This window comes from Amblyomma maculatum, chromosome 7, assembly GCF_055883805.1.
Source record: "Amblyomma maculatum isolate TAMU_Amacu chromosome 7, ASM5588380v1, whole genome shotgun sequence".
Taxonomy (NCBI): domain Eukaryota; kingdom Metazoa; phylum Arthropoda; class Arachnida; order Ixodida; family Ixodidae; genus Amblyomma; species Amblyomma maculatum.
The window spans coordinates 45,002,649-45,074,737 of record NC_139350.1 but is presented as its reverse complement, the minus strand read 5'-3'; the positions used below and the strand labels follow the sequence as shown (position 1 = coordinate 45,074,737).

At 41.2% G+C, this 72,089-nt stretch overlaps 2 long non-coding RNA genes across 2 annotated transcripts; both read right to left on the bottom strand.

The window, feature by feature from the left end:
* Positions 1-36,054: 36,054 nt before the first annotated feature.
* LOC146183104 (uncharacterized) lies at positions 36,055-39,672 on the bottom strand. The gene is made up of 3 exons (XR_014708720.1): positions 39,218-39,672; positions 36,793-36,921; positions 36,055-36,685 (listed from the first exon to the last, which is right to left on the bottom strand). It is a non-coding gene; the product is annotated as an uncharacterized LOC146183104 (long non-coding RNA).
* Positions 39,673-59,911: 20,239 nt separating this feature from the next.
* On the bottom strand, positions 59,912-63,555 carry LOC146183103 (uncharacterized). The gene is made up of 2 exons (XR_014708719.1): positions 63,074-63,555; positions 59,912-60,779 (listed from the first exon to the last, which is right to left on the bottom strand). It is a non-coding gene; the product is annotated as an uncharacterized LOC146183103 (long non-coding RNA).
* Positions 63,556-72,089: the final 8,534 nt, after the last annotated feature.

Genomic DNA, 72,089 nt, shown 5'->3' with positions numbered 1-72,089 from the left:
AGCAGCTGCTCCGTCCACGTCTGCTGACATTGACTCGCCGCACAACACTTTTCCAACGATGTTATGGCGGGCCTTGAAACGGTTTAGCCAGCCAATGCTGGCTTTAAAATCATCAATGCCAAGTAGGCATGCATAGTTCAAGGCTTTCTGCTGGACGATGCTTCCGGACAGGGGGACGTTGCTGGCTCGTGCTTCCACAAACCACGCATGCACTGCTTTGTCCAACTCTTCATGGAGGGGCCGCGTCACCTTTTTGTGCTTCGAGGATGTGCCTGAAGCAAGTGCCATTCTCACGCTGTCCTTATTGCCTAGAATCGTTGACAGCGAACTTGCAGGAATTCCGAAGTCTTCAGCAATTGCCGCTTTCTTCCTTCCGCTTTCTGCTTGGGCGATTATTTGAGCTTTTTGCTCAAGGGAAAGAGTTTTGCGTTTTTTACTTGCGTTGCCATCGTGTCCTGCGGATGAAAACTCGTCGTTGTCGAAGAGAAAGGCAGCGAGTGAACAACGCGACCACGACACAAAGCCAAAATGGCGGAACTGCAATCACGTGATTTCATGCTTAATGTGGCTTTGGATTTGACTTGGACCTCTCGCCAATAAAACTAGTTTCGGTTTCGATTTTGAACGCGAAAATTTCGTTGAAGCGGAAACGCTCTGCAAAAATGGTTCGTTGTGCAGAGAAATTTAGGCCATTAATTCTTATCGGATACTCGCGGGAAATAAAAAATTATTCGTTGTCGCGGAAATTTCGTTGTGGCGGTATTCGTTGTGGCGGGATTCAATTGTATCAATGTCTGACAACATAATTAGAACAACAGTGACACAATCAGGTGGAGGTTTTTTTTGTATCAAAATATAGTACAGGATCTGAAGTAAAAGAATCGTTAAATCAAAAATTATGAATATACAAAGTATGTAAATCCATCAACATTGTTATCTTAGGCTGCATGAACAGTTGGAAACCATGAAGCGGCAAATTTTAAACCATCGACCAGACACTAACTCATTCATGAGGCTTTAAACCGGAAACATTTTTAGCATTAAAAAGGGATGATTTAATGCAAAAATAAAAGAAACTGTCTAATATGATCATCTGGCAACTATGAAAGCAGAAATTCAAATCTAGAACAGAAATATCAATGTCTGACAACATAATTAGAACAACAGTGACACAATCAGGTGGAGTTTTTTTTGTATCAAAATATAGTGCAGGCTCTGAAGTAAAAGAATCGTTAAACCAAAAATTATGAATATACAAAGTATGTAAATCTATCAACCTTGTTACCTTAGGCTGCACAAACAGTTGGCAACTATGAAGTGGGAAATTTTAAACCATCGACCAGACACTAACTCATTCATGAGGCTTTAAACCGGAAACATTTTTGCATTAAAAAGGGATGTTTTAATGCAAAAATAATAGAAACTGTCTAATATGATCATCTGGCAACTATCAAAGCAGAAATTCAAATCTAGAACAGAAATATCAATGTCTGACAACATAATTACAACAACAGTGACACAATCAGGTGGAGCTTTTTTTATCAAAACATAGTACAGGATCTGAAGTAAAAGAATCGTTAAATCAAAAATTATGAATATACAAAGTATGTAAATCTATCAACCTTGTTATCTTAGTTTGCAGGAACAGTTGGAAACTATGAAGTGGCAAATTTTAAACCATCGACCAGACACTAACTCATTCATGAGGCTTTAAACCGGAAACATTTTTAGCATTAAAAAGGGATGTTCTAATGCAAAAATAAAAGAAACTGTCTAATATGATCATCTGGCAACTATGAAAGCAGAAATTCAAATCTAGAAAAGAAATATCAATGTCTGACAACATAATTAGAACAACAGTGACACAATCAGGTGGAGTTTTTTTTTTATCAAAATATAGTGCAGGCTCAGAAGTAAAAAAATTGTTGAACCAAAAATTATGAATATACAAAGTATGTAAATCCATCAAACTTGTTATCTTAGGCTGCACGAACAGTTGGCAACAATGAAGCGGCAAATTTTAAACCACTGACCAGACACTAACTCATTCATGAGGCTTTAAACTGGAAACATTTTTAGCATTAAAAAGGGATGTTTTAATGCAAAAATAAAAGAAACTGTCTAATATGATCATCTGGCAACTATGAAAGCAGGAATTCAAATCTAGAACAGAAGTATGAATGTCTGACAACATAACTAGAACAACAGTGACACAATCAGGTGGAGTTTTTTTGTATCAAAATATAGTGCAGGCTCTGAAGTGAAAGAATCGTTGAACCAAAAATTATGAATATACAAAGTATGTAAATCTATCAACATTGTTATCTTAGGCTGCACGAACAGTTGGCAACTATGAAGCGGGAAATTTTAAACCATCGACCAGACACTAACTCATTCATGAGGCTTTAAACCGGAAACATTTTTGCATTAAAAAGGGATGTTTTAATGCAAAAATAAAAGAAACTGTCTAATATGATCATCTGGCAACTATGAAAGCAGAAACTCAAATCTAGAACAGAAATATCAATGTCTGACAACATAATTAGAACAACAGTGACACAATCAGGTGGAGTTTTTTTTTGTATCAAAATATAGTACAGGATCTGAAGTAAAAGAATCGTTAAATCAAAAATTATGAATATACAAAGTATGTAAATCTATCAACCTTGATATCTTAGGCTGCATGAACAGTTGGAAACCATGAAGCGGCAAATTTTAAACCATCGACCAGACACTAACTCATTCATGAGGCTTTAAACCGGAAACATTTTTAGCATTAAAAAGGGATGATTTAATGCAAAAATAAAAGAAACTGTCTAATATGATCATCTGGCAACTATGAAAGCAGAAATTCAAATCTAGAAAAGAAATATCAATGTCTGACAACATAATTAGAACAACAGTGACACAATCAGGTGGAGTTCTTTTTGTATCAAAATATAGTGCAGGCTCTGAAGTAAAAGAATCGTTACACCAAAAATTCTGAATATACAAAGTATGTAAATCCATCGACCTTGTTATCTTAGGCTGCACGAACAGTTGGCAACTCAGTTCAGTTCAGGCATTCAGTCGTGTCCGACTCTTCGTGACCCTATGGACCATGTCACGCCACGCTTTCCGGTCTCTCACTATCTTCTTAACATCACATAGCTTCATCTGCAATGCCTCGAGAATGCCATCTAACCATCGCGTTCGCTGCCTACCCCTTCTCCGGCGACCCTCAACCTTTCCCAACATCAAATCTTTCTCCAGCGACTCCTCTCTTCTCATCAGATGACCAAAGTAGCTGAGCTTTAACTTTAGAATTTGACCCTCCAATGAGCAGTCAGGGTATATGGTCGACAATATCGACTGATTTGATCTTCTGGCAGTCCAAGGAACTCTTAAGAGTCTTTGCCAGCACCACAGTTCAAACGCGTCAATTCTTCGACGGTCAGCCTTTTTCACAGTCCAACTCTCGCATCCATACATCACAACTGGAAAGACCATAGCACGGGTTATACGGATCTTGGTTGGCAGACTAATGTATCTGCTCTTTACTAGGCGGACAAGGCTAACCATTGCTCTCTTTCCCAGAAGCAGGCGTCTCCTAATTTCATGGCTGCAGTCTCCTTCCGAGGTAATCTTGGCGCCCAAGAACAGAAAATCTGTCACAGCTTCCACTTCTTGTCCATTGATGCTCCAGGACTTGATAGGGCAAGACGCCATGATCTTCGTCTTTTTAATGTTCAGTTTAAGCCCAAACTTCTCACTCTCTTCTTGTACGCGCATCAGAAGTCTCTTGAGTTCCACTTCACTTTCTGCCATTAAAGTGGTATCATCCACATATCTAAGGTTGTTGATACGTTTTCCAGCAATCTTCACTCCAGCTGAAGACTCGTCAAGACCGGCCTTCCTCATGATGCACTCTGCATATAGGTTAAATAGGCAGGGCGACAGTATGCAGCCTTGCCTCACCCCTTTCTCAATCGGAAACCAATCAGTAAGACCATGCCCAGTTCTGACTGTGGCCTCTTGCCCTTCATAAAGGTTCCTGAGGAGACAGATGAGGTGAATTGGAACTCCCATCTCTTGGAGAGCTTGCCACAATCTGCTGTGATCTACGCAGTCAAACGCTTTCGCATAATCAATAAAGCAGAAGTAAATGGGTTTCTGGAACTCTCTTGCTTTTTCCATGATCCAGCGAAGGTTGGCAATTTGGTCTCTAGTTCCTCTGCCCTTGCGAAACCCAGCTTGCACGTCCGGAAGCTCCCGATCCACATACTGCTGCAGCCTACCTTGCAGGATTTTTAACATCACCTTGCTAGCATGCGAAATAAGCGCGATCGTGCGGTAGTTGGAACAATCTTTGGCACTGCCTTTCATTGGAATGGGGATGTAAACTGACCTCCTCCAATCCTGTGTCCACTGCAGGGTTGTCCAAATCTTTTGACATAATGTATGCAGTGTGTTTACAGCGTCGTGGTTGAGGTTTTGAAGCAACTCAGCTGGAATACCATCAATTCCGCTAGCTTTGTTCTTAGCAAGGCTGGCTAAGGCCCATTCAACTTCACTCTTCAGGATGCCCGGCTCGAGATCAGTAATCACAACCGTCCTATGTTGGGTTTGCACATCCGGGTCCTTCTTGTACAGTTCTTCTGTGTATTCCTGCCACCTCTTCTTTATCTCTGAGGCTTCAGTGAGGTCCTGGCTTCGTTTGTCCTTTATCACGCCCAGCTTAGCACAGAAGCTTCCTTTGATATCTTTGATTGTCTTATACAGAGCTCTTGTGTTCCTTAATTGGCTGTTGTCCTCAACTGCTTGACACTGTATGTTCAGGAAGGCATTCTTATCTCTCCTTGCTATTTTCTGAAAATCCGCATTGAGAACCTTGTATCTTTCTCTTTCCCCCATACCTTTTGCCATCCTCCTTTCCTCAGCTATTTGCAAAGCCTCTTCAGATAACCAGTTTGCTTTTTTGCATTTCTTTTGCTTTGGAACTACCTTAGTAGCAACTTCTTGTATTATATCACGAACATCAGTCCACATCTCTTCGGGCTCTTTGTCTTCTAGATCTAATTCTTGAAATCGATTCCTCACTTCCACAGCATATTCTAATGGAATCTGATCCAGATCATACCTGAAAGGCCTTCTAGTTTTCTGCGTTTTCCTCAATCGAAGCTTAATTTTGGCAACAAGAAGCTGATGATCGGTGCCACAATCGGCCCCAGGCCTTGTTTTTACTGCTTGTATAGCGCTTCTCCATCTCTGCCGGCAAATAATATAATCGATCTGATTCCTGTACAGACCGTCCGGTGAAATCCATGTGTACAGGCGCCTCTTGTGCTGTTGAAAATGAGTATTCGCTATGGTCAGGTTGTTTTCTTGACTGAACTCTACTAGCCTCTATCCAGCTTCATTTGGCTCACCAAGACCGAACTTGCCTGTAATTCCGGATATTTCTTCACTCCCGACCTTAGCATTCCAGTCTCCTATGAGAAAAACGACGTCTGATGATGGGGTGCGGTCTAAAAGGCATTGTAGGTACGCATAAAATCTCTCAACGTCAGCTTCTTCAGCAGCAGTCGTCGGTGCATAGACTTGGATAACTGTTATGTTGAAAGGGTGACCTTGGATCCGAAGTGAAATCATTCGGTCGTTTATGGCGTTGTACCCTAGCACTGCTTCGCCCATTCTTCTGTTTACTATGAGAGCGATCCCCCATTCCTTCTCTTGGATTCGTGCCCACAATAAAAGACATAATGGTCGCCGGAGTTAAATTCTCCCATTCCGGTCCACTTGAGCTCGCTGATACCCAAGATATCAATGTTAAATCTGTCCATTTCTCGCTTGACGATATCCAGTTTACCTTGCGTCATAGATCTTACATTCCATGTTGCTATGTGATATATCTCCTTGCAACATCGGACTTTCCGGTCGCTTCCCGACACATCCACAACTGAGCGTCCTTTTGGCTTTAGCCCAGCCGCTTCATTCGTCCTGGAGCTACTAGGAATCGCCCTTTGTTCATCCCCAGTAACATGTGGGACGCCTTCCAACCTGGGGGGCTCACCTTCCGGCGCCATACCGAAGCGGAAATTTTAAACCACTGACCAGACACTAACTCATTCATGAGGCTTTAAACCGGAAACATTTTTAGCATTAAAAAGGGATGTTTTAATGCAAAAATAAAAGAAACTGTCTAATATGATCATCTGGCAACTATGAAAGCAGAAATTCAAATCTAGAACAGAAATATGAATGTCTGACAACATAACTAGAACAACAGTAACACTATCAGGTGGAATTTTTTTTTGTATCAAAATATAGTGCAGGCTCTGAAGTAAAAGAATCGTTGAACCAAAAATTATGAATATACAAGGTATGTAAATCCATCAAGCTTGTTATCTTAGGCTGCACGAACAGTTGGCAACTATGAAGCGGCAAATTTTAAACCACTGACCAGACACTAACTCATTCATGAGGCTTTAAACCGGAAACATTTTTGCATTACAAAGGGATGTTTTAATGCAAAAATAAAAGAAACTGTCTAATATGATCATCTGGCAACTATGAAAGCAGAAATTCAAATCTGGAAAAGAAATATTAATGTCTGACAACATAATTAGAACAACAGTGACACAATCAGGTGGAGTTCTTTTTGTATCAAAATATAGTGCAGGCTCTGAAGTAAAAGAATCGTTAAACCAAAAATTCTGAATATACAAAGTATGTAAATCCATCGACCTTGTTATCTTAGGCTGCACGAACAGTTGGCAACTCAGTTCAGTTCAGGCGTTCAGTCGTGTCCGACTCTTCGTGACCCTATGGACCATGTCACGCCACGCTTTCCGGTCTCTCACTATCTTCTTAACATCACATAGCTTCATCTGCAATGCCTCGAGAATGCCATCTAACCATCGCGTTCGCTGCCTACCCCTTCTCCGGCGACCCTCAACCTTTCCCAACATCAAATCTTTCTCCAGCGACTCCTCTCTTCTCATCAGATGACCAAAGTAGCTGAGCTTTAACTTTAGAATTTGACCCTCCAATGAGCAGTCAGGGTTTATGGTCGACAATATCGACTGATTTGATCTTCTGGCAGTCCAAGGAACTCTTAAGAGTCTTCGCCAGCACCACAATTCAAACGCGTCAATTCTTCGACGGTCAGCCTTTTTCACAGTCCAACTCTCGCATCCATACATCACAACTGGAAAGACCATAGCACGGGTTATACGGATCTTGGTTGGCAGACTAATGTATCTGCTCTTTACTAGGCGGTCAAGGCTAACCATTGCTCTCTTTCCCAGAAGCAGGCGTCTCCTAATTTCATGGCTGCAGCCTCCTTCCGAGGTAATCTTGGCGCCCAAGAACAGAAAATCTGTCACAGCTTCCACTTCTTGTCCATTGATGCTCCAGGACTTGATAGGGCAAGACGCCATGATCTTCGTATTTTAATGTTCAGTTTAAGCCCAAACTTCTCACTCTCTTCTTGTACGCGCATCAGAAGTCTCTTGAGTTCCACTTCACTTTCTGCCATTAAAGTGGTATCATCCACATATCTAAGGTTGTTGATACGTTTTCCAGCAATCTTCACTCCAGCTGAAGACTCGTCAAGACCGGCCTTCCTCATGATGCACTCTGCATATAGGTTAAATAGGCAGGGCGACAGTATGCAGCCTTGCCTCACCCCTTTCTCAATCGGAAACCAATCAGTAAGACCATGCCCAGTTCTGACTGTGGCCTCTTGCCCTTCATAAAGGTTCCTGAGGAGACAGATGAGGTGAATTGGAACTCCCATCTCTTGGAGAGCTTGCCACAATCTGCTGTGATCTACGCAGTCAAACGCTTTCGCATAATCAATAAAGCAGAAGTAAATGGGTTTCTGGAACTCTCTTGCTTTTTCCATGATCCAGCGAAGGTTGGCAATTTGGTCTCTAGTTCGTCTGCCCTTGCGAAACCCAGCTTGCACGTCCGGAAGCTCCCGATCCACATACTGCTGCAGCCTACCTTGCAGGATTTTTAACATCACCTTGCTAGCATGCGAAATAAGCGCGATCGTGCGGTAGTTGGAACAATCTTTGGCACTGCCTTTCTTTGGAATGGGGATGTAAACTGACCTCCTCCAATCCTGTGTTCACTGCAGGGTTGTCCAAATCTTTTGACATAATGTATGCAGTGTGTTTACAGCGTCGTGGTTGAGGTTTTGAAGCAACTCAGCTGGAATACCATCAATTCCGCTAGCTTTGTTCTTAGCAAGGCTGGCTAAGGCCCATTCAACTTCACTCTTCAGGATGCCCGGCTCGAGATCAGTAATCACAACCGTCCTATGTTGGGTTTGCACATCCGGGTCCTTCTTGTACAGTTCTTCTGTGTATTCCTGCCACCTCTTCTTTATCTCTGAGGCTTCAGTGAGGTCCTGGCTTCGTTTGTCCTTTATCACGCCCAGCTTAGCACAGAAGCTTCCTTTGATATCTTTGATTGTCTTATACAGAGCTCTTGTGTTCCTTAATTGGCTGTTGTCCTCAACTGCTTGACACTGTATGTTCAGGAAGGCATTCTTATCTCTCCTTGCTATTTTCTGAAAATCCGCATTGAGAACCTTGTATCCTTCTCTTTCCCCCATACCTTTTGCCATCCTCCTTTCCTCAGCTATTTGCAAAGCCTCTTCAGATAAGCAGTTTGCTTTTTTGCATTTCTTTTGCTTTGGAACTACCTTAGTAGCAACTTCTTGTATTATATCACGAACATCAGTCCACATCTCTTCGGGCTCTTTGTCTTCTAGATCTAATTCTTGAAATCGATTCCTCACTTCCACAGCATATTCTAATGGAATCTGATCCAGATCATACCTGAAAGGCCTTCTAGTTTTCTGCGTTTTCCTCAATCGAAGCTTAATTTTGGCAACAAGAAGCTGATGATCGGTGCCACAATCGGCCCCAGGCCTTGTTTTTACTGCTTGTATAGCGCTTCTCCATCTCTGCCGGCAAATAATATAATCGATCTGATTCCTGTACAGACCGTCCGGTGAAATCCATGTGTACAGGCGCCTCTTGTGCTGTTGAAAATGAGTATTCGCTATGGTCAGGTTGTTTTCTTGACTGAACTCTACTAGCCTCTGTCCAGCTTCATTTGGCTCACCAAGACCGAACTTGCCTGTAATTCCGGATATTTCTTCACTCCTATGAGAAAAACGACGTCTGATGATGGGGTGCGGTCTAAAAGGCATTGTAGGTCCGCATAAAATCTCTCAACGTCAGCTTCTTCAGCAGCAGTCGTCGGTGCATAGACTTGGATAACTGTTATGTTGAAAGGGTGACCTTGGATCCGAAGTGAAATCATTCGGTCGTTTATGGCGTTGTACCCTAGCACTGCTTCGCCCATTCTTCTGTTTACTATGAGAGCGATCCCCCTTTCCTTCTCTTGGATTCGTGCCCACAATAAAAGACATAATGGTCGCCGGAGTTAAATTCTCCCATTCCGGTCCACTTGAGCTCGCTGATACCCAAGATATCAATGTTCAATCTGTCCATTTCTCGCTTGACGATATCCAGTTTACCTTGCGTCATAGATCTTACATTCCATGTTGCTATGTGATATATCTCCTTGCAACATCGGACTTTCCGGTCGCTTCCCGACACATCCACAACTGAGCGTCCTTTTGGCTTTAGCCCAGCCGCTTCATTCGTCCTGGAGCTACTAGGAATCGCCCTTTGTTCATCCCCAGTAACATGTGGGACGCCTTCCAACCTGGGGGGCTCACCTTCCGGCGCCATATCGAAGCGGCAAATTTTAAACCACTGACCAGACACTAACTCATTCATGAGGCTTTAAACTGGAAACATTTTTAGCATTAAAAAGGGATGTTTTAATGCAAAAATAAAAGAAACTGTCTAATATGATCATCTGGCAACTATGAAAGCAGAAATTCAAATCTAGAAAAGAAATATCAATGTCTGACAACATAATTAGAACAACAGTGACACAATAAGGCGGAGTTTTTTTTGTATCAAAATATAGTGCAGGCTCTGAAGTAAAAGAATCGTTAAACCAAAAATTCTGAATACACAAAGTATGTAAATCAATCAACCTTGTTATCAGGCTGCACGAACAGTTGGCAACTATGAAACGGCAAATTTTAAACCACTGACCAGACACTAACTCATTCATGAGGCTTTAAACTGGAAACATTTTCAGCATTAAGAAGGGATGTTTTAATGCAAAAATAAAAGAAACTGTCTAATATGATCATCTGGCAACCATGAAAGCAGAAATTCAAATCTAGAACAGAAATATGAATGTCTGACAACATAACTAGAACAACAGTGACACAATCAGGTGGAGTTTTTTTGTATCAAAATATAGTGCAGGCTCTGAAGTAAAAGAATCGTTGAATCAAAAATTATGAATATACAAAGTATGTAAATCTATCAACCTTGTTATCTTAGGCTGCACGAACAGTTGGCAACTATGAAGCGGGAAAGTTTAAACCATCGACCAGACACTAACTCATTCATGATGCTTTAAACCGGAAACATTTTCGCATTAAAAAGGGATGTTTTAATGCAAAAATAAAAGAAACTGTCTAATATGATCATCTGGCAACTATGAAAGCAGAAATTCAAATCTAGAAAAGAAATATCAATGTCTGACAACATAATTAGAACAACAGTGACACAATCAGGTGGAGTTTTTTTTGTATCAAAATATAGTGCAGGCTCTGAAGTAAAAGAATCCTTAAACCAAAAATTCTGTATATACAAAGTATGTAAATCTATCAACCTTGTTATCTTAGGCTGCACGAACACTTGGAAACTATGAAGCAGCAAATTTTCAACCACCAACCAGACACTAACTCATTCATGAGGATTTAAACTGGAAACATTTTTAGCATTAAAAAGGGATTTTTACTGCAAAAATAAAAGAAACTGTCTAATATGATCATCTGACAACTATGAAAGCAGAAATTCAAATCTAGAACAGAAATATCCATGTCTGACAACATAACTAGAACAACAGTGACACAATCAGATGGAGTTTTTTTTATCAAAATATAGTGCAGGCTCTGAAGTAAAAGAATCGTTAAACCAAAAATTATGAATATACAAAGTATGTAAATCTAGCAACCTTGTTATCTTAAGCTGCACGAACAGTTGGCAACAATGAAGCGGGAAATTTTAAACCATCGACCAGACACTAACTCATTCATGAGGCTTTAAACCGGAAACATTTTTAGCATTAAAAAGGGATGTTTTAATGCAAAAATAAAAGAAACTGTCTAATATGATCATCTGGCAACTATGAAAGCAGAAATTCAAATCTAGAACAGAAATATCAATGTCTGACAACATAATTAGAACAACAGTGACACAATCAGGTGGAGTTCTTTTTTTTATCAAAATATAGTACAGGATCTGAAGTAAAAGAATCGTTAAATCAAAAATTATGAATATACAAAGTATGTAAATCTATCAACCTTGTTATCTTAGGCTGCAGGAACAGTTGGAAACTATGAAGCGGCAAATTTTAAACCATCGACCAGACACTAACTCATTCATGAGGCTTTAAACCGGAAACATTTTTAGCATTAAAAAGGAATGTTTTAATGCAAAAATAAAAGAAACTGTCTAATATGATCATCTGGCAACTATGAAAGCAGAAATTCAAATCTAGAAAAGAAATATCAATGTCTGACAAGATAATTAGAACAACAGTGACACAATCAGGTGGAGTTTTTTTTTGTATCAAAATATAGTGCAGGCTCTGAAGTAAAAGAATCGTTAAACCAAAAATTATGAATATACAAAGTATGTAAATCTAGCAACCTTGTTATCTTAGGCTGCAGGAACAGTTGGAAACTATGAAGCGGCAAATTTTAAACCATCGACCAGACACTAACTCATTCATGAGGCTTTAAACCGGAAACATTTTTAGCATTAAAAAGGGATGTTTTAATGCAAAAATAAAAGAAACTGTCTAATATGATCATCTGGCAACTATGAAAGCAGAAATTCAAATCTAGAAAAGAAATATCAATGTCTGACAACATAATTAGAACAACAGTGACACAATCAGGAGTTTTTTTTTGTATCAAAATATAGTACAGGATCTGAAGTAAAAGAATCGTTAAATCAAAAATTATGAATATACAAAGTATGTAAATCTATCAACCTTGTTATCTTAGGCTGCAGGAACAGTTGGAAACTATGAAGCGGCAAATTTTAAACCATTGACCAGACACTAACTCATTCATGAGGCTTTAAACCGGAAACATTGTTAGCATTAAAAAGGGATGTTTTAATGCAAAAATAAAAGAAACTGTCTAATATGACATCTGACAACTATGAAAGCAGAAATTCAAATCTAGAAAAGAAATACAGTTGAATCCCGCATAAACGAAATTCACGGTGCACGAAAAAAAATTCGTTCTCGCGGAACTTCGTTATCGCAAAAATTTGACGTGAAACGCAGAAAGAATTGCACAAGCAGCAGCAAAGGCGTTTAATGCCAAAAATCTGTAAGCTTGGTTTGCTTACGCTTCACAGCGAGCAACGCCGTCACGCGATTTTCGCAATCGGTCAGCAAACCCATTGCAACATCGTCGTCTCGGACAGCAACGAAATTCCTGATGACATCAAAAGCGTCCATCGCCTGTACGGCGGTTGCCGCAGCCGGCGCTTCCTGTACGTCGTCGTCTTCTTCATCGGAAGAGTCCTTATCATTCCGGGCAGCTTTTATGATCTGCTCATCACTCACATCTTCGTGAACAACACAAGCGTCAGCGCCGATGTATTTGTCGAGCTCGAGATTAGGCGGCACGGTTCCTATTTCTCCCAGCGTTTTCCAGGCGGCCGCGATCCCCGGAGCCGGTGACGCCTCTTCGTCGTCGTCTGTAACGCCTGGTGTTAGGCCAGCAGAGTGTACGGGTCGACCTTCGGCAAATCCGGCGTGCCTGAAACAGTTCACAATTACTGAGCGCCCCAGTGTGCTCCAGGCAGCAGACATAATCTGCAGTGCCACGTACAAGTCCACCTTCGTGTCTCGGCCGGTTTCAGTGTTAAAAAGCAGCCGCTGAATTAACCTCCCGCGGTAAGCGCGCTTCAGGCTAAGAATCACGCCCTGATCGAGAGGCTGTAAGACAGACGTGCAATTGGGAGGGAAAAACCTCAGCTCCGTGTTAGTGAGCTTGACTTCGTCGGAGTGATGCGCTGAACAATTGTCCAAAAGCAAGCAAACTTTACGGCCCTGCCGCTTCATGTCGCGGTCGAATGCCATCATCCACTCGGTGAAAATAGCGCGGGTCATCCATGACTTGTTGTTCGCCTTGTACTGCACAGGTAGGCTACGAGTTCCCTTAAAACAGCGCGGCTTGGCACTTTTGCCTATGACTAACGGCGGACGCTTGTCCGAGCCATCCATGTTTGTGCAAAGCAGCACTGTGATGCGTTTTTTGCTGTGTTTGCCGCCGTGACAGCGCTGCCCCTTGAAGTCGAGCGTCCTAGCCGGCAACATCTCGTAGAATAGCCCGGTCTCGTCGGCGTTGTAAATGTCTGCAGGCGCGAAGTTGCTTAAAATTCCGGCCATGTTACTCGCCTTCCAAGCAGCTGCTCCGTCCACGTCTGCTGACATTGACTCGCCACACAACACTTTTCCAACGATGTTATGGCGGGCCTTGAAACGGTTTAGCCAGCCAATGCTGGCTTTAAAATCATCAATGCCAAGTAGGCATGCATAGTTCAAAGCTTTCTGCTGGACGATGCTTCCGGACAGGGGGACGTTGCTGGCTCGTGCTTCCACAAACCACGCATGCACTGCTTTGTCCAACTCTTCATGGAGGGGCCGCGTCACCTTTTTGTGCTTCGAGGATGTGCCTGAAGCAAGTGCCATTCTCACGCTGTCCTTATTGCCTAGAATCGTTGACAGCGAACTTGCAGGAATTCCGAAGTCTTCAGCAATTGCCGCTTTCTTCCTTCCGCTTTCTGCTTGGGCGATTATTTGAGCTTTTTGCTCAAGGGAAAGAGTTTTGCGTTTTTTCACTTGCGTTGCCATCGTGTCCTGCGGATGAAAACTCGTCGTTGTCGAAGAGAAAGGCAGCAAGTGAACAACGCGACCACGACACAAAGCCAAAATGGCGGAACTGCAATCACGTGATTTCATGCTTAATGTGGCTTTGGATTTGACTTGGACTTCTCGCCAATAAAACAAGTTTCGGTTTCGATTTTGAACGCGAAAATTTCGTTGAAGCGGAAACGCTCTGCAAAAATGGTTCGTTGTGCAGAGAAATTTAGGCCATTAATTCTTATAGGATACTCGCGGGAAATAAAAAATTATTCGTTGTCGCAGAAATTTCGTTGTGGCGGTATTCGTTGTGGCGGGATTCAACTGTATCAATGTCTGACAACATAATTAGAACAACAGTGACACAATCAGGTGGAGTTTTTTTTTGTATCAAAATATAGTGCAGGATCTGAAGTAAAAGAATCGTTAAATAAAAAATTATGAATATACAAAGTATGTAAATCTAGCAACCTTGTTATCTTAAGCTGCACGAACAGTTGGCAACCATGAAGCGGGAAATTTTAAACCATCGACCAGACACTAACTCATTCATGAGGCTTTAAACTGGAAACATTTTTAGCATTAAAAAGGGATGTTTTAATGCAAAAATAAAAGAAACTGTCTAATATGATCATCTGGCAACTATGAAAGCAGAAATTCAAATCTAGAAAAGAAATATCAATGTCTGACAACATAATTAGAACAACAGTGACACAATCAGGTGGAGTTTTTTTTGTATCAAAATATAGTGCAGGCTCTGAAGTAAAAGAATCGTTAAACCAAAAATTCTGAATATACAAAGTATGTAAATCCATCGACCTTGTTATCTTAGGCTGCACGAACAGTTGGCAACTCAGTTCAGTTCAGGCGTTCAGTCGTGTCCGTCTCTTCGTGACCCTATGGACCATGTCATGCCACGCTTTCCGGTCTCTCACTATCTTCTTAACATCACATAGCTTCATCTGCAATGCCTCGAGAATGCCATCTAAAAATCGCGTTCGCTGCCTACCCCTTCTCCGGCGACCCTCAACCTTTCCCAACATCAAATCTTTCTCCAGCGACTCCTCTTTTCTCATCACATGACCAAAGTAGCTGAGCTTTAACTTTAGAATTTGACCCTCCAATGAGCAGTCAGGGTTTATGGTCGACAATATCTACTGATTTGATCTTCTGGCAGTCCAAGGAACTCTTAAGAGTCTTCGCCAGCACCACAATTCAAACGCGTCAATTCTTCGACGGTCAGCCTTTTTCACAGTCCAACTCTAGCATCCATACATCACAACTGGAAAGACCATAGCACGGGTTATACGGATCTTGGTTGGCAGACTAATGTCTCTGCTCTTTACTAGGCGGTCAAGGCTAACCATTGCTCTCTTTCCCAGAAGCAGGCGTCTCCTAATTTCATGGCTGCAGTCTCCTTCCGAGGTAATCTTGGCACCCAAGAACAGAAAATCTGTCACAGCTTCCACTTCTTGTCCATTGATGCTTCAGGACTTGATAGGGCAAGACGCCATGATCTTCGTCTTTTTAATGTTCAGTTTAAGCCCAAACTTCTCACTCTCTTCTTGTACGCGCATCAGAAGTCTCTTGAGTTCCACTTCACTTTCTGCCATTAAAGTGGTATCATCCGCATATCTAAGGTTGTTGATACGTTTTCCAGCAATCTTCACTCCAGCTGAAGACTCGTCAAGACCGGCCTTCCTCATGATGCACTCTGCATATAGGTTAAATAGGCAGGGCGACAGTATGCAGCCTTGCCTCACCCCTTTCTCAATCGGAAACCAATCAGTAAGACCATGCCCAGTTCTGACTGTGGCCTCTTGCCCTTCATAAAGGTTCCTGAGGAGACAGATGAGGTGAATTGGAACTGCCATCTCTTGGAGAGCTTGCCACAATCTGCTGTGATCTACGCAGTCAAACGCTTTCGCATAATCAATAAAGCAGAAGTAAATGGGTTTCTGGAACTCTCTTGCTTTTTCCATGATCCAGCGAAGGTTGGCAATTTGGTCTCTAGTTCCTCTGCCCTTGCGAAACCCAGCTTGCACGTCCGGAAGCTCCCGATCCACATACTGCTGCAGCCTACCTTGCAGGATTTTTAACATCACCTTGCTAGCATGCGAAATAAGCGCGATCGTGCGGTAGTTGGAATAATCTTTGGCACTGCCTTTCTTTGGAATGGGGATGTAAACTGACCTCCTCCAATCCTGTGTCCACTGCAGGGTTGTCCAAATCTTTTGACATAATGTATGCAGTGTGTTTACAGCGTCGTGGTTGAGGTTTTGAAGCAACTCAGCTGGAATACCATCAATTCCGCTAGCTTTGTTCTTAGCAAGGCTGGCTAAGGCCCATTCAACTTCACTCTTCAGGATGCCCGGCTCGAGATCAGTAATCACAACCGTCCTATGTTGGGTTTGCACATCCGGGTCCTTCTTGTACAGTTCTTCTGTGTATTCCTGCCACCTCTTCTTTATCTCTGAGGCTTCAGTGAGGTCCTTGCCTCGTTTGTACTTTATCACGCCCAGCTTAGCACAGAAGCTTCCTTTGATATCTTTGATTGTCTTATACAGAGCTCTTGTGTTCCTTAATTGGCTGTTGTCCTCAACTGCTTGACACTGTATGTTCAGGAAGGCATTCTTATCTCTCCTTGCTATTTTCCTGAAAATCCGCATTGAGAACCTTGTATCTTTCTCTTTCCCCCATACCTTTTGCCATCCTCCTTTCCTCAGCTATTTTCAAAGCCTCTTCAGATAACCAGTTTGCTTTTTTGCATTTCTTTTGCTTTGGAACTACCTTAGTAGCAACTTCTTGTATTATATCACGAACATCAGTCCACATCTCTTCGGGCTCTTTGTCTTCTAGATCTAATTCTTGAAATCGATTCCTCACTTCCACAGCATATTCTAATGGAATCTGATCCAGATCATACCTGAAAGGCCTTCTAGTTTTCTGCGTTTTCCTCAATCGAAGCTTAATTTTGGCAACAAGAAGCTGATGATCGGTGCCACAATCGGCCCCAGGCCTTGTTTTTACTGCTTGTATAGCGCTTCTCCATCTCTGCCGGCAAATAATATAATCGATCTGATTCCTGTACAGACCGTCCGGTGAAATCCATGTGTACAGGCGCCTCTTGTGCTGTTGAAAATGAGTATTCGCTATCGTCAGGTTGTTTTCTTGACAGAACTCTACTAGCCTCTGCCCAGCTTCATTTGGCTCACCAAGACCGAACTTGCCTGTAATTCCGGATATTTCTTCACTCCTATGAGAAAAACGACGTCTGATGATGGGGTGCGGTTTAAAGGCATTGTAGGTCCGCATAAAATCTCTCAACGTCAGCTTCTTCAGCAGCAGTGGTCGGTGCATAGACTTGGATAACTGTTATGTTGAAAGGGTGACCTTGGATCCGAAGTGAAATCATTCGGTCGTTTTTGGGGTTGTACCCTAGCACTGCTTCGCCCATTCTTCTGTTTACTATGAGAGCGACTCCATTCCTTCTCTTGGATTCGTGCCCACAATAAAAGACATAATGGTCGCCGGAGTTAAATTCTCCCATTTCGGTCCACTTGAGCTCGGTGATACCCAAGATATCAATGTTCAATCTGTCCATTTCTCGCTTGACGATATCCAGTTTACCTTGCGTCATAGATCTTACATTCCATGTTGCTATGTGATATATCTCCTTGCAACATCGGACTTTCCGGTCGCTTCCCGACACATCCACAACTGAGCGTCCTTTTGGCTTTAGCCCAGCCGCTTCATTCGTCCTGGAGCTACAAGGAATCGCTCTTTGTTCATCCCCAGTAACATGTGGGACGCCTTCCAACCTGGGGGGCTCACCTTCCGGCGCCATATCGAAGCGGCAAATTTTAAACCACTGACCAGACACTAACTCATTCATGAATCTTTAAACTGGAAACATTTTTAGCATTAAAAAGGGATGTTTTAATGTAAAAATAAAAGAAACTGTCTAATATGATCATCTGGCAACTATGAAAGCAGAAATTCAAGTCTAGAACAGAAATATTATTGTCTGACAACATAACTAGAACAACAGTGACACAATCAGGTGGAGTTTTTTTTTGTATCAAAATATAGTGCAGGCTCTGAAGTAAAAGAATCGTTGAACCAAAAATTATGAGTATACAAAGTATGTAAATCCATCAAGCTTGTTATCTTAGGCTGCACGAACAGTTGGCAACTATGAAGCGGCAAATTTTAAACCACTGACCAGACACTAACTCATTCATGAGGCTTTAAACTGGAAACATTTTTAGCATTAAAAAGGGATGTTCTAATGCAAAAATAAAAGAAACTGTCTAATATGATCATCTGGCAACTATGAAAGCAGAAATTCAAATCTAGAAAAGAAATATCAATGTCTGACAACATAATTAGAACAACAGTGACACAATCAGGTGGAGTTTTTTTTGTATCAAAATATAGTGCAGGCTCTGAAGTAAAAGAATTGTTAAACCAAAAATTCTGTATATACAAAGTATGTAAATCCATCAACCTTGTTATCTTAGGCTGCACGAACAGTTGGCAACCATGAAGCGGCAAATTTTAAACCACTGACCAGACACTAACTCATTCATGAGGCTTTAAACCGGAAACATTTTTAGCATTAAAAAGGGATGTTTTAATGCAAAAATAAAAGAAACTGTCTAATATGATCATCTGGCCACTATGAAAGCAGAAATTCAAATCTAGAAAAGAAATATCAATGTCTGACAACATAATTAGAACAACAGTGACACAATAAGGCGGAGTTTTTTTTTGTATCAAAATATAGTGCAGGCTCTGAAGTAAAAGAATCGTTAAACCGAAAATTCTGAATACACAAAGTATGTAAATCAATCAACCTTGTTATCAGGCTGCACGAACAGTTGGCAACTATGAAACGGCAAATTTTAAACCCCTGACCAGACACTAATTCATTCATGAGGCTTTAAACTGGAAACATTTTTAGCATTAAGACGGGATGTTTTAATGCAAAAATAAAAGAAACTGTCTAATATGATCATCTGGCAACTATGAAAGCAGAAATTCAAATCTAGAACAGAAATATGAATGTCTGACAACATAACTAGAACAACAGTCACACAATCAGGTGGAGTTTTTTTGTATCAAAATATAGTGCAGGCTCTGAAGTAAAAGAATCGTTGAACCAAAAATTATGAATATACAAAGTATGTAAATCTATCAACCTTGTTATCTTAGGCTGCACAAACAGTTGGCAACCATGAAGCGGGAAATTTTAAACCATCGACCAGACACTAACTCATTCATGAGGCTTTAAACCGGAAACATTTTTGCATTAAAAAGGGATGTTTTAATGCAAAAATAATAGAAACTGTCTAATATGATCATCTGGCAACTATGAAAGCAGAAATTCAAATCTAGAACAGAAATATCAATGTCTGACAACATAATTAGAACAACAGTGACACAATCAGGTGGAGTTCCTTTTTTTATCAAAATATAGTACAGGATCTGAAGTAAAAGAATCGTTAAATCAAAAATTATGAATATACAAAGTATGTAAATCTATCAACCTTGTTATCTTAGGCTGCAGGAACAGTTGGAAACTATGAAGCGGCAAATTTTAAACCATCGACCAGACACTAACTCATTCATGAGGCTTTAAACCGGAAACATTTTTAGCATTAAAAAGGGATGTTTTAATGCAAAAATAAAAGAAACTGTCTAATATGATCATCTGGCAACTATGAAAGCAGAAATTCAAATCTAGAAAAGAAATATCAATGTCTGACAACATAATTAGAACAACAGTGACAAAATCAGGTGGAGTGTTTTTTTTTGTATCAAAATATAGTGCAGGCTCTCAAGTAAAAGAATCGTTAAACCAAAAATTATGAATATACAAAGTATGTAAATCTAGCAACCTTGTTATCTTAGGCTGCAGGAACAGTTGGAAACTATGAAGCGGCAAATTTTAAACCATCGACCAGACACTAACTCATTCATGAGGCTTTAAACCGGAAACATTTTTAGCATTAAAAAGGGATGTTTTAATGCAAAAATAAAAGAAACTGTCTAATATGATCATCTGGCAACTATGAAAGCAGAAATTCAAATCTAGAAAAGAAATATCAATGTCTGGCAACATAATTAGAACAACAGTGACACAATCAGGTGGAGTTTTTTTTTTGTATCAAAATATAGTACAGGATCTGAAGTAAAAGAATCGTTAAATCAAAAATTATGAATATACAAAGTATGTAAATCTATCAACCTTGTTATCTTAGGCTGCAGGAACAGTTGGAAACTATGAAGCGGCAAATTTTAAACCATTGACCAGACACTAACTCATTCATGAGGCTTTAAACCGGAAACATTGTTAGCATTAAAAAGGGATGTTTTAATGCAAAAATAAAAGAAACTGTCTAATATGATCATCTGGCAACTATGAAAGCAGAAATTCAAATCTAGAAAAGAAATACAGTTGAATCCCGCTATAACGAAATTCACGGTGCACGAAAAAAAATTCGTTCTCGCGGAACTTCGTTATCGCAAAAATTTGACATGAAACGCAGAAAGAATTGCCCAAGCAGCAGCAAAGGCGTTTAATGCCAAAAATCTGTAAGCTTGGTTTGCTTACGCTTCACGGCGAGCAACGCCGTCACGCGATTTTCGTACTCGGTCAGCAAACCCATTGCAACATCGTCGTCTCGGACAGCAACGAAATTCCTGATGACATCAAAAGCGTCCATCGCCTGTACGGCGGTTGCCGCAGCCGGCGCTTCCTGTACGTCGTCGTCTTCTTCATCGGAAGAGTCCTTATCATTCCGGGCAGCTTTTATGATCTGCTCATCACTCACATCTTCGTGAACAACACAAGCGTCAGCGCCGATGTATTTGTCGAGCTCGAGATTAGGCGGCACGGTTCCTATTTCTCCCAGCGTTTTCCAGGCGGCCGCGATCCCCGGAGCCGGTGACGCCTCTTCGTCGTCGTCTGTAACGCCTGGTGTTAGGCCAGCAGAGTGTACGGGTCGACCTTCGGCAAATCCGGCGTGCCTGAAACAGTTCACAATTACTGAGCGCCCCAGTGTGCTCCAGGCAGCAGACATAATCTGCAGTGCCACGTACAAGTCCACCTTCGTGTCTCGGCCGGTTTCAGTGTTAAAAAGCAGCCGCTGAATTAACCTCCCGCGGTAAGCGCGCTTCAGGCTAAGAATCACGCCCTGATCGAGAGGCTGTAAGAAAGACGTGCAATTGGGAGGGAAAAACCTCAGCTCCGTGTTAGTGAGCTTGACTTCGTCGGAGTGATGCATTGAACAATTGTCCAAAAGCAAGCAAACTTTACGGCCCTGCCGCTTCATGTCGCGGTCGAATGCCATCATCCACTCGGTGAAAATAGCGCGGGTCATCCATGACTTGTTGTTCGCCTTGTACTGCACAGGTAGGCTACGAGTTCCCTTAAAACAGCGCGGCTTGGCACTTTTGCCTATGACTAACGGCGGACGCTTGTCCGAGCCATCCATGTTTGTGCAAAGCAGCACTGTGATGCGTTTTTTGCTGTGTTTGCCACCGTGACAGCGCTGCCCCTTGAAGTCGAGCGTCCTAGCCGGCAACATCTCGTAGAATAGCCCGGTCTCGTCGGCGTTGTAAATGTCTGCAGGCGCGAAGTTGCTTAAAATTCCGGCCATGTTACTCGCCTTCCAAGCAGCTGCTCCGTCCACGTCTGCTGACATTGACTCGCCGCACAACACTTTTCCAACGATGTTATGGCGGGCCTTGAAACGGTTTAGCCAGCCAATGCTGGCTTTAAAATCATCAATGCCAAGTAGGCATGCATAGTTCAAGGCTTTCTGCTGGACGATGCTTCCGGACAGGGGGACGTTGCTGGCTCGTGCTTCCACAAACCACGCATGCACTGCTTTGTCCAACTCTTCATGGAGGGGCCGCGTCACCTTTTTGTGCTTCGAGGATGTGCCTGAAGCAAGTGCCATTCTCACGCTGTCCTTATTGCCTAGAATCGTTGACAGCGAACTTGCAGGAATTCCGAAGTCTTCAGCAATTGCCGCTTTCTTCCTTCCGCTTTCTGCTTGGGCGATTATTTGAGCTTTTTGCTCAAGGGAAAGAGTTTTGCGTTTTTTCACTTGCGTTGCCATCGTGTCCTGCGGATGAAAACTCGTCGTTGTCGAAGAGAAAGGCAGCGAGTGAACAACGCGACCACGACACAAAGCCAAAATGGCGGAACTGCAATCACGTGATTTCATGCTTAATGTGGCTTTGGATTTGACTTGGACTTCTCGCCAATAAAACTAGTTTCGGTTTCGATTTTGAACGCGAAAATTTCGTTGAAGCGGAAACGCTCTGCAAAAATGGTTCGTTGTGCAGAGAAATTTAGGCCATTAATTCTTATAGGATACTCGCGGGAAATAAAAAATTATTCGTTGTCGCGGAAATTTCGTTGTGGCGGTATTCGTTGTGGCGGGATTCAATTTTATCAATGTCTGACAACATAATTAGAACAACAGTGACACAATCAGGTGGAGTTTTTTTTTTTGTATCAAAATATAGTACAGGATCTGAAGTAAAAGAATCGTTAAATCAAAAATTATGAATATACAAAGTATGTAAATCCATCAACCTTGTTATCTTAGGCTGCATGAACAGTTGGCAACTATGAAGTGGGAAATTTTAAACCATCGACCAGACACTAACTCATTCATGAGGCTTTAAACCGGAAACATTTTTAGCATTAAAAAGGGATGTTCTAATGCAAAAATAAAAGAAACTGTCTAATATGATCATCTGGCAACTATGAAAGCAGGAATTCAAATCTAGAACAGAAGTATGAATGTCTGACAACATAACTAGGACAACAGTGACACAATCAGGTGGAGTTTTTTTTTGTATCAAAATATAGTGCAGGCTCTGAAGTAAAAGAATCGTTGAACCAAAAATTATGAATATACAAAGTATGTAAATCTATCAACCTTGTTATCTTAGGCTGCACGAACAGTTGGCAACTATGAAGCGGGAAATTTTAAACCATCGACCAGACACTAACTCATTCATGAGGCTTTAAACCGGAAACATTTTTGCATTAAAAAGGGATGTTTTAATGCAAAAATAAAAGAAACTGTCTAATATGATCATCTGGCAACTATGAAAGCAGAAACTCAAATCTAGAACAGAAATATCAATGTCTGACAACATAATTAGAACAACAGTGACACAATCAGGTGGAGTTTTTTTTTGTATCAAAATATAGTACAGGATCTGAAGTAAAAGAATCGTTAAATCAAAAATTATGAATATACAAAGTATGTAAATCTATAAACCTTGTTATCTTAGGCTGCATGAACAGTTGGAAACCATGAAGCGGCAAATTTTAAACCATCGACCAGACACTAACTCATTCATGAGGCTTTAAACCGGAAACATTTTTAGCATTAAAAAGGGATGATTTAATGCAAAAATAAAAGAAACTGTCTAATATGATCATCTGGCAACTATGAAAGCAGAAATTCAAATCTAGAACAGAAATATCAATGTCTGACAACATAATTAGAACAACAGTGACACAATCAGGTGGAGTTTTTTTTGTATCAAAATATAGTGCAGGCTCTGAAGTAAAAGAATCGTTAAACCAAAAATTATGAATATACAAAGTATGTAAATCTAGCAACCTTGTTATCTTAAGCTGCACGAACAGTTGGCAACAATGAAGCGGGAAATTTTAAACCATCGACCAGACACTAACTCATTCATGAGGCTTTAAACTGGAAACATTTTTAGCATTAAAAAGGGATGTTTTAATGCAAAAATAAAAGAAACTGTCTAATATGATCATCTGGCAACTATGAAAGCAGAAATTCAAATCTAGAAAAGAAATATCAATGTCTGACAACATAATTAGAACAACAGTGACACAATCAGGTGGAGTTCTTTTTGTATCAAAATATAGTGCAGGCTCTGAAGTAAAAGAATCGTTAAACCAAAAATTCTGAATATACAAAGTATGTAAATCCATCGACCTTGTTATCTTAGGCTGCACGAACAGTTGGCAACTCAGTTCAGTTCAGGCGTTCAGTCGTGTCCGACTCTTCGTGACCCTATGGACCATGTCACGCCACGCTTTCCGGTCTCTCACTATCTTCTTAACATCACATAGCTTCATCTGCAATGCCTCGAGAATGCCATCTAACCATCGCGTTCGCTGCCTACCCCTTCTCCGGCGACCCTCAACCTTTCCCAACATCAAATCTTTCTCCAGCGACTCCTCTCTTCTCATCAGATGACCAAAGTAGCTGAGCTTTAACTTTAGAATTTGACCCTCCAATGAGCAGTCAGGGTTTATGGTCGACAATATCGACTGATTTGATCTTCTGGCAGTCCAAGGAACTCTTAAGAGTCTTCGCCAGCACCACAATTCAAACGCGTCAATTCTTCGACGGTCAGCCTTTTTCACAGTCCAACTCTCGCATCCATACATCACAACTGGAAAGACCATAGCACGGGTTATACGGATCTTGGTTGGCAGACTAATGTATCTGCTCTTTACTAGGCGGTCAAGGCTAACCATTGCTCTCTTTCCCAGAAGCAGGCGTCTCCTAATTTCATGGCTGCAGTCTCCTTCCGAGGTAATCTTGGCGCCCAAGAACAGAAAATCTGTCACAGCTTCCACTTCTTGTCCATTGATGCTCCAGGACTTGATAGGGCAAGACGCCATGATCTTCGTCTTTTTAATGTTCAGTTTAAGCCCAAACTTCTCACTCTCTTCTTGTACGCGCATCAGAAGTCTCTTGAGTTCCACTTCACTTTCTGCCATTAAAGTGGTATCATCCACATATCTAAGGTTGTTGATACGTTTTCCAGCAATCTTCACTCCAGCTGAAGACTCGTCAAGACCGGCCTTCCTCATGATGCACTCTGCATATAGGTTAAATAGGCAGGGCGACAGTATGCAGCCTTGCCTCACCCCTTTCTCAATCGGAAACCAATCAGTAAGACCATGCCCAGTTCTGACTGTGGCCTCTTGCCCTTCATAAAGGTTCCTGAGGAGACAGATGAGGTGAATTGGAACTGCCATCTCTTGGAGAGCTTGCCACAATCTGCTGTGATCTACGCAGTCAAACGCTTTCGCATAATCAATAAAGCAGAAGTAAATGGGTTTCTGGAACTCTCTTGCTTTTTCCATGATCCAGCGAAGGTTGGCAATTTGGTCTCTAGTTCCTCTGCCCTTGCGAAACCCAGCTTGCACGTCCGGAAGCTCCCGATCCACATACTGCTGCAGCCTACCTTGCAGGATTTTTAACATCACCTTGCTAGCATGCGAAATAAGCGCGATCGTGCGGTAGTTGGAACAATCTTTGGCACTGCCTTTCTTTGGAATGGGGATGTAAACTGACCTCCTCCAATCCTGTGGCCACTGCAGGGTTGTCCAAATCTTTTGACATAATGTATGCAGTGTGTTTACAGCGTCGTGGTTGAGGTTTTGAAGCAACTCAGCTGGAATACCATCAATTCCGCTAGCTTTGTTCTTAGCAAGGCTGGCTAAGGCCCATTCAACTTCACTCTTCAGGATGCCCGGCTCGAGATCAGTAATCACAACCGTCCTATGTTGGGTTTGCACATCCGGGTCCTTCTTGTACAGTTCTTCTGTGTATTCCTGCCACCTCTTCTTTATCTCTGAGGCTTCAGTGAGGTCCTGGCTTCGTTTGTCCTTATCAAGCCCAGCTTAGCACAGAAGCTTCCTTTGATATCTTTGATTGTCTTATACAGAGCTCTTGTGTTCCTTAATTGGCTGTTGTCCTCAACTGCTTGACACTGTATGTTCAGGAAGGCATTCTTATCTCTCCTTGCTATTTTCTGAAAATCCGCATTGAGAACCTTGTATCTTTCTCTTTCCCCCATACCTTTTGCCATCCTCCTTTCCTCAGCTATTTGCAAAGCCTCTTCAGATAACCAGTTTGCTTTTTTGCATTTCTTTTGCTTTGGAACTACCTTAGTAGCAACTTCTTGTATTATATCACGAACATCAGTCCACATCTCTTCGGGCTCTTTGTCTTCTAGATCTAATTCTTGAAATCGATTCCTCACTTCCACAGCATATTCTAATGGAATCTGATCCAGATCATACCTGAAAGGCCTTCTAGTTTTCTGCGTTTTCCTCAATCGAAGCTTAATTTTGGCAACAAGAAGCTGATGATCGGTGCCACAATCGGCCCCAGGCCTTGTTTTTACTGCTTGTATAGCGCTTCTCCATCTCTGCCGGCAAATAATATAATCGATCTGATTCCTGTACAGACCGTCCGGTGAAATCCATGTGTACAGGCGCCTCTTGTGCTGTTGAAAATGAGTATTCGCTATGGTCAGGTTGTTTTCTTGACTGAACTCTACTAGCCTCTGTCCAGCTTCATTTGGCTCACCAAGACCGAACTTGCCTGTAATTCCGGATATTTCTTCACTCCCGACCTTAGCATTCCAGTCTCCTTTGAGAAAAACGACGTCTGATGATGGGGTGCGGTCTAAAAGGCATTGTAGGTCCGCATAAAATCTCTCAACGTCAGCTTCTTCAGCAGCAGTCGTCGGTGCATAGACTTGGATAACTGTTATGTTGAAAGGGTGACCTTGGATCCGAAGTGAAATCATTCGGTCGTTTATGGCGTTGTACCCTAGCACTGCTTCGCCCATTCTTCTGTTTACTATGAGAGCGATCCCCCATTCCTTCTCTTGGATTCGTGCCCACAATAAAAGACATAATGGTCGCCGGAGTTAAATTCTCCCATTCCGGTCCACTTGAGCTCGCTGATACCCAAGATATCAATGTTCAATCTGTCCATTTCTCGCTTGACGATATCCAGTTTACCTTGCGTCATAGATCTTACATTCCATGTTGCTATGTGATATATCTCCTTGCAACATCGGACTTTCCGGTCGCTTCCCGACACATCCACAACTGAGCGTCCTTTTGGCTTTAGCCCAGCCGCTTCATTCGTCCTGGAGCTACTAGGAATCGCCCTTTGTTCATCCCCAGTAACATGTGGGACGCCTTCCAACCTGGGGGGCTCACCTTCCGGCGCCATATCGAAGCGGAAATTTTAAACCACTGACCAGACACTAACTCATTCATGAGGCTTTAAACTGGAAACATTTTTAGCATTAAAAAGGGATGCTTTAATGCAAAAATAAAAGAAACTGTCTAATATGATCATCTGGCAACTATGAAAGCAGAAATTCAAATCTAGAAAAGAAATATCAATGTCTGACAACATAATTAGAACAACAGTGACACAATCAGGTGGAGTTTTTTTTTTTTGTATCAAAATATAGTACAGGATCTGAAGTAAAAGAATCGTTAAATCAAAAATTATGAATATACAAAGTATGTAAATCCATCAACCTTGTTATCTTAGGCTGCATGAACAGTTGGCAACTATGAAGTGGGAAATTTTAAACCATCGACCAGACACTAACTCATTCATGAGGCTTTAAACCGGAAACATTTTTAGCATTAAAAAGGGATGTTCTAATGCAAAAATAAAAGAAACTGTCTAATATGATCATCTGGCAACTATGAAAGCAGGAATTCAAATCTAGAACAGAAGTATGAATGTCTGACAACATAACTAGGACAACAGTGACACAATCAGGTGGAGTTTTTTTTTGTATCAAAATATAGTGCAGGCTCTGAAGTAAAAGAATCGTTGAACCAAAAATTATGAATATACAAAGTATGTAAATCTATCAACCTTGTTATCTTAGGCTGCACGAACAGTTGGCAACTATGAAGCGGGAAATTTTAAACCATCGACCAGACACTAACTCATTCATGAGGCTTTAAACCGGAAACATTTTTGCATTAAAAAGGGATGTTTTAATGCAAAAATAAAAGAAACTGTCTAATATGATCATCTGGCAACTATGAAAGCAGAAACTCAAATCTAGAACAGAAATATCAATGTCTGACAACATAATTAGAACAACAGTGACACAATCAGGTGGAGTTTTTTTTTGTATCAAAATATAGTACAGGATCTGAAGTAAAAGAATCGTTAAATCAAAAATTATGAATATACAAAGTATGTAAATCTATAAACCTTGTTATCTTAGGCTGCATGAACAGTTGGAAACCATGAAGCGGCAAATTTTAAACCATCGACCAGACACTAACTCATTCATGAGGCTTTAAACCGGAAACATTTTTAGCATTAAAAAGGGATGATTTAATGCAAAAATAAAAGAAACTGTCTAATATGATCATCTGGCAACTATGAAAGCAGAAATTCAAATCTAGAACAGAAATATCAATGTCTGACAACATAATTAGAACAACAGTGACACAATCAGGTGGAGTTTTTTTTGTATCAAAATATAGTGCAGGCTCTGAAGTAAAAGAATCGTTAAACCAAAAATTATGAATATACAAAGTATGTAAATCTAGCAACCTTGTTATCTTAAGCTGCACGAACAGTTGGCAACAATGAAGCGGGAAATTTTAAACCATCGACCAGACACTAACTCATTCATGAGGCTTTAAACTGGAAACATTTTTAGCATTAAAAAGGGATGTTTTAATGCAAAAATAAAAGAAACTGTCTAATATGATCATCTGGCAACTATGAAAGCAGAAATTCAAATCTAGAAAAGAAATATCAATGTCTGACAACATAATTAGAACAACAGTGACACAATCAGGTGGAGTTCTTTTTGTATCAAAATATAGTGCAGGCTCTGAAGTAAAAGAATCGTTAAACCAAAAATTCTGAATATACAAAGTATGTAAATCCATCGACCTTGTTATCTTAGGCTGCACGAACAGTTGGCAACTCAGTTCAGTTCAGGCGTTCAGTCGTGTCCGACTCTTCGTGACCCTATGGACCATGTCACGCCACGCTTTCCGGTCTCTCACTATCTTCTTAACATCACATAGCTTCATCTGCAATGCCTCGAGAATGCCATCTAACCATCGCGTTCGCTGCCTACCCCTTCTCCGGCGACCCTCAACCTTTCCCAACATCAAATCTTTCTCCAGCGACTCCTCTCTTCTCATCAGATGACCAAAGTAGCTGAGCTTTAACTTTAGAATTTGACCCTCCAATGAGCAGTCAGGGTTTATGGTCGACAATATCGACTGATTTGATCTTCTGGCAGTCCAAGGAACTCTTAAGAGTCTTCGCCAGCACCACAATTCAAACGCGTCAATTCTTCGACGGTCAGCCTTTTTCACAGTCCAACTCTCGCATCCATACATCACAACTGGAAAGACCATAGCACGGGTTATACGGATCTTGGTTGGCAGACTAATGTATCTGCTCTTTACTAGGCGGTCAAGGCTAACCATTGCTCTCTTTCCCAGAAGCAGGCGTCTCCTAATTTCATGGCTGCAGTCTCCTTCCGAGGTAATCTTGGCGCCCAAGAACAGAAAATCTGTCACAGCTTCCACTTCTTGTCCATTGATGCTCCAGGACTTGATAGGGCAAGACGCCATGATCTTCGTCTTTTTAATGTTCAGTTTAAGCCCAAACTTCTCACTCTCTTCTTGTACGCGCATCAGAAGTCTCTTGAGTTCCACTTCACTTTCTGCCATTAAAGTGGTATCATCCACATATCTAAGGTTGTTGATACGTTTTCCAGCAATCTTCACTCCAGCTGAAGACTCGTCAAGACCGGCCTTCCTCATGATGCACTCTGCATATAGGTTAAATAGGCAGGGCGACAGTATGCAGCCTTGCCTCACCCCTTTCTCAATCGGAAACCAATCAGTAAGACCATGCCCAGTTCTGACTGTGGCCTCTTGCCCTTCATAAAGGTTCCTGAGGAGACAGATGAGGTGAATTGGAACTGCCATCTCTTGGAGAGCTTGCCACAATCTGCTGTGATCTACGCAGTCAAACGCTTTCGCATAATCAATAAAGCAGAAGTAAATGGGTTTCTGGAACTCTCTTGCTTTTTCCATGATCCAGCGAAGGTTGGCAATTTGGTCTCTAGTTCCTCTGCCCTTGCGAAACCCAGCTTGCACGTCCGGAAGCTCCCGATCCACATACTGCTGCAGCCTACCTTGCAGGATTTTTAACATCACCTTGCTAGCATGCGAAATAAGCGCGATCGTGCGGTAGTTGGAACAATCTTTGGCACTGCCTTTCTTTGGAATGGGGATGTAAACTGACCTCCTCCAATCCTGTGGCCACTGCAGGGTTGTCCAAATCTTTTGACATAATGTATGCAGTGTGTTTACAGCGTCGTGGTTGAGGTTTTGAAGCAACTCAGCTGGAATACCATCAATTCCGCTAGCTTTGTTCTTAGCAAGGCTGGCTAAGGCCCATTCAACTTCACTCTTCAGGATGCCCGGCTCGAGATCAGTAATCACAACCGTCCTATGTTGGGTTTGCACATCCGGGTCCTTCTTGTACAGTTCTTCTGTGTATTCCTGCCACCTCTTCTTTATCTCTGAGGCTTCAGTGAGGTCCTGGCTTCGTTTGTCCTTATCAAGCCCAGCTTAGCACAGAAGCTTCCTTTGATATCTTTGATTGTCTTATACAGAGCTCTTGTGTTCCTTAATTGGCTGTTGTCCTCAACTGCTTGACACTGTATGTTCAGGAAGGCATTCTTATCTCTCCTTGCTATTTTCTGAAAATCCGCATTGAGAACCTTGTATCTTTCTCTTTCCCCCATACCTTTTGCCATCCTCCTTTCCTCAGCTATTTGCAAAGCCTCTTCAGATAACCAGTTTGCTTTTTTGCATTTCTTTTGCTTTGGAACTACCTTAGTAGCAACTTCTTGTATTATATCACGAACATCAGTCCACATCTCTTCGGGCTCTTTGTCTTCTAGATCTAATTCTTGAAATCGATTCCTCACTTCCACAGCATATTCTAATGGAATCTGATCCAGATCATACCTGAAAGGCCTTCTAGTTTTCTGCGTTTTCCTCAATCGAAGCTTAATTTTGGCAACAAGAAGCTGATGATCGGTGCCACAATCGGCCCCAGGCCTTGTTTTTACTGCTTGTATAGCGCTTCTCCATCTCTGCCGGCAAATAATATAATCGATCTGATTCCTGTACAGACCGTCCGGTGAAATCCATGTGTACAGGCGCCTCTTGTGCTGTTGAAAATGAGTATTCGCTATGGTCAGGTTGTTTTCTTGACTGAACTCTACTAGCCTCTGTCCAGCTTCATTTGGCTCACCAAGACCGAACTTGCCTGTAATTCCGGATATTTCTTCACTCCCGACCTTAGCATTCCAGTCTCCTTTGAGAAAAACGACGTCTGATGATGGGGTGCGGTCTAAAAGGCATTGTAGGTCCGCATAAAATCTCTCAGCGTCAGCTTCTTCAGCAGCAGTCGTCGGTGCATAGACTTGGATAACTGTTATGTTGAAAGGGTGACCTTGGATCCGAAGTGAAATCATTCGGTCGTTTATGGCGTTGTACCCTAGCACTGCTTCGCCCATTCTTCTGTTTACTATGAGAGCGATCCCCCATTCCTTCTCTTGGATTCGTGCCCACAATAAAAGACATAATGGTCGCCGGAGTTAAATTCTCCCATTCCGGTCCACTTGAGCTCGCTGATACCCAAGATATCAATGTTCAATCTGTCCATTTCTCGCTTGACGATATCCAGTTTACCTTGCGTCATAGATCTTACATTCCATGTTGCTATGTGATATATCTCCTTGCAACATCGGACTTTCCGGTCGCTTCCCGACACATCCACAACTGAGCGTCCTTTTGGCTTTAGCCCAGCCGCTTCATTCGTCCTGGAGCTACTAGGAATCGCCCTTTGTTCATCCCCAGTAACATGTGGGACGCCTTCCAACCTGGGGGGCTCACCTTCCGGCGCCATATCGAAGCGGAAATTTTAAACCACTGACCAGACACTAACTCATTCATGAGGCTTTAAACTGGAAACATTTTTAGCATTAAAAAGGGATGCTTTAATGCAAAAATAAAAGAAACTGTCTAATATGATCATCTGGCAACTATGAAAGCAGAAATTCAAATCTAGAAAAGAAATATCAATGTCTGACAACATAATTAGAACAACAGTGACACAATCAGGTGGAGTTCTTTTTGTATCAAAATATAGTGCAGGCTCTGAAGTAAAAGAATCGTTAAACCAAAAATTCTGAATATACAAAGTATGTAAATCCATCGACCTTGTTATCTTAGGCTGCACGAACAGTTGGCAACTCAGTTCAGTTCAGGCGTTCAGTCGTGTCCGACTCTTCGTGACCCTATGGACCATGTCACGCCACGCTTTCCGGTCTCTCACTATCTTCTTAACATCACATAGCTTCATCTGCAATGCCTCGAGAATGCCATCTAACCATCGCGTTCGCTGCCTACCCCTTCTCCGGCGACCCTCAACCTTTCCCAACATCAAATCTTTCTCCAGCGACTCCTCTCTTCTCATCAGATGACCAAAGTAGCTGAGCTTTAACTTTAGAATTTGACCCTCCAATGAGCAGTCAGGGTTTATGGTCGACAATATCGACTGATTTGATCTTCTGGCAGTCCAAGGAACTCTTAAGAGTCTTCGCCAGCACCACAATTCAAACGCGTCAATTCTTCGACGGTCAGCCTTTTTCACAGTCCAACTCTCGCATCCATACATCACAACTGGAAAGACCATAGCACGGGTTATACTGATCTTGGTTGGCAGACTAATGTATCTGCTCTTTACTAGGCGGTCAAGGCTAACCATTGCTCTCTTTCCCAGAAGCAGGCGTCTCCTAATTTCATGGCTGCAGTCTCCTTCCGAGGTAATCTTGGCGCCCAAGAACAGAAAATCTGTCACAGCTTCCACTTCTTGTCCATTGATGCTCCAGGACTTGATAGGGCAAGACGCCATGATCTTCGTCTTTTTAATGTTCAGTTTAAGCCCAAACTTCTCACTCTCTTCTTGTACGCGCATCAGAAGTCTCTTGAGTTCCACTTCACTTTCTGCCATTAAAGTGGTATCATCCACATATCTAAGGTTGTTGATACGTTTTCCAGCAATCTTCACTCCAGCTGAAGACTCCCCAGTAAACACCAACCCATCTATGAGACGGCTATAAACTGTCTTGCCAAGACAAGCAAGATGCCCGATAGATGTCTCAGTAGACCTCTGAGATGGCTACTAAACGTATATAATATGTCTTGACAAGATATGCAAGACATTGCCAGATGTCTTGATATTTCTTGTAGTGATCTTGTAGCTCAGCTAATGCACCCACTTTTTTAGGCTACAAGACGTCTTGCAAGATATCTCCTAGAAATCTGAAAGACAAATAACTTACTAAACGTAAGTCAGTCTAGCAGATAGCTATAAGGCATCTTGCCCAAGACAAACAAGTCACCTTATAGACATCTGAAGTGGCACCGAAGACAGCTGATAGACACTTAAAAGATGCTTTGACAAGATATGAAAGATGTTTTTATATGTCTTGGTACTTATTGTAGCTGCCTTCTAGCTCAGCTAATGCACCCACTTTTTTAAGCTGCAAGACGTCTTGCAAGTCATCATCTAGAGATCATTAAAATAGATTCTGAATGTCTAAAATGAGCTCTAGAATCTACTGCAATGCTCTAAATTATTTATTCCCAGCTATTTCTCGCAAAACAGTCTGAAATGCTTATGTATTTGCAGAGGTTTTCAACACCACTGCCAGACAAAAAATATAGTCTCATCAGATGCTACAACTAAAGCTGCATTGCCGTCACACAGCCACGGTGCTCTTTCACACATTCAGTTATGATGCAAGCTAAACTGATGTACAATTGTAAATCATTAATTCTCACGCACTACAACTGTTGTCTAGTAATGAGAACTGTATGTTTTTATTACAAAGCGTGCCACATTTCACTGTTAATGGCCATCAGGTGCTCTTTAGAAAGTTTGGTAGTAACTGCACCCAATGCTAGAAAATGAGATGAGTAAACTACAGAACTCTTTAATTTCCTCAACATTATACATTGCAAATAGGCAACTTAAACAATCTCATGCATGTTAAAAGCAAGGAAAGCCACAAGCAACAGTATGCAAATGAAAAAATGTGGTTCTCTGAAGCCTAATATTGTACCAAGGAAGAAAACACCAGAAAGAGCCAACTCACGAACACATGACATGTAAAGAATGATGCACATTGTCATTCATTCTCACAGACATTAAAACTGCAAACAGTAAGTGAGAACTGTACACATTCTTTGTTACAAAACATGCCACACTGTACGGTGGACAGCCATGGTTGGGTGCTCTTTGGGAGATTCGGCAATAACTACAAAAGATGCTAGGAAACAAAATGTGTAAATCATATATTTGATTTTTTTTCAACAATGCCCTACGAAGTTACAAGCACAGAAACTAGACACTACAAGTGGTATGAAAATGACAAAATAATAATGCAGTTCTCTCCAAGCTTAAAATGATCTGTTTACAAAAGAATGACAACATCCATACTCCAAACAAGAACAGGAAATGACTAGAAATAAACAGGGATAGGTATGCAAAAGTGTACAAAACTGGTTGAGTGGTTGAACGAACTATCTGCATAATGTTTGTATAAAATAAAACAAAGCAACAAATTCGAATGAAAAAGCTTCAGTATACAGAAAAAGGCGCATTCACAAAGGACCATCATCACGTGTTGCATTTCATACTATATGTGCATGCATGTCACCAACTGAATGCTGGTCATACATCTTGTAGAAACTGCGCAAACACTTGAGCAATAGGCACGACATCAAATCCATTAAAAAATCTACACTGCAAAAAAAAAGAAGCCAAGACTGCTTCACTGCTGCTGTTTCTGTTAGCATGACTAGAATGCACTGAAAAAAAAATGCAATGGCTGCATGCCTGTCATAGTTACATTCTACTATCATAACTAAAAAGTACTAAGAAAAAAGGTAGCAGGTAAGGGTCATACATCACTCTACAAGAAACACTAGAAGGCACCATAAGGAAAAAAAAAGGAAGGAGCAAAAGGTTCGCATCCCTGTCATTGTACATACCAACCACTATATTCCATATCAAAAGCTGTTTGCAGCACTACAAAAGATAAGGGCAGCATGAACCAGCCATGATGGCACCAACTGCCCTTACCTTTTGTAGTGCAGCAAACAGCTTGCGAGGAGTACAGAAGGCACAGCAAAACAAAAAAAAAAAGAGAATAAAATTCAGTGTTGCACACGATGCTGCTCTTCACATTCTGCTGGTATAAAAGAAGGAAGTTAACTGCTGAGATAGTTGGTTTTCAGAAATAAAAAAGGTATTTAGCATAACACAGACACACACAAGAAAGAAGACACCACATGTACTTACTACAACTGTTTATTTAGGGGAAAGCAGTCGATGCATAGCTTTCACTGCTGATGTGCACATGTACAAGGAAACAGGAAAACAGCACCAATCTTATCAAAGCAGGTATGAGAAATATCTGCAGCCTCAAAGAAAAGCTGGAGTGTCACTGACACAGCTCAAACCTGTTTAATGTATAGATGGTATCCTCTGCTCCCTGAAAGCTTGCTCAGCTATGCCATCACATAAGCTACGAAAACAAACAGGTCGGCTGTCAGAAGAGACATGGCCAGCATTTCGTAAAGTGCACCACCATCTATAAAATTCTACTGTCATGTAGAAAAATCTTATTTTGCACAAGCAGGATTCTGCGTCAATGGCCAACTTAGGGAACATGCAAAAGACATTAACAATGAAGGTGAGCGACTTCTCTTGCACCGTAGGGTTTGCACCAATTGTGAAAACTGTAGGTAACGGCTCATGAAACACTAGAAGCCCTGTAACCTGCTTCTTTAGAAGCAGGTTACAGCTGTGTCAGCAGCAAATTGGTTTTTCTTATGAGACTGAAGAAACATTTCTCACGCATAGTTTGACAAAATGGTGCTGTTTCCATGTTGCCTTGTACCCGTGCGCATCACCTGAGTAGGCTATGTATATCGGCTGCTTTCCGCTGAACAGTTGCAAGTGCTGATGGTGTCCTCTGTCTTGTGTGCGACTGTGTTACGCTAAATAGCCTGTTATTATGCATGGAGAAAAGGCATTGAAAAAAAAAAACAAGGTCTGAATACCACTGCCAACATTCTGGCATGAAAGCATCGTAAAATGAGGGAGCTGGCATGGGTTGTGCATCTGTTATTCTGTACAACCCTAGAGGGCAGAGAAAATTGAAAAAAAAAAAAAGAAAACTTCTGGGGCTATCAGATCCACTGCAGTCAGTTACAAATTAAGAGTGAAGGGGCGAATATCCCTAAAAGAAGGCTTTTCTGCCAATCAGATCGTTCTCAACACTGGCACCACTTCAGCCCTTGTCCACAGCTAACTAGGCTGGGCAGCTTTTTCTTTATCGGTACTGAACACCAGCTGCACTGCCTCTTTTTGTCACCTACTGCCATGAAAAGGGGGAATTCCTTTGTGGCTCAATTGATTGGGAGGCTCCTCTCTGTCAATTGTTGGAGGCCTACCTTTGCAAAATTACAGCTTCAAACTTGAGTTGTAAATGAGCACAGAAGGTGCCTTGATCCCAGCTGCTTGCTATTGTGGCACTGTTCATGGTGGCTGTGCAGCGCCTTTAGATGTGGACTTGGTCTTTGTCACAAGGCAAACACCAACCACTCTTTTGTGACGTCGGCAAAACTAAGTTTCATTGGTGTTGAAGGCTTTCCATGTCACACCTGCCAGGATTAAAATCAAAAGCACGATTTAGATATATGAGCTCCCAAACAGAAGGAAAAAGTCCCACTGTTGGCAACTCTAAGTTTTTGGCACAGTCAAACCATACCTGTGTATTCAGTCAGTAGCCCGCGACTGCCCAGTGAGATGTCAGTCCTGTGGCCCTCATTGCTAAGTTGTGTTTGCAGCACAGACAGGAAAAGGATAGTTGCTAGGCAGCCGTGGAGGTGGTGGCAACCTGCAAGGTGTTCCAATGCTTTAAAGATTTCTTGTGAAGTTTAATAAAGCAAATCACTGACTACAAAACATAGGATAAGAATTTAACCTCAAAATATGTCACATAAGGTTGAGAGTACTGAGTACACAATAAAAATATGTTTAACCAAGACACGCACTAGCAGCACAAAATAGTGCTGAGTATAATATATGTATATTAATAACTCCTTGATGACCTCGAAGGCTAAAACATTTTCTTGTCTTCACCAACAGACACACCTGAAGAGAACCACCATTTTCCTGATTTATACATTTCTTTTTTTTTATTGAGAGTCACTTTCTATGCTGGGTAAGGTTCCTGCCTCTGAGTTTACTAAGTGTTTCATTCGACATATGTAGAGAAGAAATAAATCTATGTATCATGTATCTATGTATGGATGCATTACCTATGTATGTATCTATGCATGTATATATGTAGGTACCTATGTATGTATGCATCACCAGGTTTTCCTAGAACAAATGAAAGCAATATTTTAAACAGCGAGCATGCACCCAGAGCAAAAAAAAAAAGAATGCATAGCTCACTTGCTTGAGCTGTTGGGTAAGTGTTTTGTTTACATGAAAATTCGAGCAGACACAAAATAACAAGAGCACCAAACACAGACACAACAGCACAATGTGAAAAAGAGCATTAAATTCTAAATTCTGAAGTTATTTCTAAGTTAAATAATTCTAAAGTTAAAGCTCAGCTACTTTGGTCATCTGATGAGAAGAGAGGAGTCGCTGGAGAAAGATTTGATGCTGGAAAAGGTTGAGGGTCGCCGGAGAAGGGGTAGGCAGCGAACGCTATGGTTAGATGACATCCTCGAGGCACTGCAGAGGAAGTTATGTGATGTTAGGAAGATAGTGAGAGACCGGAAAGCGTGGCGTGACATGGTCCATAGGGTCACGAAGAGTCGGACACGACTGAATTGAACTGAACTGAAATTAAATGAAGGTATTTCACCTTTGATGCCAAACACCTTCACTTCGGGAGGAGTCCGTATGCTATCAAAAGGTTTGCGTGGAGTCACAGCTTTGTTGTTGAGGACAGCCAGAAGGCATACACTGAACCCATTTATAACATGGCTACATTCTATACGCCTTACAAGTAAGTTATGATTCAGTACTCTCTTTTCTTTTCCCAGTTCTGGATAGGAAGAGTCTGTTGGCCCTGAAGCAAGAAAACAAATGAAATTGATATGTCTTTGTGTATTATAATAGGCTTTTCGTTATATGAGGTCCGTCCGAAAGATTTGCTTTCGATTTCTTTCTGTACCAATTCAACTGAAGCTTAATTTCTTAAAACATTTCCGCCAAAAATAAAAAAAAAAAAAACCTGAGGACCAAAGCAAATAGAGCACCAGCACATCACACAGCATGCAGTTCAGGAACTTAAAAAGAACTAAATTGTGCTTTCTGACTATATGAAAATGTAAAATCACTTTGGTCATCTGATGAGAAGAGAGGAGTCGCTGGAGAAAGATTTGATGCTGGAAAAGGTTGAGGGTCGCCGGAGAAGGGGTAGGCAGCGAACGCTATTGTTAGATGGCATCCTCGAGGCAATCACGGCAATGTAATGGCTGACTGTAAACATTTTATGAACTATTAAAATTAAATCACTGCAGAATGTTTGTACGCCGTTCCTATCTCGCTATGTGTTTCAACTTGTGCCTGTGAACAGGCCGAAAGTATTTTGCTAGCAGTTGGGAGAGTCGCTGTGGCCAGAATGCACCTTACCCTCCCCTCTAAGGCGGTTTATTGAGATCGTTCTCTTTCTTTTTCGCAACCGCGGCATAACTTAGCGCGTATAGAGCTCTGCAGGCTGAGAAACAATGCACGGCTTCCACTGGACGGTGCGTATTTTCTGTATCTTGCTGCAGAGTGAAGGCCACACTAAGCATGCAGACTTTCGTGCTCAGTTGTGTTTCCTGGGAAAGTGTTAGAACCAGCGGCAATCAACGAAAGACGTCGGATCGCCAAGCTCATTTTGAAGAATTACATCGCGAGGTTCCGCCGCCAATGGCAGTTCACGAAACGCGGCGAGTGGAATTACAAGCGAAAAACCTTCCTGCATGCACAAAACTGTAGATGCGCCATAAAACACCGCCTTTCGTACTGACTAAACGGTCCGCGCGCGCTATCTTGCTCGCCCATACAGCCTGCGCCGGCGGATGCAAACAACGGTCCTTGCAGCATTTTTATCGGAAAAAGAAAACACTCAGTCACTTTACTGCTCCATTAAGTGATTCATTTAGAAGAAACAATTTCTTACTCACCAAGCGAAGCTTGCCTTGCAGCCAGAAGTAGCAGCCGCTGTGCGGGATACATTTTCAACGCAGTCACAAACCAACGGTCTAACGTGCAGACACGACTAGACACGACGAAAATTTGAAATGGCCAGCCGCCGAGCAGCGCATTGATACAATAACTTTAAAAACAATAGAAATCTGAAATATATTTCATAAAACAAGCTATACAAGTAAAATGTAACTGTTGCTTATGACGTATTTGTTTCAAAACGGTAAATACAACCTGCGTCTTGCGTAATTATTTTGGCGCACTATTTTCTATCTCGCTGTAAAGAGGAGGGGTGCGAAAAGGCCACGGCGCGCGAAGTTTGGGAATGGCGGATCGTGCATAGCTGGCGTTCCGTATTAACATCGGCGCAGCAAATCTTTCCTCTGTGCGAACTACTGGCTTTTATCACACACGGATACATCGCTAGCTTACTTTGTCGTTGTGAACACTCGGAGTTTGGAGTCTTCCGGCGGAATGGACTGCGCCCAGTGAGGTCGAACACAGTACGCGTGTGGCTATCGGCTGCAGAAATGAAGGTGTCAGCGGCTTTTGTACATTATGTTCAGATACCCATCGCCTAAACAGCATTTCTTGGTGCCATATTGGTCCTGCATGCTGGAAACAGCCCAAATTGCATGCTTAATTCAAAAGCGCAGGCACTTTGGATACAGTATTTTGCAAGCTGAAAAATTGCTAGAACAAACCTTCGACAATTTATACTTGTATACAGAACAGTGTCGTCCAGTTAAATTGTGTACATATTGCACTATAGGCGCATATGTGACCCTGAAACGTCTTGTTAGGAAGTATGGCAGACTTCTGAAGCAGAACTCTAGAAGACATCTGGCGTTAGCCGGCTAATAACTGTCTTGCGTAGCTGAAGACAAAAATTCTTCACTAGACAGATTCCAGACATCTTGCCGATGATGTCTTCTAGACTAGCACCAAGCAACGTCTTGTAGATGTCTTTGATAGCTCAAGATATATGTGACCAATATAGACATATCAAGACAGCTACAAGATATTCTGTGCTCAGTGGGTCGTCAAGACCGGCCTTCCTCATGATGCACTCTGCATATAGGTTAAATAGGCAGGGCGACAGTATGCAGCCTTGCCTCACCCCTTTCTCAATCGGAAACCAATCAGTAAGACCATGCCCAGTTCTGACTGTGGCCTCTTGCCCTTCATAAAGGTTCCTGAGGAGACAGATGAGGTGAATTGGAACTGCCATCTCTTGGAGAGCTTGCCACAATCTGCTGTGATCTACGCAGTCAAACGCTTTCGCATAATCAATAAAGCAGAAGTAAATGGGTTTCTGGAACTCTCTTGCTTTTTCCATGATCCAGCGAAGGTTGGCAATTTGGTCTCTAGTTCCTCTGCCCTTGCGAAACCCAGCTTGCACGTCCGGAAGCTCCCGATCCACATACTGCTGCAGCCTACCTTGCAGGATTTTTAACATCACCTTGCTAGCATGCGAAATAAGCGCGATCGTGCGGTAGTTGGAACAATCTTTGGCACTGCCTTTCTTTGGAATGGGGATGTAAACTGACCTCCTCCAATCCTGTGGCCACTGCAGGGTTGTCCAAATCTTTTGACATAATGTATGCAGTGTGTTTACAGCGTCGTGGTTGAGGTTTTGAAGCAACTCAGCTGGAATACCATCAATTCCGCTAGCTTTGTTCTTAGCAAGGCTGGCTAAGGCCCATTCAACTTCACTCTTCAGGATGCCCGGCTCGAGATCAGTAATCACAACCGTCCTATGTTGGGTTTGCACATCCGGGTCCTTCTTGTACAGTTCTTCTGTGTATTCCTGCCACCTCTTCTTTATCTCTGAGGCTTCAGTGAGGTCCTGGCTTCGTTTGTCCTTTATCAAGCCCAGCTTAGCACAGAAGCTTCCTTTGATATCTTTGATTGTCTTATACAGAGCTCTTGTGTTCCTTAATTGGCTGTTGTCCTCAACTGCTTGACACTGTATGTTCAGGAAGGCATTCTTATCTCTCCTTGCTATTTTCTGAAAATCCGCATTGAGAACCTTGTATCTTTCTCTTTCCCCCATACCTTTTGCCATCCTCCTTTCCTCAGCTATTTGCAAAGCCTCTTCAGATAACCAGTTTGCTTTTTTGCATTTCTTTTGCTTTGGAACTACCTTAGTAGCAACTTCTTGTATTATATCACGAACATCAGTCCACATCTCTTCGGGCTCTTTGTCTTCTAGATCTAATTCTTGAAATCGATTCCTCACTTCCACAGCATATTCTAATGGAATCTGATCCAGATCATACCTGAAAGGCCTTCTAGTTTTCTGCGTTTTCCTCAATCGAAGCTTAATTTTGGCAACAAGAAGCTGATGATCGGTGCCACAATCGGCCCCAGGCCTTGTTTTTACTGCTTGTATAGCGCTTCTCCATCTCTGCCGGCAAATAATATAATCGATCTGATTCCTGTACAGACCGTCCGGTGAAATCCATGTGTACAGGCGCCTCTTGTGCTGTTGAAAATGAGTATTCGCTATGGTCAGGTTGTTTTCTTGACTGAACTCTACTAGCCTCTGTCCAGCTTCATTTGGCTCACCAAGACCGAACTTGCCTGTAATTCCGGATATTTCTTCACTCCCGACCTTAGCATTCCAGTCTCCTATGAGAAAAACGACGTCTGATGATGGGGTGCGGTCTAAAAGGCATTGTAGGTCCGCATAAAATCTCTCAACGTCAGCTTCTTCAGCAGCAGTCGTCGGTGCATAGACTTGGATAACTGTTATGTTGAAAGGGTGACCTTGGATCCGAAGTGAAATCATTCGGTCGTTTATGGCGTTGTACCCTAGCACTGCTTCGCCCATTCTTCTGTTTACTATGAGAGCGATCCCCCATTCCTTCTCTTGGATTCGTGCCCACAATAAAAGACATAATGGTCGCCGGAGTTAAATTCTCCCATTCCGGTCCACTTGAGCTCGCTGATACCCAAGATATCAATGTTCAATCTGTCCATTTCTCGCTTGACGATATCCAGTTTACCTTGCGTCATAGATCTTACATTCCATGTTGCTATGTGATATATCTCCTTGCAACATCGGACTTTCCGGTCGCTTCCCGACACATCCACAACTGAGCGTCCTTTTGGCTTTAGCCCAGCCGCTTCATTCGTCCTGGAGCTACTAGGAATCGCCCTTTGTTCATCCCCAGTAACATGTGGGACGCCTTCCAACCTGGGGGGCTCACCTTCCGGCGCCATATCGAAGCGGAAATTTTAAACCACTGACCAGACACTAACTCATTCATGAGGCTTTAAACTGGAAACATTTTTAGCATTAAAAAGGGATGTTTTAATGCAAAAATAAAAGAAACTGTCTAATATGATCATCTGGCAACTATGAAAGCAGAAATTCAAATCTAGAAAAGAAATATCAATGTCTGACAACATAATTAGAACAACAGTGACACAATCAGGTGGAGTTCTTTTTGTATCAAAATATAGTGCAGGCTCTGAAGTAAAAGAATCGTTAAACCAAAAATTCTGAATATACAAAGTATGTAAATCCATCGACCTTGTTATCTTAGGCTGCACGAACAGTTGGCAACTCAGTTCAGTTCAGGCGTTCAGTCGTGTCCGACTCTTCGTGACCCTATGGACCATGTCACGCCACGCTTTCCGGTCTCTCACTATCTTCTTAACATCACATAGCTTCATCTGCAATGCCTCGAGAATGCCATCTAACCATCGCGTTCGCTGCCTACCCCTTCTCCGGCGACCCTCAACCTTTCCCAACATCAAATCTTTCTCCAGCGACTCCTCTCTTCTCATCAGATGACCAAAGTAGCTGAGCTTTAACTTTAGAATTTGACCCTCCAATGAGCAGTCAGGGTTTATGGTCGACAATATCGACTGATTTGATCTTCTGGCAGTCCAAGGAACTCTTAAGAGTCTTCGCCAGCACCACAATTCAAACGCGTCAATTCTTCGACGGTCAGCCTTTTTCACAGTCCAACTCTCGCATCCATACATCACAACTGGAAAGACCATAGCACGGGTTATACGGATCTTGGTTGGCAGACTAATGTATCTGCTCTTTACTAGGCGGTCAAGGCTAACCATTGCTCTCTTTCCCAGAAGCAGGCGTCTCCTAATTTCATGGCTGCAGTCTCCTTCCGAGGTAATCTTGGCGCCCAAGAACAGAAAATCTGTCACAGCTTCCACTTCTTGTCCATTGATGCTCCAGGACTTGATAGGGCAAGACGCCATGATCTTCGTCTTTTTAATGTTCAGTTTAAGCCCAAACTTCTCACTCTCTTCTTGTACGCGCATCAGAAGTCTCTTGAGTTCCACTTCACTTTCTGCCATTAAAGTGGTATCATCCACATATCTAAGGTTGTTGATACGTTTTCCAGCAATCTTCACTCCAGCTGAAGACTCGTCAAGACCGGCCTTCCTCATGATGCACTCTGCATATAGGTTAAATAGGCAGGGCGACAGTATGCAGCCTTGCCTCACCCCTTTCTCAATCGGAAACCAATCAGTAAGACCATGCCCAGTTCTGACTGTGGCCTCTTGCCCTTCATAAAGGTTCCTGAGGAGACAGATGAGGTGAATTGGAACTGCCATCTCTTGGAGAGCTTGCCACAATCTGCTGTGATCTACGCAGTCAAACGCTTTCGCATAATCAATAAAGCAGAAGTAAATGGGTTTCTGGAACTCTCTTGCTTTTTCCATGATCCAGCGAAGGTTGGCAATTTGGTCTCTAGTTCCTCTGCCCTTGCGAAACCCAGCTTGCACGTCCGGAAGCTCCCGATCCACATACTGCTGCAGCCTACCTTGCAGGATTTTTAACATCACCTTGCTAGCATGCGAAATAAGCGCGATCGTGCGGTAGTTGGAATAATCTTTGGCACTGCCTTTCTTTGGAATGGGGATGTAAACTGACCTCCTCCAATCCTGTGTCCACTGCAGGGTTGTCCAAATCTTTTGACATAATGTATGCAGTGTGTTTACAGCGTCGTGGTTGAGGTTTTGAAGCAACTCAGCTGGAATACCATCAATTCCGCTAGCTTTGTTCTTAGCAAGGCTGGCTAAGGCCCATTCAACTTCACTCTTCAGGATGCCCGGCTCGAGATCAGTAATCACAACCGTCCTATGTTGGGTTTGCACATCCGGGTCCTTCTTGTACAGTTCTTCTGTGTATTCCTGCCACCTCTTCTTTATCTCTGAGGCTTCAGTGAGGTCCTTGCCTCGTTTGTCCTTTATCACGCCCAGCTTAGCACAGAAGCTTCCTTTGATATCTTTGATTGTCTTATACAGAGCTCTTGTGTTCCTTAATTGGCTGTTGTCCTCAACTGCTTGACACTGTATGTTCAGGAAGGCATTCTTATCTCTCCTTGCTATTTTCCTGAAAATCCGCATTGAGAACCTTGTATCTTTCTCTTTCCCCCATACCTTTTGCCATCCTCCTTTCCTCAGCTATTTTCAAAGCCTCTTCAGATAACCAGTTTGCTTTTTTGCATTTCTTTTGCTTTGGAACTACCTTAGTAGCAACTTCTTGTATTATATCACGAACATCAGTCCACATCTCTTCGGGCTCTTTGTCTTCTAGATCTAATTCTTGAAATCGATTCCTCACTTCCACAGCATATTCTAATGGAATCTGATCCAGATCATACCTGAAAGGCCTTCTAGTTTTCTGCGTTTTCCTCAATCGAAGCTTAATTTTGGCAACAAGAAGCTGATGATCGGTGCCACAATCGGCCCCAGGCCTTGTTTTTACTGCTTGTATAGCGCTTCTCCATCTCTGCCGGCAAATAATATAATCGATCTGATTCCTGTACAGACCGTCCGGTGAAATCCATGTGTACAGGCGCCTCTTGTGCTGTTGAAAATGAGTATTCGCTATCGTCAGGTTGTTTTCTTGACAGAACTCTACTAGCCTCTGCCCAGCTTCATTTGGCTCACCAAGACCGAACTTGCCTGTAATTCCGGATATTTCTTCACTCCTATGAGAAAAACGACGTCTGATGATGGGGTGCGGTTTAAAGGCATTGTAGGTCCGCATAAAATCTCTCAACGTCAGCTTCTTCAGCAGCAGTGGTCGGTGCATAGACTTGGATAACTGTTATGTTGAAAGGGTGACCTTGGATCCGAAGTGAAATCATTCGGTCGTTTTTGGGGTTGTACCCTAGCACTGCTTCGCCCATTCTTCTGTTTACTATGAGAGCGACCCCATTCCTTCTCTTGGATTCGTCCCCACAATAAAAGACATAATGGTCGCCGGAGTTAAATTCTCCCATTTCGGTCCACTTGAGCTCGGTGATACCCAAGATATCAATGTTCAATCTGTCCATTTCTCGCTTGACGATATCCAGTTTACCTTGCGTCATAGATCTTACATTCCATGTTGCTATGTGATATATCTCCTTGCAACATCGGACTTTCCGGTCGCTTCCCGACACATCCACAACTGAGCGTCCTTTTGGCTTTAGCCCAGCCGCTTCATTCGTCCTGGAGCTACAAGGAATCGCTCTTTGTTCATCCCCAGTAACATGTGGGACGCCTTCCAACCTGGGGGGCTCACCTTCCGGCGCCATATCGAAGCGGCAAATTTTAAACCACTGACCAGACACTAACTCATTCATGAATCTTTAAACTGGAAACATTTTAGCATTAAAAAGGGATGTTTTAATGTAAAAATAAAAGAAACTGTCTAATATGATCATCTGGCAACTATGAAAGCAGAAATTCAAGTCTAGAACAGAAATATTATTGTCTGACAACATAACTAGAACAACAGTGACACAATCAGGTGGAGTTTTTTTTTGTATCAAAATATAGTGCAGGCTCTGAAGTAAAAGAATCGTTGAACCAAAAATTATGAGTATACAAAGTATGTAAATCCATCAAGTTTGTTATCTTAGGCTGCACGAACAGTTGGCAACTATGAAGCGGCAAATTTTAAACCACTGACCAGACACTAACTCATTCATGAGGCTTTAAACTGGAAACATTTTTAGCATTAAAAAGGGATGTTCTAATGCAAAAATAAAAGAAACTGTCTAATATGATCATCTGGCAACTATGAAAGCAGAAATTCAAATCTAGAAAAGAAATATCAATGTCTGACAACATAATTAGAACAACAGTGACACAATCAGGTGGAGTTTTTTTTGTATCAAAATATAGTGCAGGCTCTGAAGTAAAAGAATTGTTAAACCAAAAATTCTGTATATACAAAGTATGTAAATCCATCAACCTTGTTATCTTAGGCTGCACGAACAGTTGGCAACCATGAAGCGGCAAATTTTAAACCACTGACCAGACACTAACTCATTCATGAGGCTTTAAACCGGAAACATTTTTAGCATTAAAAAGGGATGTTTTAATGCAAAAATAAAAGAAACTGTCTAATATGCTCATCTGGCCACTATGAAAGCAGAAATTCAAATCTAGAAAAGAAATATCAATGTCTGACAACATAATTAGAACAACAGTGACACAATAAGGCGGAGTTTTTTTTTTTGTATCAAAATATAGTGCAGGCTCTGAAGTAAAAGAATCGTTAAACCAAAAATTCTGAATACACAAAGTATGTAAATCAATCAACCTTGTTATCAGGCTGCACGAACAGTTGGCAACTATGAAACGGCAAATTTTAAACCCCTGACCAGACACTAATTCATTCATGAGGCTTTAAACTGGAAACATTTTTAGCATTAAGACGGGATGTTTTAATGCAAAAATAAAAGAAACTGTCTAATATGATCATCTGGCAACTATGAAAGCAGAAATTCAAATCTAGAACAGAAATATGAATGTCTGACAACATAACTAGAACAACAGTCACACAATCAGGTGGAGTTTTTTTGTATCAAAATATAGTGCAGGCTCTGAAGTAAAAGAATCGTTGAACCAAAAATTATGAATATACAAAGTATGTAAATCTATCAACCTTGTTATCTTAGGCTGCACAAACAGTTGGCAACCATGAAGCGGGAAATTTTAAACCATCGACCAGACACTAACTCATTCATGAGGCTTTAAACCGGAAACATTTTTGCATTAAAAAGGGATGTTTTAATGCAAAAATAATAGAAACTGTCTAATATGATCATCTGGCAACTATGAAAGCAGAAATTCAAATCTAGAACAGAAATATCAATGTCTGACAACATAATTAGAACAACAGTGACACAATCAGGTGGAGTTCCTTTTTTTATCAAAATATAGTACAGGATCTGAAGTAAAAGAATCGTTAAATCAAAAATTATGAATATACAAAGTATGTAAATCTATCAACCTTGTTATCTTAGGCTGCAGGAACAGTTGGAAACTATGAAGCGGCAAATTTTAAACCATCGACCAGACACTAACTCATTCATGAGGCTTTAAACCGGAAACATTTTTAGCATTAAAAAGGGATGTTTTAATGCAAAAATAAAAGAAACTGTCTAATATGATCATCTGGCAACTATGAAAGCAGAAATTCAAATCTAGAAAAGAAATATCAATGTCTGACAACATAATTAGAACAACAGTGACAAAATCAGGTGGAGTGTTTTTTTTGTATCAAAATATAGTGCAGGCTCTGAAGTAAAAGAATCGTTAAACCAAAAATTATGAATATACAAAGTATGTAAATCTAGCAACCTTGTTATCTTAGGCTGCAGGAACAGTTGGAAACTATGAAGCGGCAAATTTTAAACCATCGACCAGACACTAACTCATTCATGAGGCTTTAAACCGGAAACATTTTTAGCATTAAAAAGGGATGTTTTAATGCAAAAATAAAAGAAACTGTCTAATATGATCATCTGGCAACTATGAAAGCAGAAATTCAAATCTAGAAAAGAAATATCAATGTCTGGCAACATAATTAGAACAACAGTGACACAATCAGGTGGAGTTTTTTTTTTGTATCAAAATATAGTACAGGATCTGAAGTAAAAGAATCGTTAAATCAAAAATTATGAATATACAAAGTATGTAAATCTATCAACCTTGTTATCTTAGGCTGCAGGAACAGTTGGAAACTATGAAGCGGCAAATTTTAAACCATTGACCAGACACTAACTCATTCATGAGGCTTTAAACCGGAAACATTGTTAGCATTAAAAAGGGATGTTTTAATGCAAAAATAAAAGAAACTGTCTAATATGATCATCTGGCAACTATGAAAGCAGAAATTCAAATCTAGAAAAGAAATACAGTTGAATCCCGCTATAACGAAATTCACGGTGCACGAAAAAAAATTCGTTCTCGCGGAACTTCGTTATCGCAAAAATTTGACATGAAACGCAGAAAGAATTGCCCAAGCAGCAGCAAAGGCGTTTAATGCCAAAAATCTGTAAGCTTGGTTTGCTTACGCTTCACGGCGAGCAACGCCGTCACGCGATTTTCGTACTCGGTCAGCAAACCCATTGCAACATCGTCGTCTCGGACAGCAACGAAATTCCTGATGACATCAAAAGCGTCCATCGCCTGTACGGCGGTTGCCGCAGCCGGCGCTTCCTGTACGTCGTCGTCTTCTTCATCGGAAGAGTCCTTATCATTCCGGGCAGCTTTTATGATCTGCTCATCACTCACATCTTCGTGAACAACACAAGCGTCAGCGCCGATGTATTTGTCGAGCTCGAGATTAGGCGGCACGGTTCCTATTTCTCCCAGCGTTTTCCAGGCGGCCGCGATCCCCGGAGCCGGTGACGCCTCTTCGTCGTCGTCTGTAACGCCTGGTGTTAGGCCAGCAGAGTGTACGGGTCGACCTTCGGCAAATCCGGCGTGCCTGAAACAGTTCACAATTACTGAGCGCCCCAGTGTGCTCCAGGCAGCAGACATAATCTGCAGTGCCACGTACAAGTCCACCTTCGTGTCTCGGCCGGTTTCAGTGTTAAAAAGCAGCCGCTGAATGAACCTCCCGCGGTAAGCGCGCTTCAGGCTAAGAATCACGCCCTGATCGAGAGGCTGTAAGAAAGACGTGCAATTGGGAGGGAAAAACCTCAGCTCCGTGTTAGTGAGCTTGACTTCGTCGGAGTGATGCATTGAACAATTGTCCAAAAGCAAGCAAACTTTACGGCCCTGCCGCTTCATGTCGCGGTCGAATGCCATCATCCACTCGGTGAAAATAGCGCGGGTCATCCATGACTTGTTGTTCGCCTTGTACTGCACAGGTAGGCTACGAGTTCCCTTAAAACAGCGCGGCTTGGCACTTTTGCCTATGACTAACGGCGGACGCTTGTCCGAGCCATCCATGTTTGTGCAAAGCAGCACTGTGATGCGTTTTTTGCTGTGTTTGCCACCGTGACAGCGCTGCCCCTTGAAGTCGAGCGTCCTAGCCGGCAACATCTCGTAGAATAGCCCGGTCTCGTCGGCGTTGTAAATGTCTGCAGGCGCGAAGTTGCTTAAAATTCCGGCCATGTTACTCGCCTTCCAAGCAGCTGCTCCGTCCACGTCTGCTGACATTGACTCGCCGCACAACACTTTTCCAACGATGTTATGGCGGGCCTTGAAACGGTTTAGCCAGCCAATGCTGGCTTTAAAATCATCAATGCCAAGTAGGCATGCATAGTTCAAGGCTTTCTGCTGGACGATGCTTCCGGACAGGGGGACGTTGCTGGCTCGTGCTTCCACAAACCACGCATGCACTGCTTTGTCCAACTCTTCATGGAGGGGCCGCGTCACCTTTTTGTGCTTCGAGGATGTGCCTGAAGCAAGTGCCATTCTCACGCTGTCCTTATTGCCTAGAATCGTTGACAGCGAACTTGCAGGAATTCCGAAGTCTTCAGCAATTGCCGCTTTCTTCCTTCCGCTTTCTGCTTGGGCGATTATTTGAGCTTTTTGCTCAAGGGAAAGAGTTTTGCGTTTTTTCACTTGCGTTGCCATCGTGTCCTGCGGATGAAAACTCGTCGTTGTCGAAGAGAAAGGCAGCGAGTGAACAACGCGACCACGACACAAAGCCAAAATGGCGGAACTGCAATCACGTGATTTCATGCTTAATGTGGCTTTGGATTTGACTTGGACTTCTCGCCAATAAAACTAGTTTCGGTTTCGATTTTGAACGCGAAAATTTCGTTGAAGCGGAAACGCTCTGCAAAAATGGTTCGTTGTGCAGAGAAATTTAGGCCATTAATTCTTATAGGATACTCGCGGGAAATAAAAAATTATTCGTTGTCGCGGAAATTTCGTTGTGGCGGTATTCGTTGTGGCGGGATTCAATTGTATCAATGTCTGACAACATAATTAGAACAACAGTGACACAATCAGGTGGAGTTTTTTTTTTGTATCAAAATATAGTACAGGATCTGAAGTAAAAGAATCGTTAAATCAAAAATTATGAATATACAAAGTATGTAAATCCATCAACCTTGTTATCTTAGGCTGCATGAACAGTTGGCAACTATGAAGTGGGAAATTTTAAACCATCGACCAGACACTAACTCATTCATGAGGCTTTAAACCGGAAACATTTTTAGCATTAAAAAGGGATGTTCTAATGCAAAAATAAAAGAAACTGTCTAATATGATCATCTGGCAACTATGAAAGCAGAAATTCAAATCTAGAAAAGAAATATCAATGTCTGACAACATAATTAGAACAACAGTGACACAATCAGGTGGAGTTTTTGTTTATCAAAATATAGTGCAGGCTCAGAAGTAAAAAAATTGTTGAACCAAAAATTATGAATATACAAAGTATGTAAATCCATCAAACTTGTTATCTTAGGCTGCACGAACAGTTGGCAACCATGAAGCGGCAAATTTTAAACCACTGACCAGACACTAACTCATTCATGAGGCTTTAAACTGGAAACATTTTAGCATTAAAAAGGGATGTTTTAATGCAAAAATAAAAGAAACTGTCTAATATGATCATCTGGCAACTATGAAAGCAGAAACTCAAATCTAGAACAGAAATATCAATGTCTGACAACATAATTAGAACAACAGTGACACAATCAGGTGGAGTTTTTTTTGTATCAAAATATAGTACAGGATCTGAAGTAAAAGAATCGTTAAATCAAAAATTATGAATATACAAAGTATGTAAATCTATCAACCTTGTTATCTTAGGCTGCACGAACAGTTGGCAACCATGAAGCGGCAAATTTTAAACCACTGACCAGACACTAACTCATTCATGAGGCTTTAAACTGGAAACATTTTTAGCATTAAAAAGGGATGTTTTAATGCAAAAATAAAAGAAACTGTCTAATATGATCATCTGGCAACTATGAAAGCAGGAATTCAAATCTAGAACAGAAGTATGAATGTCTGACAACATAACTAGGACAACAGTGACACAATCAGGTGGAGTTTTTTTTTGTATCAAAATATAGTGCAGGCTCTGAAGTAAAAGAATCGTTGAACCAAAAATTATGAATATACAAAGTATGTAAATCTATCAACCTTGTTATCTTAGGCTGCACGAACAGTTGGCAACTATGAAGCGGGAAATTTTAAACCATCGACCAGACACTAACTCATTCATGAGGCTTTAAACCGGAAACATTTTTGCATTAAAAAGGGATGTTTTAATGCAAAAATAAAAGAAACTGTCTAATATGATCATCTGGCAACTATGAAAGCAGAAACTCAAATCTAGAACAGAAATATCAATGTCTGGCAACATAATTAGAACAACAGTGACACAATTAGGTGGAGTTTTTTTTTGTATCAAAATATAGTACAGGATCTGAAGTAAAAGAATCGTTAAATCAAAAATTATGAATATACAAAGTATGTAAATCTATAAACCTTGTTATCTTAGGCTGCATGAACAGTTGGAAACCATGAAGCGGCAAATTTTAAACCATCGACCAGACACTAACTCATTCATGAGGCTTTAAACCGGAAACATTTTTAGCATTAAAAAGGGATGATTTAATGCAAAAATAAAAGAAACTGTCTAATATGATCATCTGGCAACTATGAAAGCAGAAATTCAAATCTAGAACAGAAATATCAATGTCTGACAACATAATTAGAACAACAGTGACACAATCAGGTGGAGTTTTTTTTGTATCAAAATATAGTGCAGGCTCTGAAGTAAAAGAATCGTTAAACCAAAAATTATGAATATACAAAGTATGTAAATCTAGCAACCTTGTTATCTTAAGCTGCACGAACAGTTGGCAACAATGAAGCGGGAAATTTTAAACCATCGACCAGACACTAACTCATTCATGAGGCTTTAAACTGGAAACATTTTTAGCATTAAAAAGGGATGTTTTAATGCAAAAATAAAAGAAACTGTCTAATATGATCATCTGGCAACTATGAAAGCAGAAATTCAAATCTAGAAAAGAAATATCAATGTCTGACAACATAATTAGAACAACAGTGACACAATCAGGTGGAGTTCTTTTTGTATCAAAATATAGTGCAGGCTCTGAAGTAAAAGAATCGTTAAACCAAAAATTCTGAATATACAAAGTATGTAAATCCATCGACCTTGTTATCTTAGGCTGCACGAACAGTTGGCAACTCAGTTCAGTTCAGGCGTTCAGTCGTGTCCGACTCTTCGTGACCCTATGGACCATGTCACGCCACGCTTTCCGGTCTCTCACTATCTTCTTAACATCACATAGCTTCATCTGCAATGCCTCGAGAATGCCATCTAACCATCGCGTTCGCTGCCTACCCCTTCTCCGGCGACCCTCAACCTTTCCCAACATCAAATCTTTCTCCAGCGACTCCTCTCTTCTCATCAGATGACCAAAGTAGCCGAGCTTTAACTTTAGAATTTGACCCTCCAATGAGCAGTCAGGGTTTATGGTCGACAATATCGACTGATTTGATCTTCTGGCAGTCCAAGGAACTCTTAAGAGTCTTCGCCAGCACCACAATTCAAACGCGTCAATTCTTCGACGGTCAGCCTTTTTCACAGTCCAACTCTCGCATCCATACATCACAACTGGAAAGACCATAGCACGGGTTATACGGATCTTGGTTGGCAGACTAATGTATCTGCTCTTTACTAGGCGGTCAAGGCTAACCATTGCTCTCTTTCCCAGAAGCAGGCGTCTCCTAATTTCATGGCTGCAGTCTCCTTCCGAGGTAATCTTGGCGCCCAAGAACAGAAAATCTGTCACAGCTTCCACTTCTTGTCCATTGATGCTCCAGGACTTGATAGGGCAAGACGCCATGATCTTCGTCTTTTTAATGTTCAGTTTAAGCCCAAACTTCTCACTCTCTTCTTGTACGCGCATCAGAAGTCTCTTGAGTTCCACTTCACTTTCTGCCATTAAAGTGGTATCATCCACATATCTAAGGTTGTTGATACGTTTTCCAGCAATCTTCACTCCAGCTGAAGACTCGTCAAGACCGGCCTTCCTCATGATGCACTCTGCATATAGGTTAAATAGGCAGGGCGACAGTATGCAGCCTTGCCTCACCCCTTTCTCAATCGGAAACCAATCAGTAAGACCATGCCCAGTTCTGACTGTGGCCTCTTGCCCTTCATAAAGGTTCCTGAGGAGACAGATGAGGTGAATTGGAACTGCCATCTCTTGGAGAGCTTGCCACAATCTGCTGTGATCTACGCAGTCAAACGCTTTCGCATAATCAATAAAGCAGAAGTAAATGGGTTTCTGGAACTCTCTTGCTTTTTCCATGATCCAGCGAAGGTTGGCAATTTGGTCTCTAGTTCCTCTGCCCTTGCGAAACCCAGCTTGCACGTCCGGAAGCTCCCGATCCACATACTGCTGCAGCCTACCTTGCAGGATTTTTAACATCACCTTGCTAGCATGCGAAATAAGCGCGATCGTGCGGTAGTTGGAACAATCTTTGGCACTGCCTTTCTTTGGAATGGGGATGTAAACTGACCTCCTCCAATCCTGTGGCCACTGCAGGGTTGTCCAAATCTTTTGACATAATGTATGCAGTGTGTTTACAGCGTCGTGGTTGAGGTTTTGAAGCAACTCAGCTGGAATACCATCAATTCCGCTAGCTTTGTTCTTAGCAAGGCTGGCTAAGGCCCATTCAACTTCACTCTTCAGGATGCCCGGCTCGAGATCAGTAATCACAACCGTCCTATGTTGGGTTTGCACATCCGGGTCCTTCTTGTACAGTTCTTCTGTGTATTCCTGCCACCTCTTCTTTATCTCTGAGGCTTCAGTGAGGTCCTGGCTTCGTTTGTCCTTTATCAAGCCCAGCTTAGCACAGAAGCTTCCTTTGATATCTTTGATTGTCTTATACAGAGCTCTTGTGTTCCTTAATTGGCTGTTGTCCTCAACTGCTTGACACTGTATGTTCAGGAAGGCATTCTTATCTCTCCTTGCTATTTTCTGAAAATCCGCATTGAGAACCTTGTATCTTTCTCTTTCCCCCATACCTTTTGCCATCCTCCTTTCCTCAGCTATTTGCAAAGCCTCTTCAGATAACCAGTTTGCTTTTTTGCATTTCTTTTGCTTTGGAACTACCTTAGTAGCAACTTCTTGTATTATATCACGAACATCAGTCCACATCTCTTCGGGCTCTTTGTCTTCTAGATCTAATTCTTGAAATCGATTCCTCACTTCCACAGCATATTCTAATGGAATCTGATCCAGATCATACCTGAAAGGCCTTCTAGTTTTCTGCGTTTTCCTCAATCGAAGCTTAATTTTGGCAACAAGAAGCTGATGATCGGTGCCACAATCGGCCCCAGGCCTTGTTTTTACTGCTTGTATAGCGCTTCTCCATCTCTGCCGGCAAATAATATAATCGATCTGATTCCTGTACAGACCGTCCGGTGAAATCCATGTGTACAGGCGCCTCTTGTGCTGTTGAAAATGAGTATTCGCTATGGTCAGGTTGTTTTCTTGACTGAACTCTACTAGCCTCTGTCCAGCTTCATTTGGCTCACCAAGACCGAACTTGCCTGTAATTCCGGATATTTCTTCACTCCCGACCTTAGCATTCCAGTCTCCTATGAGAAAAACGACGTCTGATGATGGGGTGCGGTCTAAAAGGCATTGTAGGTCCGCATAAAATCTCTCAACGTCAGCTTCTTCAGCAGCAGTCGTCGGTGCATAGACTTGGATAACTGTTATGTTGAAAGGGTGACCTTGGATCCGAAGTGAAATCATTCGGTCGTTTATGGCGTTGTACCCTAGCACTGCTTCGCCCATTCTTCTGTTTACTATGAGAGCGATCCCCCATTCCTTCTCTTGGATTCGTGCCCACAATAAAAGACATAATGGTCGCCGGAGTTAAATTCTCCCATTCCGGTCCACTTGAGCTCGCTGATACCCAAGATATCAATGTTCAATCTGTCCATTTCTCGCTTGACGATATCCAGTTTACCTTGCGTCATAGATCTTACATTCCATGTTGCTATGTGATATATCTCCTTGCAACATCGGACTTTCCGGTCGCTTCCCGACACATCCACAACTGAGCGTCCTTTTGGCTTTAGCCCAGCCGCTTCATTCGTCCTGGAGCTACTAGGAATCGCCCTTTGTTCATCCCCAGTAACATGTGGGACGCCTTCCAACCTGGGGGGCTCACCTTCCGGCGCCATATCGAAGCGGAAATTTTAAACCACTGACCAGACACTAACTCATTCATGAGGCTTTAAACTGGAAACATTTTTAGCATTAAAAAGGGATGTTTTAATGCAAAAATAAAAGAAACTGTCTAATATGATCATCTGGCAACTATGAAAGCAGAAATTCAAATCTAGAAAAGAAATATCAATGTCTGACAACATAATTAGAACAACAGTGACACAATCAGGTGGAGTTCTTTTTGTATCAAAATATAGTGCAGGCTCTGAAGTAAAAGAATCGTTAAACCAAAAATTCTGAATATACAAAGTATGTAAATCCATCGACCTTGTTATCTTAGGCTGCACGAACAGTTGGCAACTCAGTTCAGTTCAGGCGTTCAGTCGTGTCCGACTCTTCGTGACCCTATGGACCATGTCACGCCACGCTTTCCGGTCTCTCACTATCTTCTTAACATCACATAGCTTCATCTGCAATGCCTCGAGAATGCCATCTAACCATCGCGTTCGCTGCCTACCCCTTCTCCGGCGACCCTCAACCTTTCCCAACATCAAATCTTTCTCCAGCGACTCGTCTCTTCTCATCAGATGACCAAAGTAGCTGAGCTTTAACTTTAGAATTTGACCCTCCAATGAGCAGTCAGGGTTTATGGTCGACAATATCGACTGATTTGATCTTCTGGCAGTCCAAGGAACTCTTAAGAGTCTTCGCCAGCACCACAATTCAAACGCGTCAATTCTTCGACGGTCAGCCTTTTTCACAGTCCAACTCTCGCATCCATACATCACAACTGGAAAGACCATAGCACGGGTTATACGGATCTTGGTTGGCAGACTAATGTATCTGCTCTTTACTAGGCGGTCAAGGCTAACCATTGCTCTCTTTCCCAGAAGCAGGCGTCTCCTAATTTCATGGCTGCAGTCTCCTTCCGAGGTAATCTTGGCGCCCAAGAACAGAAAATCTGTCACAGCTTCCACTTCTTGTCCATTGATGCTCCAGGACTTGATAGGGCAAGACGCCATGATCTTCGTCTTTTTAATGTTCAGTTTAAGCCCAAACTTCTCACTCTCTTCTTGTATGCGCATCAGAAGTCTCTTGAGTTCCACTTCACTTTCTGCCATTAAAGTGGTATCATCCACATATCTAAGGTTGTTGATACGTTTTCCAGCAATCTTCACTCCAGCTGAAGACTCCCCAGTAAACACCAACCCATCTATGAGACGGCTATAAACTGTCTTGCCAAGACAAGCAAGATGCCCGATAGATGTCTCAGTAGACCTCTGAGATGGCTACTAAACGTATATAATATGTCTTGACAAGATATGCAAGACATTGCCAGATGTCTTGATATTTCTTGTAGTGATCTTGTAGCTCAGCTAATGCACCCACTTTTTTAGGCTACAAGACGTCTTGCAAGATATCTCCTAGAAATCTGAAAGACAAATAACTTACTAAACGTAAGTCAGTCTAGCAGATAGCTATAAGGCATCTTGCCCAAGACAAACAAGTCACCTTATAGACATCTGAAGTGGCACCGAAGACAGCTGATAGACACTTAAAAGATGCTTTGACAAGATATGAAAGATGTTTTTATATGTCTTGGTACTTATTGTAGCTGCCTTCTAGCTCAGCTAATGCACCCACTTTTTTAAGCTGCAAGACGTCTTGCAAGTCATCATCTAGAGATCATTAAAATAGATTCTGAATGTCTAAAATGAGCTCTAGAATCTACTGCAATGCTCTAAATTATTTATTCCCAGCTATTTCTCGCAAAACAGTCTGAAATGCTTATGTATTTGCAGAGGTTTTCAACACCACTGCCAGACAAAAAATATAGTCTCATCAGATGCTACAACTAAAGCTGCATTGCCGTCACACAGCCACGGTGCTCTTTCACACATTCAGTTCTGATGCAAGCTAAACTGATGTACAATTGTAAATCATTAATTCTCACGCACTACAACTGTTGTCTAGTAATGAGAACTGTATGTTTTTATTACAAAGCGTGCCACATTTCACTGTTAATGGCCATCAGGTGCTCTTTAGAAAGTTTGGTAGTAACTGCACCCAATGCTAGAAAATGAGATGAGTAAACTACAGAACTCTTTAATTTCCTCAACATTATACATTGCAAATAGGCAACTTAAACAATCTCATGCATGTTAAAAGCAAGGAAAGCCACAAGCAACAGTATGCAAATGAAAAAATGTGGTTCTCTGAAGCCTAATATTGTACCAAGGAAGAAAACACCAGAAAGAGCCAACTCACGAACACATGACATGTAAAGAATGATGCACATTGTCATTCATTCTCACAGACATTAAAACTGCAAACAGTAAGTGAGAACTGTACACATTCTTTGTTACAAAACATGCCACACTGTACGGTGGACAGCCATGGTTGGGTGCTCTTTGGGAGATTCGGCAATAACTACAAAAGGTGCTAGGAAACAAAATGTGTAAATCATATATTTGATTTTTTTTCAACAATGCCCTACGAAGTTACAAGCACAGAAACTAGACACTACAAGTGGTATGAAAATGACAAAATAATAATGCAGTTCTCTCCAAGCTTAAAATGATCTGTTTACAAAAGAATGACAACATCCATACTCCAAACAAGAACAGGAAATGACTAGAAATAAACAGGGATAGGTATGCAAAAGTGTACAAAACTGGTTGAGTGGTTGAACGAACTATCTGCATAATGTTTGTATAAAATAAAACAAAGCAACAAATTCGAATGAAAAAGCTTCAGTATACAGAAAAAGGCGCATTCACAAAGGACCATCATCACGTGTTGCATTTCATACTATATGTGCATGCATGTCACCAACTGAATGCTGGTCATACATCTTGTAGAAACTGCGCAAACACTTGAGCAATAGGCACGACATCAAATCCATTAAAAAATCTACACTGCAAAAAAAAAGAAGCCAAGACTGCTTCACTGCTGCTGTTTCTGTTAGCATGACTAGAATGCACTGAAAAAAAAATGCAATGGCTGCATGCCTGTCATAGTTACATTCTACTATCATAACTAAAAAGTACTAAGAAAAAAGGTAGCAGGTAAGGGTCATACATCACTCTACAAGAAACACTAGAAGGCACCATAAGGAAAAAAAAAGGAAGGAGCAAAAGGTTCGCATCCCTGTCATTGTACATACCAACCACTATATTCCATATCAAAAGCTGTTTGCAGCACTACAAAATATAAGGGCAGCATGAACCAGCCATGATGGCACCAACTGCCCTTACCTTTTGTAGTGCAGCAAACAGCTTGCGAGGAGTACAGAAGGCACAGCAAAACAAAAAAAAAAAGAGAATAAAATTCAGTGTTGCACACGATGCTGCTCTTCACATTCTGCTGGTATAAAAGAAGGAAGTTAACTGCTGAGATAGTTGGTTTTCAGAAATAAAAAAGGTATTTAGCATAACACAGACACACACAAGAAAGAAGACACCACATGTACTTACTACAACTGTTTATTTAGGGGAAAGCAGTCGATGCATAGCTTTCACTGCTGATGTGCACATGTACAAGGAAACAGGAAAACAGCACCAATCTTATCAAAGCAGGTATGAGAAATATCTGCAGCCTCAAAGAAAAGCTGGAGTGTCACTGACACAGCTCAAACCTGTTTAATGTATAGATGGTATCCTCTGCTCCCTGAAAGCTTGCTCAGCTATGCCATCACATAAGCTACGAAAACAAACAGGTCGGCTGTCAGAAGAGACATGGCCAGCATTTCGTAAAGTGCACCACCATCTATAAAATTCTACTGTCATGTAGAAAAATCTTATTTTGCACAAGCAGGATTCTGCGTCAATGGCCAACTTAGGGAACATGCAAAAGACATTAACAATGAAGGTGAGCGACTTCTCTTGCACCGTAGGGTTTGCACCAATTGTGAAAACTGTAGGTAACGGCTCATGAAACACTAGAAGCCCTGTAACCTGCTTCTTTAGAAGCAGGTTACAGCTGTGTCAGCAGCAAATTGGTTTTTCTTATGAGACTGAAGAAACATTTCTCACGCATAGTTTGACAAAATGGTGCTGTTTCCATGTTGCCTTGTACCCGTGCGCATCACCTGAGTAGGCTATGTATATCGGCTGCTTTCCGCTGAACAGTTGCAAGTGCTGATGGTGTCCTCTGTCTTGTGTGCGACTGTGTTACGCTAAATAGCCTGTTATTATGCATGGAGAAAAGGCATTGAAAAAAAAAAAAACAAGGTCTGAATACCACTGCCAACATTCTGGCATGAAAGCATCGTAAAATGAGGGAGCTGGCATGGGTTGTGCATCTGTTATTCTGTACAACCCTAGAGGGCAGAGAAAATTGAAAAAAAAAAAAGAAAACTTCTGGGGCTATCAGATCCACTGCAGTCAGTTACAAATTAAGAATGAAGGGGCGAATATCCCTAAAAGAAGGCTTTTCTGCCAATCAGATCGTTCTCAACACTGGCACCACTTCAGCCCTTGTCCACAGCTAACTAGGCTGGGCAGCTTTTTCTTTATCGGTACTGAACACCAGCTGCACTGCCTCTTTTTGTCACCTACTGCCATGAAAAGGGGGAATTCCTTTGTGGCTCAATTGATTGGGAGGCTCCTCTCTGTCAATTGTTGGAGGCCTACCTTTGCAAAATTACAGCTTCAAACTTGAGTTGTAAATGAGCACAGAAGGTGCCTTGATCCCAGCTGCTTGCTATTGTGGCACTGTTCATGGTGGCTGTGCAGCGCCTTTAGATGTGGACTTGGTCTTTGTCACAAGGCAAACACCAACCACTCTTTTGTGACGTCGGCAAAACTAAGTTTCATTGGTGTTGAAGGCTTTCCACGTCACACCTGCCAGGATTAAAATCAAAAGCACGATTTAGATATATGAGCTCCCAAACAGAAGGAAAAAGTCCCACTGTTGGCAACTCTAAGTTTTTGGCACAGTCAAACCATACCTGTGTATTCAGTCAGTAGCCCGCGACTGCCCAGTGAGATGTCAGTCCTGTGGCCCTCATTGCTAAGTTGTGTTTGCAGCACAGACAGGAAAAGGATAGTTGCTAGGCAGCCGTGGAGGTGGTGGCAACCTGCAAGGTGTTCCAATGCTTTAAAGATTTCTTGTGAAGTTTAATAAAGCAAATCACTGACTACAAAACATAGGATAAGAATTTAACCTCAAAATATGTCACATAAGGTTGAGAGTACTGAGTACACAATAAAAATATGTTTAACCAAGACACGCACTAGCAGCACAAAATAGTGCTGAGTATAATATATGTATATTAATAACTCCTTGATGACCTCGAAGGCTAAAACATTTTCTTGTCTTCACCAACAGACACACCTGAAGAGAACCACCATTTTCCTGATTTATACATTTCTTTTTTTTTATTGAGAGTCACTTTCTATGCTGGGTAAGGTTCCTGCCTCTGAGTTTACTAAGTGTTTCATTCGACATATGTAGAGAAGAAATAAATCTATGTATCATGTATCTATGTATGGATGCATTACCTATGTATGTATCTATGCATGTATATATGTAGGTACCTATGTATGTATGCATCACAAGGTTTTCCTAGAACAAATGAAAGCAATATTTTAAACAGCGAGCATGCACCCAGAGCAAAAAAAAAAAGAATGCATAGCTCACTTGCTTGAGCTGTTGGGTAAGTGTTTTGTTTACATGAAAATTCGAGCAGACACAAAATAACAAGAGCACCAAACACAGACACAACAGCACAATGTGAAAAAGAGCATTAAATTCTAAATTCTGAAGTTATTTCTAAGTTAAATAATTCTAAAGTTAAAGCTCAGCTACTTTGGTCATCTGATGAGAAGAGAGGAGTCGCTGGAGAAAGATTTGATGCTGGAAAAGGTTGAGGGTCGCCGGAGAAGGGGTAGGCAGCGAACGCTATGGTTAGATGACATCCTCGAGGCACTGCAGAGGAAGTTATGTGATGTTAGGAAGATAGTGAGAGACCGGAAAGCGTGGCGTGACATGGTCCATAGGGTCACGAAGAGTCGGACACGACTGAATTGAACTGAACTGAAATTAAATGAAGGTATTTCACCTTTGATGCCAAACACCTTCACTTCGGGAGGAGTCCGTATGCTATCAAAAGGTTGCGTGGAGTCACAGCTTTGTTGTTGAGGACAGCCAGAAGGCATACACTGAACCCATTTATAACATGGCTACATTCTATACGCCTTACAAGTAAGTTATGATTCAGTACTCTCTTTTCTTTTCCCAGTTCTGGATAGGAAGAGTCTGTTGGCCCTGAAGCAAGAAAACAAATGAAATTGATATGTCTTTGTGTATTATAATAGGCTTTTCGTTATATGAGGTCCGTCCGAAAGATTTGCTTTCGATTTCTTTCTGTACCAATTCAACTGAAGCTTAATTTCTTAAAACATTTCCGCCAAAAATAAAAAAAAAAAAACCTGAGGACCAAAGCAAATAGAGCACCAGCACATCACACAGCATGCAGTTCAGGAACTTAAAAAGAACTAAATTGTGCTTTCTGACTATATGAAAATATAAAATCACTTTGGTCATCTGATGAGAAGAGAGGAGTCGCTGGAGAAAGATTTGATGCTGGAAAAGGTTGAGGGTCGCCGGAGAAGGGGTAGGCAGCGAACGCTATTGTTAGATGGCATCCTCGAGGCAATCACGGCAATGTAATGGCTGACTGTAAACATTTTATGAACTATTAAAATTAAATCACTGCAGAATGTTTGTACGCCGTTCCTATCTCGCTATGTGTTTCAACTTGTGCCTGTGAACAGGCCGAAAGTATTTTGCTAGCAGTTGGGAGAGTCGCTGTGGCCAGAATGCACCTTACCCTCCCCTCTAAGGCGGTTTATTGAGATCGTTCTCTTTCTTTTTCGCAACCGCGGCATAACTTAGCGCGTATAGAGCTCTGCAGGCTGAGAAACAATGCACGGCTTCCACTGGACGGTGCGTATTTTCTGTATCTTGCTGCAGAGTGAAGGCCACACTAAGCATGCAGACTTTCGTGCTCAGTTGTGTTTCCTGGGAAAGTGTTAGAACCAGCGGCAATCAACGAAAGACGTCGGATCGCCAAGCTCATTTTGAAGAATTACATCGCGAGGTTCCGCCGCCAATGGCAGTTCACGAAACGCGGCGAGTGGAATTACAAGCGAAAAACCTTCCTGCATGCACAAAACTGTAGATGCGCCATAAAACACCGCCTTTCGTACTGACTAAACGGTCCGCGCGCGCTATCTTGCTCGCCCATACAGCCTGCGCCGGCGGATGCAAACAACGGTCCTTGCAGCATTTTTATCGGAAAAAGAAAACACTCAGTCACTTTACTGCTCCATTAAGTGATTCATTTAGAAGAAACAATTTCTTACTCACCAAGCGAAGCTTGCCTTGCAGCCAGAAGTAGCAGCCGCTGTGCGGGATACATTTTCAACGCAGTCACAAACCAACGGTCTAACGTGCAGACACGACTAGACACGACGAAAATTTGAAATGGCCAGCCGCCGAGCAGCGCATTGATACAATAACTTTAAAAACAATAGAAATCTGAAATATATTTCATAAAACAAGCTATACAAGTAAAATGTAACTGTTGCTTATGACGTATTTGTTTCAAAACGGTAAATACAACCTGCGTCTTGCGTAATTATTTTGGCGCACTATTTTCTATCTCGCTGTAAAGAGGAGGGGTGCGAAAAGGCCACGGCGCGCGAAGTTTGGGAATGGCGGATCGTGCATAGCTGGCGTTCCGTATTAACATCGGCGCAGCAAATCTTTCCTCTGTGCGAACTACTGGCTTTTATCACACACGGATACATCGCTAGCTTACTTTGTCGTTGTGAACACTCGGAGTTTGGAGTCTTCCGGCGGAATGGACTGCGCCCAGTGAGGTCGAACACAGTACGCGTGTGGCTATCGGCTGCAGAAATGAAGGTGTCAGCGGCTTTTGTACATTATGTTCAGATACCCATCGCCTAAACAGCATTTCTTGGTGCCATATTGGTCCTGCATGCTGGAAACAGCCCAAATTGCATGCTTAATTCAAAAGCGCAGGCACTTTGGATACAGTATTTTGCAAGCTGAAAAATTGCTAGAACAAACCTTCGACAATTTATACTTGTATACAGAACAGTGTCGTCCAGTTAAATTGTGTACATATTGCACTATAGGCGCATATGTGACCCTGAAACGTCTTGTTAGGAAGTATGGCAGACTTCTGAAGCAGAACTCTAGAAGACATCTGGCGTTAGCCGGCTAATAACTGTCTTGCGTAGCTGAAGACAAAAATTCTTCACTAGACAGATTCCAGACATCTTGCCGATGATGTCTTCTAGACTAGCACCAAGCAACGTCTTGTAGATGTCTTTGATAGCTCAAGATATATGTGACCAATATAGACATATCAAGACAGCTACAAGATATTCTGTGCTCAGTGGGTCGTCAAGACCGGCCTTCCTCATGATGCACTCTGCATATAGGTTAAATAGGCAGGGCGACAGTATGCAGCCTTGCCTCACCCCTTTCTCAATCGGAAACCAATCAGTAAGACCATGCCCAGTTCTGACTGTGGCCTCTTGCCCTTCATAAAGGTTCCTGAGGAGACAGATGAGGTGAATTGGAACTGCCATCTCTTGGAGAGCTTGCCACAATCTGCTGTGATCTACGCAGTCAAACGCTTTCGCATAATCAATAAAGCAGAAGTAAATGGGTTTCTGGAACTCTCTTGCTTTTTCCATGATCCAGCGAAGGTTGGCAATTTGGTCTCTAGTTCCTCTGCCCTTGCGAAACCCAGCTTGCACGTCCGGAAGCTCCCGATCCACATACTGCTGCAGCCTACCTTGCAGGATTTTTAACATCACCTTGCTAGCATGCGAAATAAGCGCGATCGTGCGGTAGTTGGAACAATCTTTGGCACTGCCTTTCTTTGGAATGGGGATGTAAACTGACCTCCTCCAATCCTGTGGCCACTGCAGGGTTGTCCAAATCTTTTGACATAATGTATGCAGTGTGTTTACAGCGTCGTGGTTGAGGTTTTGAAGCAACTCAGCTGGAATACCATCAATTCCGCTAGCTTTGTTCTTAGCAAGGCTGGCTAAGGCCCATTCAACTTCACTCTTCAGGATGCCCGGCTCGAGATCAGTAATCACAACCGTCCTATGTTGGGTTTGCACATCCGGGTCCTTCTTGTACAGTTCTTCTGTGTATTCCTGCCACCTCTTCTTTATCTCTGAGGCTTCAGTGAGGTCCTGGCTTCGTTTGTCCTTTATCAAGCCCAGCTTAGCACAGAAGCTTCCTTTGATATCTTTGATTGTCTTATACAGAGCTCTTGTGTTCCTTAATTGGCTGTTGTCCTCAACTGCTTGACACTGTATGTTCAGGAAGGCATTCTTATCTCTCCTTGCTATTTTCTGAAAATCCGCATTGAGAACCTTGTATCTTTCTCTTTCCCCCATACCTTTTGCCATCCTCCTTTCCTCAGCTATTTGCAAAGCCTCTTCAGATAACCAGTTTGCTTTTTTGCATTTCTTTTGCTTTGGAACTACCTTAGTAGCAACTTCTTGTATTATATCACGAACATCAGTCCACATCTCTTCGGGCTCTTTGTCTTCTAGATCTAATTCTTGAAATCGATTCCTCACTTCCACAGCATATTCTAATGGAATCTGATCCAGATCATACCTGAAAGGCCTTCTAGTTTTCTGCGTTTTCCTCAATCGAAGCTTAATTTTGGCAACAAGAAGCTGATGATCGGTGCCACAATCGGCCCCAGGCCTTGTTTTTACTGCTTGTATAGCGCTTCTCCATCTCTGCCGGCAAATAATATAATCGATCTGATTCCTGTACAGACCGTCCGGTGAAATCCATGTGTACAGGCGCCTCTTGTGCTGTTGAAAATGAGTATTCGCTATGGTCAGGTTGTTTTCTTGACTGAACTCTACTAGCCTCTGTCCAGCTTCATTTGGCTCACCAAGACCGAACTTGCCTGTAATTCCGGATATTTCTTCACTCCCGACCTTAGCATTCCAGTCTCCTATGAGAAAAACGACGTCTGATGATGGGGTGCGGTCTAAAAGGCATTGTAGGTCCGCATAAAATCTCTCAACGTCAGCTTCTTCAGCAGCAGTCGTCGGTGCATAGACTTGGATAACTGTTATGTTGAAAGGGTGACCTTGGATCCGAAGTGAAATCATTCGGTCGTTTATGGCGTTGTACCCTAGCACTGCTTCGCCCATTCTTCTGTTTACTATGAGAGCGATCCCCCATTCCTTCTCTTGGATTCGTGCCCACAATAAAAGACATAATGGTCGCCGGAGTTAAATTCTCCCATTCCGGTCCACTTGAGCTCGCTGATACCCAAGATATCAATGTTCAATCTGTCCATTTCTCGCTTGACGATATCCAGTTTACCTTGCGTCATAGATCTTACATTCCATGTTGCTATGTGATATATCTCCTTGCAACATCGGACTTTCCGGTCGCTTCCCGACACATCCACAACTGAGCGTCCTTTTGGCTTTAGCCCAGCCGCTTCATTCGTCCTGGAGCTACTAGGAATCGCCCTTTGTTCATCCCCAGTAACATGTGGGACGCCTTCCAACCTGGGGGGCTCACCTTCCGGCGCCATATCGAAGCGGAAATTTTAAACCACTGACCAGACACTAACTCATTCATGAGGCTTTAAACTGGAAACATTTTTAGCATTAAAAAGGGATGTTTTAATGCAAAAATAAAAGAAACTGTCTAATATGATCATCTGGCAACTATGAAAGCAGAAATTCAAATCTAGAACAGAAATATGAATGTCTGACAACATAACTAGAACAACAGTAACACAATCAGGTGGAATTTTTTTTTGTATCAAAATATAGTGCAGGCTCTGAAGTAAAAGAATCGTTGAACCAAAAATTATGAATATACAAAGTATGTAAATCCATCAAGCTTGTTATCTTAGGCTGCACGAACAGTTGGCAACTATGAAGCGGCAAATTTTAAACCACTGACCAGACACTAACTCATTCATGAGGCTTTAAACCGGAAACATTTTTGCATTACAAAGGGATGTTTTAATGCAAAAATAAAAGAAACTGTCTAATATGATCATCTGGCAACTATGAAAGCAGAAACTCAAATCTAGAACAGAAATATCAATGTCTGACAACATAATTAGAACAACAGTGACACAATCAGGTGGAGTTTTTTTTGTATCAAAATATAGTACAGGATCTGAAGTAAAAGAATTGTTAAATCAAAAATTATGAATATACAAAGTATGTAAATCTATCAACCTTGTTATCTTAGGCTGCATGAACAGTTGGAAACCATGAAGCGGCAAATTTTAAACCATCGACCAGACACTAACTCATTCATGAGGCTTTAAACCGGAAACATTTTTAGCATTAAAAAGGGATGATTTAATGCAAAAATAAAAGAAACTGTCTAATATGATCATCTGGCAACTATGAAAGCACAAATTCAAATCTAGAACAGAAATATCAATGTCTGACAACATAATTAGAACAACAGTGACACAATCAGGTGGAGTTTTTTTTGTATCAAATATAGTACAGGCTCTGAAGTAAAAGAATCGTTAAATCAAAAATTATGAATATACAAAGTATGTAAATCTATCAACCTTGTTATCTTAGGCTGCACGAACACTTGGAAACTATGAAGCAGCAAATTTTCAACCACCAACCAGACACTAACTCATTCATGAGGATTTAAACTGGAAACATTTTTAGCATTAAAAAGGGATTTTTACTGCAAAAATAAAATAAACTGTCTAATATGATCATCTGACAACTATGAAAGCAGAAATTCAAATCTAGAACAGAAATATCCATGTCTGACAACATAACTAGAACAACAGTGACACAATCAGATGGAGTTTTTTTTATCAAAATATAGTGCAGGCTCTGAAGTAAAAGAATCGTTAAACCAAAAATTATGAATATACAAAGTATGTAAATCTAGCAACCTTGTTATCTTAAGCTGCACGATCAGTTGGCAACAATGAAGCGGGAAATTTTAAACCATCGACCAGACACTAACTCATTCATGAGGCTTTAAACCGGAAACATTTTTAGCATTAAAAAGGGATGTTTTAATGCAAAAATAAAAGAAACTGTCTAATATGATCATCTGGCAACTATGAAAGCAGAAATTCAAATCTAGAAAAGAAATATCAATGTCTGACAACATAATTAGAACAACAGTGACACAATAAGGCGGAGTTTTTTTTGTATCAAAATATAGTACAGGATCTGAAGTAAAAGAATCATTAAATCAAAAATTATGAATATACAAAGTATGTAAATCTATCAACCTTGTTATCTTAGGCTGCAGGAACAGTTGGAAACTATGAAGCGGCAAATTTTAAACCATCGACCAGACACTAACTCATTCATGAGGCTTTAAACCGGAAACATTTTTAGCATTAAAAAGGGATGTTTTAATGCAAAAATAAAAGAAACTGTCTAATATGATCATCTGGCAACTATGAAAGCAGAAATTCAAATCTAGAAAAGAAATATCAATGTCTGACAACATAATTAGAACAACAGTGACACAATCAGGTGGAGTTTTTTTTATCAAAATATAGTGCAGGCTCTGAAGTAAAAGAATCGTTAAACCAAAAATTATGAATATACAAAGTATGTAAATCTAGCAACCTTGTTATCTTAAGCTGCACGATCAGTTGGCAACAATGAAGCGGGAAATTTTAAACCATCGACCAGACACTAACTCATTCATGAGGCTTTAAACCGGAAACATTTTTAGCATTAAAAAGGGATGTTTTAATGCAAAAATAAAAGAAACTGTCTAATATGATCATCTGGCAACTATGAAAGCAGAAATTCAAATCTAGAAAAGAAATATCAATGTCTGACAACATAATTAGAACAACAGTGACACAATCAGGTGGAGTTTTTTTTGTATCAAAATATAGTACAGGATCTGAAGTAAAAGAATCGTTAAATCAAAAATTATGAATATACAAAGTATGTAAATCTATCAACCTTGTTATCTTAGGCTGCAGGAACAGTTGGAAACTATGAAGCGGCAAATTTTAAACCATCGACCAGACACTAACTCATTCATGAGGCTTTAAACCGGAAACATTTTTAGCATTAAAAAGGGATGTTTTAATGCAAAAATAAAAGAAACTGTCTAATATGATCATCTGGCAACTATGAAAGCAGAAATTCAAATCTAAAAAAGAAATATCAATGTCTGACAACATAATTAGAACAACAGTGACACAATCAGGTGGAGTTTTTTTTTGTATCAAAATATAGTGCAGGATCTGAAGTAAAAGAATCATTAAATCAAAAATTATGAATATACAAACTATGTAAATCTATCAACCTTGTTATCTTAGGCTGCATGAACAGTTGGAAACCATGAAGCGGCAAATTTTAAACCATCGACCAGACACTAACTCATTCATGAGGCTTTAAACCGGAAACATTTTTAGCATTAAAAAGGGATGATTTAATGCAAAAATAAAAGAAACTGTCTAATATGATCATCTGGCAACTATGAAAGCAGAAATTCAAATCTAGAACAGAAATATCAATGTCTGACAACATAATTAGAACAACAGTGACACAATCAGGTGGAGTTTTTTTTGTATCAAATATAGTACAGGCTCTGAAGTAAAAGAATCGTTAAATCAAAAATTATGAATATACAAAGTATGTAAATCTATCAACCTTGTTATCTTAGGCTGCACGAACACTTGGAAACTATGAAGCAGCAAATTTTCAACCACCAACCAGACACTAACTCATTTATGAGGATTTAAACTGGAAACATTTTTAGCATTAAAAGGGGATTTTTACTGCAAAAATAAAAGAAACTGTCTAATATGATCATCTGACAACTATGAAAGCAGAAATTCAAATCTAGAACAGAAATATCCATGTCTGACAACATAACTAGAACAACAGTGACACAATCAGATGGAGTTTTTTTTATCAAAATATAGTGCAGTCTCTGAAGTAAAAGAATCGTTAAACCAAAAATTATGAATATACAAAGTATGTAAATCTAGCAACCTTGTTATCTTAGCTGCACAAACAGTTGGCAACAATGAAGCGGGAAATTTTAAACCATCAACCAGACACTAACTCATTCATGAGGCTTTAAACCGGAAACATTTTTAGCATTAAAAAGGGATGTTTTAATGCAAAAATAAAAGAAACTGTCTAATATGATCATCTGGCAACTATGAAAGCAGAAATTCAAATCTAGAACAGAAATATCCATGTCTGACAACATAACTAGAACAACAGTGACACAATCAGATGGAGTTTTTTTATCAAAATATAGTGCAGTCTCTGAAGTAAAAGAAGCGTTAAACCAAAAATTCTGAATACACAAAGTATGTAAATCAATCAACCTTGTTATCAGGCTGCACGAACAGTTGGCAACTATGAAACGGCAAATTTTAAACCACTGACCAGACACTAACTCATTCATGAGGCTTTAAACTGGAAACATTTTAACATTAAGAAGGGATGTTTTAATGCAAAAATAAAAGAAACTGCCTAATATGATCATCTGGCAACTATGAAACCAGAAATTCAAATCTAGAACAGAAATATCAATGTCTGACAACATAATTAGAACAACAGTGACACAATCAGGTGGAGTTTTTTTTATGAAAATATAGTACAGTATCTGAAGTAAAAGAATCGTTAAACCAATAATTATGAATATACAAAGTATGTAAATCTATCAACCTTGTTACCTTAGGCTGCAGGAACAGTTGGAAACTATGAAGCGGCAAATTTTAAACCATCGACCAGACACTAACTCATTCATGAGGCTTTAAGCTGGAAACATTTTTAGCATTAAAAAGGGATGTTTTAATGCAAAAATAAAAGAAACTGTCTAATATTATCATCTGGCAACTATGAAAGCAGAAATTCAAATCTAGAAAAGTAATATCAATGTCTGACAACATAATTAGAACAACAGTGACACAATCAGGTGGAGTTTTTTTTTTTGTATGAAAATATAGTGCAGGCTGTGAAGTAAAAGAATCGTTAAACCAAAAATTATGAATATACAAAGTATGTAAATCTAGCAACCTTGTTATCTTAGGCTGCAGGAACAGTTGGAAACTATGAAGCGGCAAATTTTAAACCATCGACCAGACACTAAATCATTCATGAGGCTTTAAACCAGAAACATTTTTAGCATTAAAAAGGGATGTTTTAATGCAAAAATAAAAGAAACTGTCTAATATGATCATCTGGCAACTATGAAAGCAGAAATTCAAATCTAGAAAAGAAATATCAATGTCTGACAGCATAATTAGAAAAACAGTGACACAATCAGGTGGAGTTTTTTTTTTTTGTATCAAAATATAGTGCAGGCTCTGAAGTAAAAGTATCGTTAAACCAAAAATTCTGAATACACAAAGTATGTAAATCAATCAACCTTGTTATCAGGCTGCACGAACAGTTGGCAACTATGAAACGGAAAATTTTAAACCACTGACCAGACACTAATTCATTCATGAGGCTTTAAACTGGAAACATTTTTAGCATTAAGAAGGGATGTTTTAATGCAAAAATAAAAGAAACTGTCTAATATGATCATCTGGCAACTATGAAAGCAGAAATTCAAATCTAGAACAGAAATATGAATGTCTGACAACATAACTAGAACAACAGTGACACAATCAGGTGGAGTTTTTTTTGTATCAAAGTTTAGTGCAGGCTCTGAAGTAAAAGAATCGTTGAACCAAAAATTATGAATATACAAAGTATGTAAATCTATCAACATTGTTATCTTAGGCTGCACAAACAGTTGGCAACCATGAAGCGGGAAATTTTAAACCATCGACCAGACACTAACTCATTCATGAGGCTTTAAACCGGAAACATTTTTGCATTAAAAAGGGATGTTTTAATGCAAAAATAATAGAAACTGTCTAATATGATCATCTGGCAACTATGAAAGCAGAAATTCAAATCTAGAACAGAAATATCAATGTCTGACAACATAATTAGAGCAACAGTGACACAATCAGGTGGAGTTCTTTTTTTATCAAAATATAGTACAGGATCTGAAGTAAAAGAATCGTTAAATCAAAAATTATGAATATACAAAGTATGTAAATCTATCAACCTTGTTATCTTAGCCTGCAGGAACAGTTGGAAACTATGAAGCGGCAAACTTTAAACCATCAACCAGACACTAACTCATTCATGAGGCTTTAAACCGTAAACATTTTTAGCATTAAAAAGGGATGTTTTAATGCAAAAATAAAAGAAACTGTCTAATATGATCATCTGGCAACTATGAAAGCAGAAATTCAAATCTAGAAAAGAAATATCAATGTCTGACAACATAATTAGAACAACAGTGACACAAT